The following is a 72,089-nucleotide window of genomic DNA, read 5'->3' as shown; positions in this document are numbered from 1 at the left end:
TATAAACACATAATAATATATACTTTATTACTGTCGGTTGTTTCTCAACGTTTGTATTAATTAATAATTACAAAAATATAAACGTATTAGTGGTCTTTAAATGTACTATTTCAATCGACCATGAGACAGTGACAGTTTTAATAAAGTATTAATCGGAAATGTTTTACTCTATTTAGTGGTATATTATTTATAGGCCTATATAAAAAAAATATTTCGTTACTGATTGGATAATAAAGAAATATAAAGAATAATTTAACAAAATTGGGTTTGTTTAAATGAGTCCAAATAACAAATTTTGACTCATTTTGTGACAAGTTTCTAGGTGCTAATTTTGGTTGACTACATAAATCATTGTGTCTATTTATTTGTTTCTGTAAACGACAATGTTTTATAGTCCTGCCGTACGTATATTTGAAATCGCCAGTTTTTTTACGCTGAAATTACTATGTATTCGAGAACCATCTGTGGGCACGAACTAGGTGGTACGCGAGAAAAATATTTCGTTACTGATTGGATAATAAAGAAATATAAAGAATAATTTAACAAAATTGGGTTTGTTTAAATGAGTCCAAATAACAAATTTCGACTCATTTTGTGACAAGTTTCTAGGTGCTAATTTTGGTTGACTACATAAATCATTGTGTCTATTTATTTGTTTCTGTAAACGACAATGTTTTATAGTCCTGCCGTACGTATATTTGAAATCGCCAGTTTTTTTACGCTGAAATTACTATGTATTCGAGAACAATCTGTGGGCACGAACTAGATGGTACGCGAGCGAAGCGAGCGTACCATCTAGTTAACCATAATTTATATATAGATTGTGCGGAAATTAAAGTACACAATAAATCACATATTTAAAATGTGCATACCTCTTTTGGATTTCTTAGACCACATTCTTGGTTTGAAAGGAGAAATAGAATTATCTTCTACCATATTTTGTAGTCCAATATCGTCAGTTGTTTTATTTTCATCCTTCAAATTTCTGTTAAAAGAATAATACACAGATCATATTTTAAAATTCAATTTATTCAAATGATAGGCCTACATTATGTTGAGAAAATTTTACAATATGTTATTGTTATTAACTTTTTAATTTGTTTCCGTCGCTTTAATTCAATTATCCTCGCGAACACCATTTGTCTGTGATTCTCTCTAATACAGTAGGACTATAACTATTTCGAAGTAGATTGCGTCAGATGTTGTTCATTTGTGTTAACACACATTAACAGCACCTTCCTGTATCAACAATGTATAAAAAGTATTCTTTTTTATATTATTATGAAAAGATAATCTAAGCCAGGTTATAGTTAACACAGTCTAGTAGAAAACCAACACATTATATATTGTGTTTTTATTTTCTCACATAAATAATACTTATTTGTACTTTCAATCTTTAACTTCTAACATAAAAGTACAAATTAAAACTAACCTTCGTTTTCGTAATAGAATAATGATAACTACAATCATCAGTAGGATTAATGCAGCCGTAACAGCAGCCACTATAATATATATCATACTGTTACTGGTACCGATATCTTCCAAAGGGCTTTCTGTTGATTGATCTAAATAACGATAATGATTAAATGTGTGCATCTAGTTTATTACAACTAATAGGCCTATGTATGTTAAGAAACGCAAATAAGATAATATATTCCACACAGTAGACTAGAAATAAATAAAAGATCAAAATTCATTGAAGGACCATCTAGTACTGGAATAAACTCCAGTCTACTCTAGAACAAAATCACATGACCTCGCTCCCTATACTAAAGTACAATATAAAAAAGATGATATTTGAAACATATTGCTAGCTTATAAGATCATTACAATTATTGTTACCTATTGCCTGCATATTATGCTTACATTATATTTTAGATTTAACGCCTAAGACGCATGACCCTTCCAATTGTGGACCAGTCCACTTCTCATCCAATCGGTGTACATACACAGTACAGCCTAGATGGACGCCGGGGATGTCCGGTACTGACTGCTGACGGCTGCGGCTGGCTGCCAAAGTCAGCCGTAGACATCAGGAGCGAGATCTCTAAAATCCGACGGTGGTCCAAATTGGAGGGGTACATTGCATCAGGGAGTTGTAACTATTTTGCATTACTTCTACAATTTTTAACTCCCTCCATGACTGCATTACTGTATATTTCTATGATATGTTTTTATTATGCTTGATCTCACTTTGTATAATTTATATTCTTATTTGTTATTTAGTAATTTCAATTTTTTCTCGCCTGTCTTTCAAAATTGTCATTTTTTGTAATTGTAATGCGTCCGTCTATGTTTTATGTTTTATGCTTAGGGACTACAAAGTCTTCTTGGCTTCTGTGTGTCTTGACCATAAACAATGTAACCTGTCTGTTGATGTTGAATAAAAAAAATCTAAAATCACTAAAGGATAATTTGCATCTCTTTTAGTTTCCAACGAACAACTTGTCTTACTTTTTAACCACTGATCTTAGATTACTTATCAACGGCGCAGATGTTGGGCAGTATGGGTAGGGTGATGTAGACACACTTTTTGATACCGTAGTAAACTCTTAAAATTATGTAAAAATAACCAGCAAATCTCTGTATTCGCGCACGACGCCGTACATATTATGTCAGAAACCCTGTTTTAGTGTGTGTATATTCTCTCGAACGCCTGGTTTCCATACACACCGCATCCAACATTTAAAACTGATCGGCGCTTAATTTACATTGAATTCCATACTTCATGATTCTGAATTTCATTTCTACGTTACACATCATTGTAAGAAACGTTTAACCACTAAACCGAATGGCAGTAATCATTTGCCTGTTGTAACATTATCAGTGTGATTGTATAGCATAATCAAATTAGCATTTTTGGTATTTTAAGATTTCAAATAATTGACCTAGTTAAAGTAAATGTATCAGGCTAATTATTTCTACCCAAAAATGACTCACATTTTCTATTTTATCATTCTTTTTATTATAGAAAAGGGGTTAGGCCTACATATACCATATATATACCATGTCACTCGAAAGTCCTTAGTGTACAGTATCTTGAAAGATTGGTAAAAACTTAATTATGAGCAAACTGAAAATATCATATAAACAGCACTCTGATTCAGATTCAGATAATATTTATTTAGATAATAATGAATGAATATATACAAAATAGAAAAAAGATATTAAAGTGAACATAGATAAAGCAGTAATTGGTAGTCATTATTATCATGGATCCCTTCTAGAAGTTAAAAACTTGTCTCGTAGGGACCCACAACAAAACACATTACTAAAAAAAAATAAAAATAACCTAGAATATATAATTATATAATTTAGGATAAAAAATTACAGTATAATAACATAACTAACATCTTCTTTATAAAAATTATTTAAATTATATTTCAATAGTTTCATGATAATTATAAATGAAATAACTACCGATATTGATAAATGAAAAAAAAAAAAAATATGTATACATAAATTATAATTCCAGTATATATATAGTATATACTATATATACATTATATATAGTATAGATTAAAGATTGCAATAATAAACAACAACTAATATTTTGTGTAAGACATAAATAGTATATGAGTATAAATAATGATAATAAGCATATTAACTAAGCAGTATAATATTTAGATATATAATGATTCTTTAACTTTTTTCGGAAAGTAAATAATGATATTGACGTTTTATATTTGGTGGGATATGATTCCACAAATTAGGACCTGATATAGTTATAAAAAATTTAGTTTTAGTAAGTCTAGCAAAAGGAATGTTTAAATGAGAAGTTCTTAAATTGTAATTGTGAAATTTGGTACGTTTACAGAGCATATCAATCATAGAAATAGGAAGTTGGTTTATAAAATAATTAAACATAAAACTGGCAACTTGAACATTGTGGATATCCGTTAATTTTAATATACCAAGACGTTTAAAAAGGGGTTCAGATGAGGTTCTATATGGTGAAAAAGTAATAATTCTAGCTGCACGTTTTTGTAATTTAGTTAATCTAGCAATATTAGAAGAGTAATCTGCAGCCCAAATAATGTTACAATACTGGAAATAAGGAAGTACAAGTGTGTTATAAAGAGAAATTAAAATATTTAGAGGGAAGAAGTGCTTAAGTCTGTTAATAATACTAATAGATCTTGATATTTTTTTCGAAACGTAATTTTGATGACTGGTCCATTTGAGGTTTTCATGAATATATACACCTAAAAAAAGTGTTTCAGTTTTGCGTTCAATTTGAATTCCGCCAAGAAGTATATTTAGGTCATCAACTTTTAGTTTACGTTGAGAATTGTGAAAAATTAAATAATTTGTTTTAAGAGTATTAATAAGTAATTTGTTTGAAATAAACCAATCACAAAATTTAGTTAATTCATCATTGAATGTAGTAAATAATAAATCAATATTGGAATTAGAGTAAAATAAGGTGGTGTCGTCGGCGAAGGATATTACTTGCAATTTGTTACTGACATTAGCCAGATCATTAACATAAATAAGGAAGAGCAATGGCCCAAGCACAGATCCCTGTGGCACTCCGCAAGTAATATCCATCGTCGACGATGTACAAGATCCTAATGCAACATATTGTTTTCTATCTTTCAAATAACTATTAAACCAATTCAATGAAATACCTCTAATTCCATAGCACTCAAGTTTTTTAATTAAATTATCGTGATTAATAACATCGAAGGCCTTTGAAAGATCAATAAATAAACTTAATAAATTTTCTTTTGATTCAAATGAATTTGTAATATTATTAATAAGATCTAAAACGGCATGGGATGTAGAGTGATTTTTTCGAAAACCATATTGGCGTTTATTAAGTATATCAAATTTTGTGAGATAATCAGAAAGTTTAGAATACATGAGTTTTTCAATAATTTTGGAAAACACTGAAAGTAGTGATATTGGCCGGTAATTAGATAATTGACTTCGTTCACCTTTCTTGAAAATGGGCACAACTTTAGCTAGTTTTAAGTGTGTTGGAAAAGTGCCAGATAAAAAAGATGAATTTATACAATGGGTAAGTTGGTGGATGATTAAGGGAGATACAGATTTTAAGACACGAGCAGTAATACCGTCAGATCCAGACCCTTTATTAGAATTTAGATTGTATATAGTTTGGTTAACATCATCAATTGAAACTGGGCTAATATAAAATGAGTTGGCAAACGCAGAATGAAGATAAGATAATGGATCAGTTATATTAGTTGGCATACTATTAATAAGATTAGGACCAATTGTAAAAAAATAGTTGTTAAACGATTCACATATCTCTTTTTGAGTTTTGTAAATATTATCACCGTCTTTAATTAGATTCGGGTGCTTGTTATTATTATTACCTTTATTTAAAACAGAATTTATTACAAGCCATGTGTTCTTCAGATTACCTTTATATCTATCAAACTGGGAAGTATAATAATTCTTTTTAGCAGTGCGACAAAGATTAGTGAAAATATTATTATATTTTGTATAGTTTAATTTATCATTATTACTACGTGTGTGCATATATTTGTTATAAAGTTTATGTTTCCGAGAACTACATTTTAAGAGAGCAGATGACATCCATGGTTGTTTAAACGTTTTATTTGATTTTATACTACTTTTAACCAAGTGTCTGGAGTGGATATTTGTAAATTTTTCAATAAATATATCAAAACTCAATCTTGGGTCACAATCAAATATCATAGACCAGTCTTCACCTTCTAAATCAATCGATAAGGCATTTAGGTCGTTTATACGAAATGAATAGTTGGCGCTATTATCATCAAGGTTTTGATCATTAATTTCTTGATCAATGAACTGAAATATAGGAAGTGGGTCGGAGATATCATTAAGTAAAATACCAGCAACTATTTTATAGTTAGATTGTTTGGAATAAAAATGATCAATCAAGGTGGCCGAAGTTGAGGTAATCCTAGTTGGTTTTGAAATAGTTGGAAAAAAAGAATGGGAAATTAAGGTATTTAGGTAGGTGTTTGTTAATTTATGGTTATGGAATTTTAATAAATCAAGTCTCCCATGAGATGACAATTTTTGTTTTCATTGTTAATTTGGGTTAATACATTATCGACGGATTTAGTAAAAGAATCTAGCCCTCCACAGGGGGCTCTGTAAATAATGCCTATAATATCATTTTTTGTCTTTGAATTTTCAATCTCAACAAAAAGTGATTCGGAAAGGTCGTCTGGTAATTTTAAGTCATTTCGAATTGTAATGCTAATATCATTACGTATAAAAAATGCAACTCCTCCGCCAATTTGATTATTGCTTCTATTGCTTGCAAAGAAGGAGTAGTTATTAATGAAAGGAATAGGGGAGTTTTTATTAAGCCATGTTTCACTGATACCGATTATGGAAAATTTGTTATTAATTGAATTCAAAAGGCATTCGAGATCATTAACTTTATGCGTAATACTTCTAATATTAAGATGCAGGAGAGATAGTTTAGTATTAAAGGATGTATTAAACTTAGAATTAAATTGTGAATAATCATAACTGCCTACCATTGTAAATGCTACAATCGTCATCCGAATATTCATCAGGGCAGAGACATGTGTAAAGTGTAGTGTTGGTAGACATACAAGTACCAGGTCCACATGGGTTAGAAGCACATGCTGCAATAATACAAACCACATAAAATACATTAAATATAAATTATGGGTTTATTTAGATTTAAAAACACTATTTAATAATTAACGGAGGTAACCTACCATTGTACGTGCTACAATTGTCACCCGAATGCCCCTCAGGGCAGACACATATGTAAAGTGGAGGATTGGTAGACATACAAGTACCAGGTCCACATGGGTTAAGGTTAGATACACAAGCTGCAATAACACACATCACATAAACTACATTACTGTAATTATAAATGATTAGTTGGTTTTACAAACGTTATTAACGAAAAGAGTGTACATACCATCGTACGTGCTACAATCGTCACCTGAATACCCTTCAGGGCAGACACATATGTAAAGTGGGGGATTGGTAGACATACAAGTACCAGGGCCACATGGGTTAAGATTAGAGACACAAGCTGCAATAAAATATATGACATAAACTACCTTACTGTAATTAAATGATTAGTTGGTCTTACAAACTTTATTAACGAAGGGTATGTACATATACCATCGTACGTGCTACAATCGTCACTCGAATACCCTTCAGGGCAGACAAAAATATATCCTGAAGAATCGGCAGGCAGACAAGTACCAGGCCCACACAGGTTAGAGGTACAAGCTGCTAATAACACAAACCGTATAGAAAGCATTCGTTAATTATAAATTTGTTTTGTTAGTTTAATAATAAACGAGGTATGGGTATACCTACCATTGTAAATGCTACAATCGTCTCCTGAATACCCTTCAGGGCAGACACATGTATATAGTGAAGGATTGGTAGACATACAAGTACCAGGTCCACATGGGTTAGAAGAACAAGCTGCATGACAAGCAAATGACACACATCACATAAATTGCATTGAAAAAGTGACACAAATTAAACAAAATAAGAAATATTATTCTATCAAGAACAATTTTAATGGTAAAATATTATTTTTAAACATGAGAGGATTTAAAAATTACATGACAACAGATCACTATTAGTTAAAATGTTAAAATTACAGAATAATATAAATAAAATAATAGCTTCCGACTTGTACGTTTTACATTTTCTATTTTAATCATTTATTTATGTATAATGGATATACTTATTGTTACCATTATTGTACGTACTACAATCGTCACCCGAAGACCCATCAGGACAGGTGCATTTGTATCGTGAAGGATGGGTAAACCCGCTACACGTGCCAGATCCACATGGGTTAGAAGAACATGCTTCAAACAATAAACAACAAAAATAAACAGTATTGAAACAAAACAAAATATTACCGAGAAACTGTTACTTTATGATTACTCATTTACGATATTATTATTTAGATATTATTGATTGTTCCGTTTCACGTTCGTTTTTGTTTATAATGTGGCGAAATAAATTATATGTTTACATTATTGATTTAGTTCATGATTTTTATTCACATAAAATATTTAGTTAAAAATACTCTGTTAGTTTCGAAATAATAATCTTGTCAATATGGAATAAAGGTGTACCTACCATTGTACGTGCTACAATTTACACCCAAGTATCCCTCAGGACAGTCGCATGTGTATCCCCGTGAAGGATTGGTTAACTCATTACAAATGGTGCCATGTCCACATGGGTTAGAGGAACAACCTTTAAAATATAACAACCAATATTACCACTAAAGAAAGCTAATTTATTAATGTGTACATAATTTATTGAATGCTTGGTCAAAAAACTCGTGTATCTTGGTTTTAATGCAACAAGAAAAACACATCAACGGCGTATATTCTATCACTAGGATAGAAGCTTATTTAGCAATATATATGTGATTTTAAAAATAATGTGACTGCACTAACTTTACCTACCCTCATACTTGTTACAGATTTCTCCCGTGAAGCCATTCGGACACATGCAGGTGTAGCCATTTTTAGTTATAGAACATTCGAAACCTTGCGAACACGGATTACTCTCACAATCTGTCAAATGTAATGTCAGACATTTCAGATAATCTTTAATTCAATGTAAATGAATGCAAGCTCAACTATGTAATCTTGGTTAGGGCTTTTCTCACAGATCTTCTTATCTTCACCCGTTAATAACTTAGTCCTAGAGTTTCTCTATGCCTATCAAGTGTAGGCCTATAGTGTACATTACATTCATCGAAAATTATTGAAAGGTGTTCCGAAAGTGGCTGGAAACATTCTTATTGACGAACCCTAACCTTTCTACCTCAATGACTACATCTCATAGAAACATATATATATAGATATATCATAATCGCTTCATCGTGTTTGTAATTTACAAACTTTAGATGGTTACCTATAGTACCTATAGGCGAAAATAGACTTTGCAGAAAACTGAAATAAATAACAAACATCAATCGATCAATTAATATAAGATTTTGTTTAGAAGAATTTAGGAAACTAATCCGGGGAAAAAACCCCACATAGGTCTTAATCGTTTAGAAAATATACTGTATATTCATATTCATTTTAATGAAACAATTTAGCAAAATGTTACTCGAAATGGCTTTATTGACCGTTGACCTTAATGTGTCACGGGAAATATATACATAAATGCATAGCTACAGTAATTATTTGTAGATATTGCCTTTATATCAGTGTAATATAACATTGATATCGGCGAGAATTATATTTTTCTCTCATACAATATAAGGCAATATCTGTTTGACATTTTACCACAGTTGCTTGTGCCACAGGAGCATGTGTATCTTATTGGCTTCATGTACCAAGTGCAGTTCGTACCTTGTGGACAAGGGTCATTATAACATGCTGCAAAATAATATTGAAATTAGCATAGCTGGTAAATCTATATTACTGTATATTTCAGTTTGATTAGTATCTCGCCATTCATTCAAAATAATCGTTTCATGATGATTGTTGCAAAATATTTATTCTAATAATATTCAATATCTTTAACTTATTTCTATTTTGAAAATCAACCGTTATTTATAGTAGCTTGTTACTTTCACGGCCTGAAATTTGAATTAATTGATAAAAACAAACATTGTAAAATATAGAATAAATCTTACCATTATAAATTTCGCAATTTTCCCCTAAGTGACCATCAGGACAGGAGCATTCGAATACATTTCCAGCGGATGGTAGTAGCACGTTGCACGAGTATCCATTTGGACAGGTATTGAAATCACATACTACAGTTAAATCAAAATATTTAAATTAGGCCTACTTACTTATACTAGATGGCACGCTCGCTTCGCTCGCGTACCATCTAGGTCGTGCCCACAGATGGTTCTCGAATACACAGTATTTCCAGCGAGAAAAAAATGGAGATTTCAAATGTGCAGGACTATAATACATTGTCGTTTACAGAAACGAATAAATATACACAATGATTTATGTAGTCAACCAAAATTAGCACCCTGGGAATTACTTCCGAGAGAGAAACAAAATGAGTCAAAATTTTTTATTTGGACTCATTTAAACAAACCCAATTTGTGTTTTGTATGTAACATTAAGGGTTGAGGGATGGGGGAAGAAGATATAGGTACAAAGAGGAAACATTTTAAAATATATTCTTATCCACTCAGTAACGAAATATTGTTTTTAATGTGTTATAGGCCTATAAATAATATACCACTAAATACAGTAAAACATTTACGATTTAATACGGTACTTTGTTAAAACTCTCACTGTCATAGTCGATTGAAATAGTAAAGTACATGTAACGATACACCACTACGACGTTTATATATTTTTAAATTATTAATTAATACAAACGTTGAGAAGCAACTGTCAGTAATAACGTTTATTTATTTGTATATTATATGTTTATAATCTAACAGTAGGGCCTACCCACACTCACAGTATAAAAAATTTATTTGTATATATTTTTATATTACATCTAACAGAACCAACACTCACAGTAAGAAATTTGCGATTCAAATTGCGATCAAAAGTGGTTAACACCTTAACAATATTGTACAGCATTGCAATACTATTTATGTTTATTCTCCAAGGGGCCCCATAAATCTAAATCTATACCTCTATGGTTAAACCAAATAATTTGGAATGTTTATTTGTATATTATATGTTTATAATCTAACAGTAGGGCCTACCCACACTCACAGTAATAAAGTTTATTTGTATATATTTTTATATTACATCTAACAGTACCAACACTCACAGTAAGAAATTTGCGATTCAAATTGCGATCAAAAGTGGTTAATACCTTAACAGTATTGTACAGCATTGCAATACTATTTATGTTTATTCTCCAAGGGGGCCCATAAATCTAAATCTATACCTCTATGGTTAAACCAAATAATTTGGAATGTTCCATTCATCACAAATCAATACATTTGTAAAAACGTATATTAAATGAAGAAGAAAATCGGCCTGTCTTCAACATTATGATGCTGTACTCGAACTGTTCAACCGGTTTTCAGCTATTAAAAACAATTATCGTAGGAGGAGATAGGAAAATGCGAAGCCTCCTCGCATTTTTGTGGCGGGTATTTTTCAAGATGGACATCCATTAGACAGTGTATACCACGATCGGAAAACACCCCTATTTGGGGCAAATCGTTGAACCTAAATTCGTTTTAATCGTCAATAACTAATTATCTAACTTAATTTAATTAGTAAACAGGGTTACATCAGGTGGTTAAAATCAGTACCGAAAGTACGAACCAACTTTATATACCATCGAGTAAAAATTCTAGAAGTAAGGCGCGATTTACCGAATTTTGCCCTTACGTAAATTTATATATAGATAATAGGCCTATAGAATATTAAATATTGTGGTAATGAACAATATGACCACCTTACTTCTACTATTCACACATGCGTTGATATCGTAACCATCACCATTACAATCACATCGGTATCCAGCTGGTTTTGTGAATGAATTACAGGTTGGGTTTAAACAAGGACTGTCAAAGCAATCTACAACAACAAAAATAATAAAGAAATGTTTGTAATTTAACGCAGTTAGTATTATTTTCTTTACATGCATTGGCTGTAATATCGTAGCATTGCATTACATAAGAATCTAGGCCTATAGTTGTAATCTATACAAACTACAAGAAAATGATTTAAACAATTTTTAAAATGACTTTAAAATAGGCCTATTGTTAAAAACAACATTATGAAATGATTAAACAGTTAAATTAACTATTGTTTTACTTATTTTAGCATCAGGAAAAATAATTTTACTTTTGTATTTTCCGAAAGTGATAATAAATATATCTTGTATGGTGAAGTAATTATTATAATTCCGTTGACACTTTATTCTGAATTCATGTATTTCCTTATATTGAATGTTTTGATTGTATTTTCTATAAGAGTATCTTTATGATATAATTATATATATATACATATACAATGTTAAAGTAAGCTATAGTTGTATGCCATGTGTAAAAAATGTAATTAACAAGCATAACCACAATGTACTGAACCCCCATACAGAACGAGAAAGTGCGTGCAATTACCGCAACAAACCCAAATGCCCCCTAAATGGTTCATGCCTCGCATCTGAAATTGTCTACTCCGCCGACGTCATAACCAATAACGAAACTAAGACATATATTGGTATGACGGGTGGGCAGTTTAAAACTAGGTTTAACAATCACAAGAAATCTTTCAAAAAAGAAACGTACAGTAAAGAATCCGAGCTCTCAAAGTACGTATGGTCTTTGAAAAATAATGACGTAATGTTTACAATTAAATGGAAAGTAGGCCTAATTAAATATTCCTCCACTAAGAACGCCGCTTATGGGCGTTGTAGTCTTTGTCTATAGATGAAAAGCTATGTATTCTAAATGCAAACAAAACAAATTTGTTAAACAAAAGGTCTGAACTGATTTCAAAATGTCGTCGTAACAAGAAAATTTACATACCACCTGACTAAAGCCTTATAACACCTCGAGATACGGTATTGTTCAGTCTATCTGAAGATCGTTTAATGTAAAACACCGTGAAATAGACGCCCGTGTTGTATCTAATTCATATATATATAATGTTATATATATAAACAAATCAGGCAAAGAACACTAATTCTAAACCGCCCGGTGATGATATACTGAAATTTAATTAATTAATTTGAAACGATAAAGATGAGGATGTTATATATATATATATAACTAACTTTTCTGCTAACTTTTCTGGCTGTTTACTTTATCGTTTTGATTTAGCTTTTCGCTTTTTATTTTTGTATCTCCATTGAGATCCAGCACTGATACCCACAGCATTGTCATTTTTTTCAGTAATTTGTCTTTGGATTTATATATATATATATATATATATATATATATATATATTTTATTTCCTACCTAAAATCCACAAAGCACGCAATCCTGGTAGACCCATTATTTCGGGCAATGGCACTGCTACAGAGAAAATTTCTGAATATGTGGATGATTTACTAAGACCATATGTGACTGATCTCCCTTCATACATTCAGGACTCCACGGACTTTATCCGCAAAATTAACCAAATTCAAAATTTACCTAATAATTCTGTTCTGGCTACATTAGATGTTTCATCATTGTATACTAATATCCCTCACGAAGAAGGAGCCGACGCATGTATTTTAAATATCATACAAATTCCAGGCAAAACGCCTACTAAAGCTCATTTACGAGAACTGGTCATGTTGATTTTAACCAACAACAATTTTATTTTTGGAAATGACCATTACCTTCAAAATCATGGCACAGCGATGGGCACAAAAATGGCGCCATCTTTTGCAAATTTATCTATGGGACAATTTGAGGCCAATTTTCTGTCCCTCCAACCAAATAAACCACTTGTTTGGTTTAGATACATTGACGACATCTTCATGATCTGGACCCATGGTGAAGATAATTTTGAATCTTTTCTTCTCAATATTAAATCAGCCCACCCAACTATCAAATTTACAGCTACCAAATCCACTAGTAGCGTTGATTTTTTGGACACTATAGTGACCATAGAAAATGGTACACTCAAAACTGACCTATTCCGTAAACCCACGGATAAAAATATGTACCTGCTCCCTAGCAGTTGTCACCCCCGACACTGTACTAAAAACATACCTTACAGTCAAGCATTACGTATCAGACGTATCTGTTCTTCAGATTTAGATTTTCAGAATCGTACCGAAGAACTAACCGGACATCTCCGGAATAGAAATTACAAGAAGGAATACATCGAAACTGCTATAAAGAAAGCAAAAGATATTCCTCGATGTCAAACACTGACGTACAAACCACGTCAGCCAAAAAAATCCACCAGAGTGCCATTGGTCACAACCTACCACCCTAGGTTGCCTCTATTACGGGCTATTATTGAGAAACATATGCCCATTCTACAGTCCACAGAACGTCTCAGGACTGTTTTTCCGGAACCACCCATTATTGCATTTCGTAGACCTCCCAACCTTCGTGATATATTAGTCAGATCCAAATTAAAGAGTGAAACTAACTCTCATGACAGCCAAAATTTGGGCAGTCACCTTTGCGGCAAATCTTGCAAAACTTGTTCATTGGTTGATTCTACTGAAAAATTTGAGAGTAACCAAACTGGCCGCATTTTTCGGATAAGACAATCAATTAATTGTCTAACCAAAAACGTCATTTATCTCATATACTGTAATATTTGTGGCAAACAGTACGTCGGAGAAACAAAAAACACTCTCCGTATGAGAATGACACAACATAGATCAGCTATCAAAACAATAAAGCTTGATCAACCTGTAGCCGAACATTTTAATTCAGCTGGTCACTCGATTGCAAATTTCAGAGTTATTGCAATAGACCACGATGTTTTGATTTAGCTTTTCGCTTTTTATTTTTGTATCTCCATTGAGATCCAGCCACTGATACCCACAGCATTGTAATTTTTTTTTCAGTAATTTGCCTTTGGATTTATATATATTATAGATGAGGGCGTATGAATTTGATCTCTGGTGCGCGTGCGTACAACTGAGGACTAGTTGTGTTCCAACCGTACACCACGCCGAGAATGTTAAAGGGTCGTTATCCGACCGAGTTAAAGAACAATACCATGCAAGCCTCAGTGGTCTAATAGTTAGGGCAACTGCATATCAAGCAGATGGTCCGAGTTCGAGCCTCGGTTGGGGCGACTTTTTCTCATGCTCACAGATTTCCTCATCTTTATCGTTTCAAAAAATTAATTAAATAATTTTCAGTGTATCACCGGGCGGTTTGGAATTTATTTCTATGCCTGTTGTGTCTATATATATATATATATATATATATATATATTCAGGTTGAAATTTTCAGACCGTTTGGTGCTCAATACCAAGGTAGAGCATAAATAAATAAAATAACAGCAGAAAACTTGGTTACTTCATTGTTTTAATCACTACAAATTTGTTTCGTACGACCAGCATGTAGCTGGCCGCACTCTTCAGGTGAAATATAAAACATAAGTGACACAGTTGGTAGTTGAGACAACTGTGTCACTTATGTTTTATATTTCACCTGAAGAGTGCGGCCAGCTACATGCTGGTCGTACGAAACAAATTTGTAGTGATTAAAACAATGAAGTAACCAAGTTTTCTGCTGTTATTTTATTTATTTATATATTATTATATATATATATATATATATATCAATGATGTTGCGTAGCACTGTGTAAATTATATATAAATCATACTGTAAATTATAGAAACAGTGCTCATATGCGATTATGAGATCATGTTCCGAATATGAGCACTGTTTCTATAATTTACAGTATGATTTATATATATATATATATATAAATCCAAAGGCAAATTACTGAAAAAAATGACAATGCTGTGGGTATCAGTGGCTGGATCTCAATGGAGATACAAAAATAAAAAGCGAAAAGCTAAATCAAAACGATAAAGTAAACAGCCAGAAAAGTTAGCAGAGCTTTCGGGCAACACTAGCCCTTCATCAGTGCAAGTGAAGGAATTTGGATAACGTCATCTATATATAAATTTACGTAAGGGCAACATTCGGTAAATCGCGCGTTATTTCTAGAATGTTTACTCGATGGTATATAAAGTTGGTTCGTACTTTCGGTACTGATTTTAACCGCCTGATGTAACCCTGTTTACTAATTAAATTGAGTTCAATAATTAGTTATTGACGATTAAAACGAATTTAGGTTCAAAGATTTGCCCCAAATAGGGGTGTTTTTCGATCGTGGTATACACTGTCTAATGGATGTCCGTCTTGAAAAATACCCGCAGACGATAATACGAGGATGCTTCGCATTTTCCTATCTCCTCCTACGATAATTGTTTTTAATGGCTGAAAACCGGTTGAACAGCTCGAGTACAGCATCATAATGTTGAAGACAGGCCGATTTTCTTTAAAAAATACTATTTTGATAGATTTAATATACGTTTATACAAATGTATTGATTTGCGATGAATGGAACATTCCAATCTCTGTTCCACAAGTGTCTATTCCCTCAGGCGTCGTAAAGGCAAGTACTGTATACTCATAACAGAAATTCGATCCATTTTTTTTTCAATCTGTGCTGCAGAGGTTGGATATAATTTTTTTTTAACGGATAAAGAGCTAGCGTTTTCACTCGCCGTATATTATGTATAAATCTTTATTATTGGAGTTAAACCACCCACATCATCACCCTTCCCTCACTGGCATGAGTAGCGTTGTAAAACCAGTAGAGGATAGGCCTACGGTACATCACATGCCCTAAACGCAGAACAACTTTGGTGGGTAGGGTAGGAACCAACTTAAGTATGAATTGGCTCTAAGAAACAATTGAAAACCATTAGGCCTCCTACTAATTAAGTTGAGTTAGATAATTTAATATTTATTGACGATTAAATCGAATTTATGATTTTCCCGAATAGAGGTGGTTTTCACAAATGGTTTTACATTATATAAACATATACACGTCGTAGTGATGTATCGTTACATGTAAGGCCTACTGTACTATTTCAATCGACTAGGACGGTGATAGTTTCAACAAAGTATTACATCGCAATGTTTTACTGTGTTTAGTGGTATATTATTTGTAAAACATAAAAACAATAATAATAATAATAACTGGTACTTAATATAGCGCATTATGCTGAAAGCCCCAATGCGCTTTACAAAGACAGAACAATTTAGAAATTTACAAATTAAAAAGTGGGTTTTGAGGAGAGATTTGAAGACACTGGTGGAAGTAGCCTGACGGATTTCAATAGGCAACGCATTCCATAGAGAAACGGATGCCGAAGAAAATGAACGATTTCCATAAAACTTAGTGGAAGGATGAAATATATGGGCAAGAAGAGACTCAGATCTAGATCTTAGAGACCGCTTAGGAACATAAGGTTGAATAAGTTCAATTAATATTTCGTTACTAAATGGATAAAGAATAATATTTAAAAATTGTTCCTCTTTGCACCCATCCTCTTCCCCATCCCTCAACCCTAATGTTACATACAAAACACAAATTAAGTTTGTTTAAATTTGACTTAAACAATTGGTTTCTCTTTCGGAAGTAATTCCCATGGTGCTAATTTTAGTTGAGTACATAAATCACAGTGTCTATTTATTCGTTCCTGTAGGCTGTAAACGACATGTATTATTGTCCTGCGGTACGTACATTTGAATTCGCCAGTTTTTTAACGCTGAAATTATTATGTATTCGAGAACCATCTGTGGGCACGACCTACCATCTAGTAGTATAAAGCTGGCAAGTGCTGTCTGGGTGGACAGGAATAAAAGAAATATGCCAAAGGGAGCCAGGGTGGAGTCTGAATAAGAGTAGAAAACAAAGAAGGTAGCTTGGTAGAGATATAAACAATTTTGGAATGAGACTAAAAAACAGCTTAAATGGTGGTTAATATTGAAACTTAAATTTTGGTAGTCAATGGAATAATTTTACCGATCTGGGAGTATGTTCCTAATGTTAAGTCCGAAAGGTTTTGTGGTTTTAAGTAGTAATTCCCAGTGGTTTTCTTTGTCTTTGCGAATTTTGTCGCTCCATTTGACATCGTGGTCTATTGCAATAACTCTGAAATTTGCAATCGAGTGACCAGCTGAATTAAAATGTTCGGCTACAGGTTGATCAAGCTTTAATGTTTTGATAGCTGATCTATGTTGTGTCATTCTCATACGGAGAGTGTTTTTTGTTTCTCCGACGTACTGTTTGCCACAAATATTACAGTATATGAGATAAATGACGTTTTTGGTTAGACAATTAATTGATTGTCTTATCCGAAAAATGCGGCCAGTTTGGTTACTCTCAAATTTTTCAGTAGAATCAACCAATGAACAAGTTTTGCAAGATTTGCCGCAAAGGTGACTGCCCAAATTTTGGCTGTCATGAGAGTTAATTTGACTCTTAAATTTGGATCTGACTAATATATCACGAAGGTTGGGAGGTCTACGAAATGCAATAATGGGTGGTTCCGGAAAAACAGTCCTGAGACGTTCTGTGGACTGTAGAATGGGCATATGTTTCTCAATAATAGCCCGTAATGGAGGCAACCTAGGGTGGTAGGTTGTGACCAATGGCACTCTGGTCGAATTTTTTGGCTGACGTGGTTTGTACGTCAGTGTTTGACATCGAGGAATATCTTTTGCTTTCTTTATAGCAGTTTCGATGTATTCCTTCTTGTAATTTCTATTCCGGAGATGTCCGGTTAGTTCTTCGGTACGATTCTAAAAATCTAAATCTGAAGAACAGATACGTCTGATACGTAATGCTTGACTGTACGGTATGTTTTTAGTACAGTGTCGGGGGTGACAACTGCTAGGGAGCAGGTACATATTTTTATCCGTGGGTTTACGGAATAGGTCAGTTTTGAGTGTACCATTTTCTATGGTCACTATAGTGTCCAAAAAATCAACGCTACTAGTGGATTTGGTAGCTGTAAATTTGATAGTTGGGTGGGCTGAATTAATATTGAGAAGAAAAAATTCCAAATTATCTTCACCATGAGTCCAGATCATGAAGATGTCGTCAATGTATCTAAACCAAACAAGTGGTTTATTTGGTTGGAGGGACAGAAAATTGGCCTCAAATTGTCCCATAAATAAATTTGCAAAAGATGGCGCCATTTTTGTGCCCATCGCTGTGCCATGAATTTGAAGGTAATGGTCATTTCCAAAAATAAAATTGTTGTTGGTTAAAATCAACATGACCAGTTCTCGTAAATGAGCTTTAGTAGGCGTTTTGCCTGGAATTTGTATGTAATTTAAAATACATGCGTCGGCTCCTTCTTCGTGAGGGATATTAGTATACAATGATGAAACATCTAATGTAGCCAGAACAGAATTATTAGGTAAATTTTGAATTTGGTTAATTTTGCGGATAAAGTCCGTGGAGTCCTGAATGTATGAAGGGAGATCAGTCACATATGGTCTTAGTAAATCATCCACATATTCAGAAATTTTCTCTGTAGCAGTGCCATTGCCCGAAATAATGGGTCTACCAGGATTGCCTGCTTTGTGGATTTTAGGTAGGAAATAAAATCTGCCTGGAACTGGATTGACCTGTGCCAAATGAGGTCCAATCTTAGGATCGATGGAGTGTTTTTTTTACCATCACAGAAACAGATTTGGCCACCTTATCCGCAATTTCCGGGGTGGGATCCGTTGTAAGTTTACGATAATGAAGAGGATTGCTTAGCTGTCTTAAGGACTCCTCTTCATAAATTTGATGTCCATGGCAACAGTGGCAGAACCTTTATCAGCGGATTTAATGATAATATCATTACGCTGACGCAATTTGGCAATGGCCTGCCTCTCTTGTTTTGAGAGATTGTCACGTTTATCTGGACTCGGGACGTAGTTTTGTACATCCTCCTCAATAGCCTGAATGAATGTTTCTAAAGCTGGACAACGATTTTTAGGTGGATTCCAGGAACTTTTTGGTTTAAATTTGTTAGCGTTGCCTTCGTTTTGCGTGGTGCTGCTGTCTGAATCAGCAAAATGTTCACGTAATCGTAATCTTCTGGAGAAAGACTCCATATCCAAAGATAGTTGTTGTCCGCCGACCTGCCTTGGTTTTGGGCAGAATTTAAGTCCTCGGGAAAGAAGTTTTTTCTCTTCTTCGGAAAGTCGGCAATTAATTTCAACAACTGACAACTTTTTTTTTTTTTTTTTTTTCTATTTTAATATTTTAAGCTAAACTTTTTGAATGTTCCTGTATTGTATTTCTTGTGTAAATTTCCTCCTTTTTTATATTTTTTTATCATTGGTTTTATACTTTTTTACAAATTTTAATATTGAACAAATGTAAATATCTTTGTAATTCAGCTAAGGCTGCGATAATGATATTGAAATAAATGAAATGAAATGAAATGAAAAAAATCATTCAGCAAATGTTCATTGCCTAATGTGTTTTTTTATATATATAAATATATAAATATAAATATATATATATATATATATATATATATATATATATATATATATATATATATATATATATATATATATATATATATATATATATATATATATATATATATATAAATCGTGGTGAATTTAACGCAGACCATGAAAGCGAAAGTGCTCGATACAAAATGTAGAGCCAAATATAAATAAATGAAAGACGCTAGTAAATTACCAACTGAACATTTTATTGCACTACAGGCTGTTTCATGAGTATGAACTCAATCTTCAGGTGCTTGGCTCTGAATGATAGTCACAAGTGAATACAAAAAGCTATAATGAAGTCTTAAGGCAAACTGTTTATGTGAACAATAGTATGCTAATTAGCAAGTACAACACATCTCTATTTCCTGGACAGTCTATTGTTAACCAAATTCTTATTATCTAAATTACTGATACTTTAGTAGAAACTTTCTCCTATGTCTACATGCACTGACTAATTTGTTCCTATGGTTAAGTGAGCTGGTTTCAGGCTTGCATATAATATAATACTTCTCTTGTAAGCATAGATTACACCGTTTGTTAACATTGGAATATGGTTTACACTTCTTTATTATTCGCCATTTAATGTTATACTTTATGTTATCATCTTTTAGCTTCCAGATGTACTGGCTAAGCGTTGTGCTGTTTTTGTATTTAACATTACGGAATGAACTATTGTGTGCGTTATATCTGCATTTAAATGTGTTTTCGGTTAGTCCGACATATGTTTCAATAAGTTCAATAAGACTTTTTCTCATTCTCACAGATCCTCATCTTTATCGTTTCAAATTAATTAATATATATATATATATTAAAACAATGAAGTAACCAAGTTTTCTGCTGTTATTTTATATATAAACACAAGAGGCAAAGAACATTAATTCTAAACCGCCCGGTGATATACTGAAATTTAATTAATTAATTTGAAACGATAAAGATGAGGAAATCTGTGAGAATGAGAAAAAGTCGCCCCAACCGAGACTCGAACTCGGACCGCCTGCTTGATATGCAGATGTCCTAACCATTAGACCATTGGGGCTTTCATGGTATTGTTCGAACTCGATTGGATAACGACTCTTTAACATTCTCGGCGTGGCACGGCGGAACAGCACTAGTCCTCAGTTGTACGCACGCGCAACAGAGATCAAATTAATACGCCCTCATCTTTCAGTATTTTTATTCTTAATTATTATTTTTAATTAATATATATATATATATATTAAAACAATGAAGTAACCAAGTTTTCTGCTGTTATTTTATATATATATATATATATATATATATATATTCAGGTTGAAATTTTCAGACCGTTTGGATAGAGTGCTCAATACCAAGGTAGAGCATAAATAAATAAAATAACAGCAGAAAACTTGGTTACTTCATTGTTTTAATCACTACAAATTTGTTTCGTACGACCAGCATGTAGCTGGCCGCACTCTTCAGGTGAAATATAAAACATAAGTGACACAGTTGTCTCATAGTGCTTAATAGAAGTGAGTCATCGGGAAGTCGTATACAATAGCCTATTGTTTTAGATAAACTGTTTGGATCTGCAATTTAGTAAGAATTTTTTCCTATGTCTACAAGTAGAGACTAACTCGTTCTTACGGTTCAGTGAGCATAGCTCTGGTTGACGTATAATAACATACTTTTCATATATACATAAATTACATCTTTTGTTAATATTTGAGTAAGGTTTGCATTTCTTTATAATTTTCCATTTAATTGAGTAATTTGTTTTAGAGTCTTTAAGTGTCCATATATATTTACTGAGTTCCGTTGCACTTCTTAATTTTTCGTTCCGGAATGAAGACGTATGGTTTCTGTATCTAGTTTTAAACTGGTTTTCAGTTAGTCCGCCATATGTTTCTTCTTTTGATGAATCTTCTCTCTTTACTGTAGCTTGGTAAACTACACCTTTTGTTAGGCAGTTACCTGGGAGCGGGCATTCATTGGGATTGCGGCAGTTACATCCGCTTGTTTTCGCGTTGGTTTCAGTAGGCTTTTCTTTGGCTATCACATATTTGTTGTGTGCGTTAATTACTTTGTCTACGCTGGGCATGCAACTATAGCTTAGTTTCAAGGTATTTTTGTTAAATATTTTCCTGAGCTTGTTGCCGGCAGGAAAACAATCTTCTACTATAGCTAAAAACTTGTGGCCGATGTTGGTTGCTACGTTTTTGCTGAATGGTGGGTTAAACCAAATTATGTTTCTGGTGCGTGATTTTTTGGGCTTCTGCTGTTCAGCATTGAACTCAAGTTGATGATTGTATCCACTTTCTTTGAGGGCTTCCTGGTATAGGGGTGCGGATGCATGAAATGTATCTTTGTCTGATGAGATGTCAGAAAGGCGTCTATTTATAGCAAGTGGGATGTTTCGGATAATAGATGGAGGATGGTTGCTGTCATGGTGCACGTAGGTTGGTTTGTTATTAGGCTTAGTGAAAGGTTGGAAGATCCCTGTCCTTAGGTCGAACGTTACATCCAAATAATTGACTCTTTTCTTGTTAGCTTCAATTGTTAGCTTGAGGTTGTTCTCCTGGAAAATTTTACAAATATCTTTCTTGATTAGCTCAATCGTTTTGGCTGATTCGCGAAACGCGGCTAGGCCATCGTCGCGGTATAGACCAATTTGGTTGCCATATTTTTTCCTTAACCCGCAACCGCAAACATCAACAAAGAATGAAACGTATGGATTTAAAACATCTACATCTCCGAAACCCGTAGTGGAGCTTTGTGAATTTGAAAAAAAAATGTTAAATCTTGTCAGAAATGTTCAATTCAAGAATTGCAACAGCGAATTCCAAGATAAATTGCTAGAAGATGTCAACAAAATCAAAAAAGACAACAAGCTAATAATACCCGCCGACAAAACAACGAATTTTTATCGAGTCGATACCCCAGTATACAACAATCTACTCAACAACAATGTTACAAAATCTTATAAGAAGACGAACAAAAGCACAACTTCTAAATTAGCCAGAGATGAATATGAAACCGCCGCAAAACTAAAATTGGAAAGCAGAATCGAGCGTTTAGCCGAGAAGGAAGCTTTTATAACACTAAAAGACCACAAACCCAACTTCGAGAACAACCCGACATGTAGATTGATCAACCCATCGAAATCAGAAATTGGCATCGTAAGAAACAAATCCTTGAAAGAATAAATAAGAAAATAATAGCGTCTACAGGATTAAATCAATGGAAGAACACTAATTCTGTTATCGAATGGTATAAGAACATTCAAAACAAGGATAAGCACTCGTTTATTTGCTTCGACATAGTTGATTTCTACCCGTCAATAACCAGTGACCTACTTAAAAAAGCCCTTGAATTCGCCTCCAAGTTTGAAGCAATCTCCGATGAAGAAACAAATATTATTATCCAAGCGAAAAAGTCACTCCTTTTCCATGATAACGCTACATGGTGCAAAAAAGGAACTGAAAACCAACCTGTGTTTGACGTCACAATGGGAAGCTTTGATGGTGCTGAAACCTGTGAAATCGTAGGTACATATCTTTTGTCGCAACTGTCTAACAAATATGGCAACCAAATTGGTCTATACCGCGACGATGGCCTAGCCGCGTTTCGCGAATCAGCCAAAACGATTGAGCTAATCAAGAAAGATATTTGTAAAATTTTCCAGGAGAACAACCTCAAGCTAACAATTGAAGCTAACAAGAAAATAGTCAATTATTTGGATGTAACGTTCGACCTAAGGACAGGGATCTTCCAACCTTTCACTAAGCCTAATAACAAACCAACCTACGTGCACCATGATAGCAACCACCCTCCATCTATTATCCGAAACATCCCACTTGCTATAAATAGACGCCTTTCTGACATCTCATCAGACAAAGATACATTTCATGCATCCGCACCCCTATACCAGGAAGCCCTCAAAGAAAGTGGATACAATCATCAACTTGAGTTCAATGCTGAACAGCAGAAGCCCAAAAAATCACGCACCAGAAACATAATTTGGTTTAACCCACCATTCAGCAAAAACGTAGCAACCAACATCGGCCACAAGTTTTTAGCTATAGTAGAAGATTGTTTTCCTGCCGGCAACAAGCTCAGGAAAATATTTAACAAAAATACCTTGAAACTAAGCTATAGTTGCATGCCCAGCGTAGACAAAGTAATTAACGCACACAACAAATATGTGATAGCCAAAGAAAAGCCTACTGAAACCAACGCGAAAACAAGCGGATGTAACTGCCGCAATCCCAATGAATGCCCGCTCCCAGGTAACTGCCTAACAAAAGGTGTAGTTTACCAAGCTACAGTAAAGAGAGAAGATTCATCAAAAGAAGAAACATATGTCGGACTAACTGAAAACCAGTTTAAAACTAGATACAGAAACCATACGTCTTCATTCCGGAACGAAAAATTAAGAAGTGCAACGGAACTCAGTAAATATATATGGACACTTAAAGACTCTAAAACAAATTACTCAATTAAATGGAAAATTATAAAGAAATGCAAACCTTACTCAAATATTAACAAAAGATGTAATTTATGTATATATGAAAAGTATGTTATTATACGTCAACCAGAGCTATGCTCACTGAACCGTAAGAACGAGTTAGTCTCTACTTGTAGACATAGGAAAAAATTCTTACTAAATTGCAGATCCAAACAGTTTATCTAAAACAATAGGCTATTGTATACGACTTCCCGATGACTCACTTCTATTAAGCACTATGAGACAACTGTGTCACTTATGTTTTATATTTCACCTGAAGAGTGCGGCCAGCTACATGCTGGTCGTACGAAACAAATTTGTAGTGATTAAAACAATGAAGTAACCAAGTTTTCTGCTGTTATTTTATATATATATATATATATATATATATATATATATATATATATATATATATATATATATATATATATAAACACATTAGGCAATGAACAGTAATTCTAAACCGCCCGGTGATATACTGAAATTTAATTAATTATATATTATATATATAATATATATATATATAAATCAAGGAGCTGCATAGGCAGGATATAGAAAAAAATCAAGATCAAATAAGTTAAAACTGCCTCAATATAGATTTATTTTAACGACATGTTTCGGGCATAGCCCATCATCAGGTGAAAAGAATTGTAACAAAGGATAACATATATAAGTCACAAAATTACATAATAAAACAAATCAACCAATCAAAGATGTTAACAAACAAAAGGCATAGTTATAAAGGCACGCCTCCAAAAGCTATGGTGTACAAAGCAGGAATGGTTGCTTATAAAGCAGGAAATTTAAAACAAAGACAAAAGCTTCAAGTGTAAATAATTGTTAATATGTGAATGTCTCTGGCAAAATTAATGTTTAAAGGATCTAAATTGTACATTTATGCCGGTAGGGGCAAGAGTGCCAAGCTTTACAATTATTCTTTCTTCTATAATTCTACGAGATGTCTCAGAACCATTACATACTTTAACACCAGAAATAGTAATATCCGAAAGGGAATGCTCATTATTACAAAAATGGGTGGCTACAGGTAATCCGGGAGTCTTTAGTTTAATAGACCTTAAATGTTCTACAAACCTATCACCTAACCTGCGTTTAGTTTCACCAATATAAAGCATATTACATTTAGTACACGAAATACAATAAACTAGATTTCTAGTGGTGCACGTAATACGATCTGTGATCACATAATTACCAGAAGGTCCTACTATTTGGTTTGAACATGAAACGTAATTACATGTCGAACATCTATTTCTATTACATTTGAATGTTCCAATTGATTCATTACCTTTGTTTTGTAATTTAGACGTTTATGTAGCGATGATGATGACTTTAACATCAAAGCATCTGAGATGATCGATTTTTTCAATGCACGCGAATATCCATCTGACATTACTGTGAAATCTCTAAGAAAAGTTTGCCAGTTAACGCACGAGGACACATTGCAACCTACACATAATACAAATGCTTGTGACCGCATACCTCTAGTCCTCACGTATCATCCTATGAATAAGAAGGTTATTAACATTGTTCGCGATAACTTTTCAATTTTGACTGAAGATAAATCCGCTACAAAAGATATTTTTCAAGAACCACCCATGATAGCTTACAGACGTGATCAAAGCATTAAAGACACTTTAGTTAAATCTAAATTACAAAACAAAGGTAATGAATCAATTGGAACATTCAAATGTAATAGAAATAGATGTTCGACATGTAATTACGTTTCATGTTCAAACCAAATAGTAGGACCTTCTGGTAATTATGTGATCACAGATCGTATTACGTGCACCACTAGAAATCTAGTTTATTGTATTTCGTGTACTAAATGTAATATGCTTTATATTGGTGAAACTAAACGCAGGTTAGGTGATAGGTTTGTAGAACATTTAAGGTCTATTAAACTAAAGACTCCCGGATTACCTGTAGCCACCCATTTTTGTAATAATGAGCATTCCCTTTCGGATATTACTATTTCTGGTGTTAAAGTATGTAATGGTTCTGAGACATCTCGTAGAATTATAGAAGAAAGAATAATTGTAAAGCTTGGCACTCTTGCCCCTACCGGCATAAATGTACAATTTAGATCCTTTAAACATTAATTTTGCCAGAGACATTCACATATTAACAATTATTTACACTTGAAGCTTTTGTCTTTGTTTTAAATTTCCTGCTTTATAAGCAACCATTCCTGCTTTGTACACCATAGCTTTTGGAGGCGTGCCTTTATAACTATGCCTTTTGTTTGTTAACATCTTTGATTGGTTGATTTGTTTTATTATGTAATTTTGTGACTTATATATGTTATCCTTTGTTACAATTCTTTTCACCTGATGATGGGCTATGCCCGAAACATGTCGTTAAAATAAATCTATATTGAGGCAGTTTTAACTTATTTGATCTTAATATATATATATATATATAATATATATGGTCCGAGTTATATAAATCCAAAGGCAAATTACTGAAAAAATGACAATGTTGTGGGGGTGTTGTGGGTATCAGTGGTTGGATCTCAATGGAGGTACAAAATAAAAGCGAAAAGCTAAATCAAAACGAGAAGTAAAACAGCCAGAAAAGTTATATATATACAATATTATTGTGATGTTTTATTAACGTATTGGAAAATAAATTTGAATTTAATTTAATGTTTTGCCAATTTAGGTGAACTTGACCTTGCCACCGAATAACTAAATCCCGCCTCCCCCCCGTGTACTATTGTTTTAACATTCTTTCAGTAATTATCGGAAAAGAAGAAAAAGTAGATCAAAATGACAAACGATACTAGAAATTGGAGATAAAGTGATATAAAACACGAGTTTGTAAAACTACAGTTAGGCTAGACCTATGTACAATGTATACAGTAGCATACATGTGTATAACCATGAAGAGGTATATACGAGTGACGGATAGATTCTGACCAGGATTTAGAACAATTTACACTAGGTTTATTTTTCCTGGGGTCTTGCAAAATAAAGTACAGAATTATTCTTAAAATAACATCATATAGAGATTCATTGCGTCAATACTTATATTTTCAGTTATCATTAGTGTCATCAATAAATGTTATTTTTGGTGGAATGAAAGTTACACCAATACAATGTTTATGTACTATTAATAGATAAAGCGGTTTATTAATGTGAGTTTCAAATAAAAAAGTAATTAAAAATCCGAAATTCACTGACTAATAAGCCTAAAATGTATTTCAATATAGTGTAATTCAAGATGTTACCAGGATTACCTTCTTTTTTTTAATTTCATATTTTAATGTACTGTAAGTATCAAAGTTAAGTGGAGACTTACAGTTAAAGACTTGGCAGTTATCAATAAGTGCATGAAAACCGTCAGGACATTGACACATAACTTCACCACCTGGCAAAATAAGCCTACACAATCCTCCACCTGGACACGGATTTGGATTACATGGATCTATTGAATAATACAAGAAAAAAACCTCATTTATTTAAGAGGTTTAAAATTTGGTACTATAATATTATGATATTAATTAGTTTTACATTCCAAAAAGAGCATGACATTGGCCTTATCAAACTCACTCTGATGTCATTGAGTACAATACTAATGTACAGTACGGTATGTTTCGAAAAGATAGTGATAGCCATGACCTACGTAATTCATACGTAATCATTTTATTTCAATAGATTTAGAACACTGATTTCATCATAAGCCTACATGACTGGTAGATAAAGAGGACGGAAAACATGTATTCTATTTCTAAAACAATGTAATAAAATCAAATCACAATACCTTGGCAGTGTACACTATGGATCAACCTACAGATGAATATAAGCAAAACTCTAGTAACCAATTGCCACATATTAAATTAACAATCTGCATTCCCTTGCTATAAATTTATTCTCAGGATATTATTTCGCCATTTAAATACATTGCAAATATTACACTAGTCTACTTCCTTGTAGATTCATATGTTTATATAGCTCTTTGTTACTAAGTTCGTTCTTTGTATTAAATCTGTCAACTGTTTGATGTTATTTTTAGTACCGTTCTAATACTATATGTTCTCTGGTCTTATTGGTCCTATTGGTCTTTTACATTGTTGGGTTGTAAATTAAGTAAAGAAAAGAATTACGTATCCTGTGCATTGTTGTTTCAAGTAAGGATAGTACCTGTATACAAAAAGAGTGCGTTTGGGGTAGTGAAATAAGAATATGAATAGAAAAAATGAAAAATTATATACAAAATTAATGGTAAAATAAAATATATGCGATATTATGTAAACGATATTAACGTGAGCATAATCGTGCATAAATATAATTTTACAGATAATTACTACTGGCCTTTCGTAATATTTGTCACGTTTTATAAAATAAAAAAAAACACAGTGAATTTCTTTAGGCAGTTATGTTCAAGATGGCAGAAGCATTACTGTAGGAAACTGTATCACATGGAAGCTTACTGTTTAATACGGCTTAAAAATGGGTATTTGGAACTCGGACTGGGCATGCGCAAACCTCAAAGCACGTATATCTCGGTATATGTCTTGGAGAAGAGAGTCTGTATTCAGAGATTAGTAACACCGGTTCAGTAAACAATGTTTTCGTTTTGGCTGTCAATTTATCTTTGTCAAAACAATCTTCCCACTATGGTAAATATTTGTGGCAAATTGTGTGTATAGATGAAGAATTGTTTGATTAAGTAAAAAACAAAAATTATAGATTTTAAAAATAAACCAAATAGGAAAGTGTAACTGTCTTTTAAATCAATCATGCAGTTTGAAAGCATTTAGAACACATAATTTTGAGAATGGGGCATTATAGTATGATAATAGGTTTATTTACCGATTACTACCAAAGAAAGTTTGTCGTTTTGAAATTTTTGTTTATTACTGGAATGTTGGGGTATGTTGGTCAGACGGCCTCTCTCTCAGAGTAACGCCTCTCCCGGAATATGTACAGACTATAGTTTAGTGTAGGTCTAAGACTTTTAGGACTTTGTTCATTTATTACTATACTTACGTTACACAAAATGTTTACTACTGATTGATACTAAATTATTAAACAGAATATCAAAACAAAAAAGCATCATCGAATGAAGAAAGAACAATAATGTAAACTGTTACGTCAAAAAGTCAAGCGGTTTTTTAAGGAAATATATCTTGTTTATTGCTTGATTGTCTAATGCATATTTTAACAGTATTTATTACTATTATTTGAAATTCAATCTTATTTGTGAACGTGCAGCCAAGTGTGATTTTGGCATGGTTTCTGATTTAAGAATTCAATATCAAGTGGATATTGTTTTATGTTGTTTTATAATGTTTGTTTATCCTTAACATAATCCTAATTCCGTTTGATTATTTCCATTGTTGTCATCATCTATCATCATCTTTAATACTTCTTACCATGACATAAAATACAAATAGGCCTAGCATTAGTAGTCTTCATTATTATGAAACCTATCATTATTGGATAAGTTTGGATATCGATAAAGTCTGTCTTTCGTCTAAAACCTCTTTTTTCACGAGAAATAGTTCTCTAAAATTAAAAACGAAAATGTTTCGGTAAGGTAATATTTTTTACATTTTACCTACTAATAACAATATTTTCTATTATGTGATATTAAAAATTATCCTGATACTACTTATATAATAATAATATTAAAATAATAATAATAATAATAATAATCAATAATAATAATATTTTTACAGTGGTTTCGTATAGCATTCCAATTTAACCTATATTTGATTTATGTGTTGACAACAGTTATTTTATTTGGTTTTTGTTTAAATAACTATAAAAAGCTGACTTTTTGTATTACTTGGAATTATCTGACCGTATACCTTGATATAAAATTATAATTAGCAGTAGCTTTACTTTAAATACATTTTCTTGTAATGGTACGATAATAATATGTTACGTTATCTAATTCCTATGATCTAAACAGTATTGAATTCAAATGTATTATACAAACTTGGCGAGATATATTAATTATCTTTAGTCCTAAGACTGTTTTAAACCAGTATATGCTGGTTCTAATGATGAATATGTGTGCAGATCTTCATAGCCATAGTTTACACTTTCTCTAGACTCTGCCACACGTGGAGCTTCAATGTTTGCAGGGACGGGCACTTCATAGTCTGTATTAGGTGGTTTACTTGTTGATACATCAATATTAGTAATACTCATGGTACTGTTTCTGTCTCTGTTTTTCCGAGAATACCGAAATCTGTAATTAAAGACAGTGCACAAGCAAGTTTTGATTATGAATACCAATTTTAATCAATATCACCAGTAGTAGGCCTAACTCCTCTAAGCTTTATTCTCCATTGTTTGTTAAAGACAAATTATCTTTTTAAGTATATGTATGATATTTGCTTTTTAATTTTTCAAGACAAGTAGGCCTAAAGAAGTGAAACAAGAATCAATTGTAAACACATATTCCTAGACATTTATGTATTATGAACTTATGCTAGTTATTAACAGGAAATAATACCTAGAATAAAAGGAAAAAGATAACGACATCACCAGGCAAATGGCAAGAACAGCTATCACTGATATCTGGTAACCTGGTACTGATGAAATATTGGAACAACCTTAATATAAAATAAATAGAAAACAGTAAACAATTATTACTACAGCTACCATGTAACCTGGCACTATAATACCCTACTAGTAAAACCTCTAAAATCGACGCAACTGTAGCTACTGTAACTGAAAAAATGATGAATATAAAACAGGACAATTTAATATCAACACTGTACCAACAATTGCGTTAATGAACCGATTTTGCTAATACTGGCGGTCATATTATTTTTTAAACCTACTAAAAAACTGTAAAAATCTGGATCGAAGGCAAGCATATGAACCAGTAATACTGTTCTAACTATTGTGCTATTGTCACTCTTAATGAAGATGTGGTACACATGTGGTAAGGCTTCCACCATCAACAGTTGGCGATATATTAAACTAAATCAATATGTAATACTATAATATGCAAATAATCCTATTGTACCTCCAAATGAAACTTTAAATTCACATCTTCCGACATTACCAGCAGTATCAGTAGCAGAACAAGTAACATCAGTTGAACCAATATTAAATGATGAACTAGAAGGTGGAGTACAAGTAGCTGACAGATTAGTGTTGACATTGTCACTAACAGTGGGCTCATCCCAAGTCACTGTAGAAACAGTTGTATCTGTACCGATGGTAATTGTCGCAGGACATGTTACAATAGGGATTTCAACATCCTCTGTAATTATTTATGAACAAGTGGCAAATTCTTTTAAAAAGTTTTTTCAAAGCTATAATTAAATTGGGTGGGGCGGGGGAAGGGTGGGCGGATGGGAATAGCAGGCTTAATCAATATTAAATGTTAAATCTTAGAGTACTTTGAACAGTCACCACCTTAAACCAGTTTAAAACTTCGTCCACCTCACAGCTAGACTTCATCAGTTTATATGTACTGTCGTTATGTTACGAGTAGACTCCTCTGCAGCCACTACACAGTTTTACAGAATGGTCTCTCTAACTACAAACGATTGGAATCACAGAACTGCAAAACTAACCGTCTTGGAAAAAACGTAAGCTTTACACTCGTTTACTATGAACTTTACATTAAATCTTTGTAATTACACTGTTGTTATTTTGTTATGGCTGCTATACTATCCATTTATTAATTGACTTACGTAACACAATTTAACAAAAATTAGATACGCGATGACTTTTCCACTGCATTTCATATTGTAAGCCTACCGTTCGTTTTTATTAATTCAGTACAAATGTTATCCCTACCTAAAGTCAGACTGCCTAAAGTAGGGATTGTTATTATAAAATCTAACGAACTAACCGTTAATGTGAATTGTAAATATGCAGCTACCATGATTACCAGCATTATCAGTAGCAGTACACGTAACACTATATGAACCAACATTAAATGATGAACCAGAAGGTGGAGTACAAGTAGCTGACAGACCAGTATCAACATTGTCACTCACTGAGGGGTCATCCCAGGTCACTGTACTTTGTCCTGTTCTTCCTATATCTTCGTCAATGTTACCAGGGCAGGTAACACTAGGATGATCAATGTCTACATGTGATACATATTATTATTATTTTTATTATTATTTTAAAAATTATTATTTATCGATCTTTATAATTAAATATAAAAACTTACCATTGACGAGAACTGTAAATATGCAGCTTCCATTATTATCAGTACTATCAGTAGCAGTACACGTGACACTATATGAACCAACATTAAATGATGAACCAGAAGGTGGAGTACAAGTAGCTGACAGACCAGTATCAACATTGTCAATGACTACTGGGTCATCCCAGGTCACTGAAGTCTGGCCTGTGTTTCCTATATCTTCGTCAATGTTACCTGGGCAGGTAACTCTAGGATTATCGTCTATATGATGTACATATACATTATTAGTATACACAAGTGCAACCACATAAAACTAAAGAAGGCATGGTCACCCATGTAACCCTCATGACAATCATATGTGTATAGTGGAAGATTGGCAATCAGGTCCACATGGACTAGCGTAACAAGCTGCAAATAATTATACTATGCACACAAACAACATTAATTATAAATAAATAAATGTGGTTTTACATCATTCATTCATTGTCAACGGTATACTTTTGTATCAAATTTCTATTACAGCGCATTTTATTACAATACCTAGATTTTCGAAATAACACTGATATTAATAAATTTATGAAGTTTTATCAGGGTGTCATGAAACCCAAGATCACGAAAGCTAAGACCCCAAAAGACATAAGATCACGAAACCTATAAGAACCAAGATCTAAAATTACCAATAGTTCTCTTTCGCACCTGCCTTGTATTTTAACTCTATTTGTTAACCAATTGAACTGTATCTTGAATACCACACCTTAGAATTAGATGAAGAAGAATCAATAAAATAACAATAAATTCTTTAAATAAATTGATGATTTTACAGACTTTTTTCTCATGCGAGTTTCGCATACTCTATGTTCAATATTTTGTGTCTATGGAACGCCAAAAGAACAACATTATTAGATAGATAAAAACTATGTGGATTCTATCTATTTAACTCATTTTTTTTGGTGAAAATCATGTTCAATTCAATATATTTTGTCACTGTCGATACAAATAAAATGTTACTGTTGATACTTTACACGGTTTCGTTAACTTTAAGAATAAAATCGACAAATTCATCATATCCCCTTATGTCGCCCTTGACTAGGCCTAGGGTAAGTAGTGATGCTGATTTTAAGATCGATTAATATTCTTTGAAAATAGAAGAGTATCAGCAATAACACATTACAGCATTTTTATTGACAAATTGACAAAACATATTGAAATTAAACGTGCATTTCACTAATAAATGCATTAAATGTAGACGCATTCTTAGCCCTCTATTATCGTTGCTCTTTTGGCGCTCCATAGAAACGAAAATATTGAAAGTTGAGTATGCGAAAGAGTGTGCGAGAAACACGTCTGTAAAATCACCAATTTTTTTTTGTTTTTTTTTGTCTTGTGTGGGTTCGTCCCACTTTTATTATAGTTCTATAAATATAAATAATATATGTATATATGCACATTTATATAATTCTCTTATTTATAAGGTACATTGTTAAAAAAATACGTATCTTTTGAACAGTATATACATAAGACTAAGATTATTTTGATGTTAAGAAGTAACCACATTTACATTCATATACATTTAAAAAAAATACAATTAATTAAAATATGTCGATGGCAGTAAACTGACGCTAAAAATTGATTTAAAAAAAACGTACTTATGAAAAAGTTATTATTGTTGTTTTATTCTGTTCGTGTCCGTTGTCTGGGTAGAGAGGCTATAAACTCAATTTTTATTTATAAATAAAACCAAGCATGTATTTGTTACTTTTTATGTGAACCTCTTTCATAAAAGTACTTATGAGGCCTAATTCTAAGGTGTGGTAATCATGATATTATAACGTTAGTTGAATTAATCTGGAGTTTATTTCTGTTTGTGATAAGTATTTAATTAAATCAATGATAAAAAGCATTAATAAATGAAACCTACTATGTTTAAAATTGTGTATAGATAAACAAGTATTGTTTTTAAACTGTCGTATATCTTAGAATTTGTAGTTTTTTTGTAAGTACCAATATAATTGTTCTCATGGCCTAAACAGTATATCAAGCCGGCTTATTCTAATAACATTTACCTATACGTCTGTATAATAATATAAGATTATTTTGGGGAATCTGATAGGCCTATTAATAATGTTCGAGGTTGTCGGGTTTGTGTAATTCTTCGTTCAAGTCCCCATGTTCGGAATCGTGTATACTTTTAAATAGTGATCTTCATATATTTACTACTTCTGTATTTCTTATTTTCATTAGCCAGCTTCTGTTCTGCCTAGTATTAAATCGAATTTAATGGCGTTCTATGTATATTATTGCATAAACAGATTTACAGTATTTCTTACCACACTGATTGTCGCTGCTGCCAGTAGGACAGGCACATGTGTACCTTGTTGGCTTTGTGTACCAAGTGCATTCCGTACCTCCTGGACAAGGGCTATTATAACATGCTGAAAAATAATATTAGTTATAGAGTTAGATAATTGAAATAATCCGTCGTAAGTAACTCTTCTGCTTACTGTAACAAGAATTCAGTTTAAATAATATTTTCTTAGTATAGACAAAAGGTATAATTAATGAAAATATGAAATTAGTTCTTCCAAATACAATTCACTTGACTTAGGCCTATAGGACATGAAATATTGTTATGAACAAATGCCAGAACCGGGATTCGGGCCTACTGTAGGACTCAAAGATTGGTAAGGTGCATGTCATCCACCAAAACAGTTCTACAAGCAATCCAAACAGACACAATCAATTGTTGAGTTTGACTACAATTTATCATGCACCTTTAAAAATTAGAGGTTGCTAAAGTAATTCGTGTTCGCATGGTTGCGGAATGAACAGGTTGCGGAAAGGACATGAAATATTTTTTATTATAAACATTATTTCTAATATGTAAGAAAACAACTTACATCAAAACTAAAATTGATTAGTGTATGTTGTTCTTTCACACTATGAAATTAGAATTTATTGGTAAAAATATAAATTGTTAAAGAAAGAATAAATCTTACCATTATATATTTCACAATGTTCCCCTAAGTAACCAGCAGGACAGGAGCAAATGAATACGTTTCCATCTGACAGTGTACTACAGGTATATTCCATGGGACAAGGGTTGAGATCACATACTACCAATGAATTAAAAAGATAAATTAATTGTGTCAATATAAATATAGATTAGGCTGATTGAATATTGTGGTCATGAAGAAGATGATCGTCTTACTTGATTTAGTTATACATGCGTTAAAATCGTAACCGGCAACAGTACAATCACATTGGTATCCAATTGGGTTTGTCAATGAAGAACAATCACCTGTGTTTAGGCCAAAACAGGGAGTGTCAATGCAATCTGAAAGATTAAAGTGTGTAAACAAATTTACAATTTTCTCTACATGTTGACACAGCAGCTTCGAATTACATTGGAATCCAGTTTTAATCTATAGACAACTACAAGAACGTGGATTAAACAAATATTGCTACAGCATTTTATTGTGATTAATTATTAAAGTATTGGAAAATAAAGTTGAATTGAATGTTTTCTAAATTAAACAATTACACATGTTTATTTCCACTGGGGTCCTGAAAGAAATAAAATGCAATAGAATAACTTTTTATAAGATTTCATTGAGTCAATAATTGATATTGATATTGAGTGTTTTTAATAGCACTTGGAATTTTATTCCGTTATGGGTGTAGCATAGGTGCCGTCACAATTTGTTTTCGTTCAATCATTACTAAATTACTATGTTGGAATGAAATTTACACCACTTTGTCTAGTACTTAGTATTACAACCGATTCTGCTACTGTCACTAGGTGATATCTGTATAACTATAGAAAGTTATCCACGTTGCTGTCTGCATAAATGCTGTATTTACTCTATATAGCACCCTCTATAATACTCTATAATATATGTTTGTTAAAAGTACAGCATTTATGCAGACAGCATACACTTGCTGATAGTTATACAGATACATACCTATTGACAGTAGCAGAATCGGGTGAGTATTATTATGTAACACAATAATAGTAAGAACAATTAAAATATAAGTATGTAAGTAATAATATAGTATAAAACAAGGATTATAAAATTGAAGTTCTATAAAAAGTAAGTACTCAGAACAAGGCCAACAGCCATAAGTCGTGTGCTCTCAGAAAAAAATGAACTTTCAAAAAGTAATGTACTTTAAAACTTTTCTGTACATCAAAACAGTTCAAAAAGTATACAGAAAAGCGATAAAACGCATAGTGATACCGGACCGACAGACAGACCGACAGACCGACCGACCGACATAGTGAACTATAGAGTCGCGTCCACGCGACTAAAAACCTTAAATCCAAACCAAACATATTTTTTATTTATGTTTAGCCTAAAATATATATTATTATAGTGTACAGTAAGTCACTGTATTGCCTTGATTCGTTCGTCCGTTGCCCCATGACCTAGATAGTCGTAGGGGCGTAGCAGACGAGATACAGTAGTAGGCCTCTACATGAATAGGCCTCCGTTTCCATCTGACGGTTTACTACAAGTATATGCCATTGGACAAGGGTTGAGATCACATACTACAATTGAAATAAAAAAAAAATCAATTGTGTCAATGTAAAATATAGATTTAGGCTTATTGAATATTGTAGTCGAAGAAGTTAATCGTCTTGTATTAGTCATGCATGCGATATCGTAACCGGCAACATTACAAGCACATCGGTATCCAACTGGGGTTGTGAATGAAACACAAGAACTTGGGTTTAAACAAGGATTGTCAATGCAATCTGTCCGGAAAAGTGTGTGACACAGTTATTATTCTATAAATCAAAAACTACAAGAACGTGGATTTAACATAATCACAATAAAATTGTGTAGCAATATATTATATTGCTACACAATTTTATTGTGATTATTGTATTGGAAAATAAAGTTCAATTGAATGTTTTCTAAAATAAACAATTCCACATGTTTATTTTCGCTGGGGTTCCGAAAGAAATAAAATGCAAGCGACCGAATTGTTTTAGAATAACTTAACTCTAAGATTTCTTTGCGTCAATAATTGGTGTTTAGTTTCCTAAACATCCGCATATTGTCAGTGTTTTTAGTCGCGTGGACGCGACTCTATAGTTCACTATGTCGGTCGGTCGGTCTGTCTGTCGGTCCGGTATCATGCATTGTAGCACGCGACTTAATGGCTGTTGGCATTGTTAATAGCACTTGGAAGTTTATTCCGTTCATGGCTGTAGCATAGGTGCCGTCACAATTTGTTTTCGTTCAATCTATATTACTATGTTGGAATGAAATTTACACCACTTTGTTTAGTACTTATTTAATATGTAACACAATACTAGTAAGAACAATAAATGTATAAGTATGTCAAGTCAATCAAGTTTATATTATTATTCACACAATACAATATACAATATAATACAGAACATAAATTAATAAATATAATTGTGTGAGGAGGACACATTAAGCCAAGGCTTTAAGTTTGGTCCTCCAGATAAATAAATATATATATAAAAAAAAAACACTTCTTTCTTTCGTCTAATTGACAAATAAAATTAAACAAAAAGGCACAATAATGTGAAGAAAAAGTAATAATATAGTTTAAAATTAAAACAAGGCTTATGAAATTGAAGTTCTATAAAAAGTAAGTAATTAAAAACCTATATCCAGACATTTTCTTTTTATTTATGATGTTTAGCCTAAAATATATGTTATTATAGTATACGGTAAGTCACTCTATTGCCTTGATTCGTTCGTAAATTTTCCAATGACCTAGGTGGTCGTAGGGGCAGACGAGATACAGTAGTAGGCCTACTCATAATTATACGTCATATCTCCCAGCTGTGAAGTACAGGTTTGGTCGCCGGTGTGCGACAGTGGCTTGATTACCTTCTTTTTAAATATCGTAATGCAACATAAAGTATTTTAATGCTAGTATAATAACAAAGTTAAGAGTAACTTACAGTTATAAACTTGGCAGTTTTCAATAAGTGCATAAAAACTGTCAAGACATTCGCAAAAATACCCTATAGCCGACGAAGTACATGTTGCTCCACCTGGACACGGATTGGGATTACATAGATCTGTTGAATAACGCAAGAAAACAAATCTATTTAATATTTACTTTAGAGCATTGAAATGTGATACTATATACATTCTAGAAAAGAAGGACGATATAGTCCTTACTAAATACAAACTCAATAATATATTATTATATTATATACAATATAATACTAATAATACTAATGCACAGAAAAGAGAAACACGTATTCTATTTCTAAAACAATAAAATCAAATCAAAATACCTTGACAGTGTACACTATGAATCAACCTACAGATGAGGAAAACCCTGGTAACCAATTGCCACATATTAACAAGCTGCATTCACTTGCTGTAAATTTATTCTCATGATATTATTTCGTGATTTAAATGCATTGCAAATATTACAATAGTTACAGTAGATTCATATTATGTTTATATAGCTCTTTGTTACTAAGTTCGTTCTTTGTATTAAATCTGTCAACTGTTTGATGTTATTTTTAGTTTTAAAACACAATTCTCTGTCTGATATTGGTCTTTACATTGTTGTCTGTAATACACAAAATAAAGAAAATAATTACGTAGCTTGTGCATTGTTGTTTAATAGAAAAGTATTAAGCCTACCTGTATACACAAAAGAGTGCGTATGTGGTAGAGGAATAATTATAATGAATAAACAAATAATATTAAAAATTAAATAAGTTTTCATAACATTTGTCATCTTTAACAAAATTTAAAAAAACAAAAAAAAAATTATTTCTATATAATTGGTAATTGACATGCGTTTATCCAATTGACTCGTCCTTCGGATGGGACGTAAAGCCTAGAGAGTAGGGGGTCGTCCCCGGTGGCTGATCTGGTAGGCTGCCGTGGGTCTGAATTTCGTCATTTTCCAGTTAAGCTTGAGGTAATTACCTCATTAGGCCTATGTGTACTTTTTATCATCCCCCAACACACTTTACAGGGAGAATTTAACATTGATTATCAACATAAGGTAAATACTCCCTTAAAAACTAACCTAGAGTGAATGTATATTCATCAACTGGTTCTTGACGTAACTAAATCATCGAATGATTTTAGTTCTAATACAATAATTGATCTTATATTTACTTCTCGCCCGGATCGTTTGTGCGAAGTAAAAATTGATGCAGGTCTTGCCAATTCTGACCATCATATGGTAACGTTTATAATTCGCGGATCTCCTGGAAAACTTCCAAAAGTGGTCTCAGTACCACAAAGCAGACATTGAACATTATCAGAGCCTAATTTCGATTGCATGGGAGTTAATTGACTTCACTGACATCATGTGGCATGGGATAAGTTTTCGGATTTCCTTTCGCTTGTGTCGATGATAGTATTCCAGTTCGTCGCTCCTGGAAAAAAGCCAAACCCTGGATATCGCCTGTGGTTCATAGACTTATTCTTATGAAACGGGCTCTGTTTAAAAAAGCTCGTAGATTAAGCAGTACTTTGGATTGGAATAATATAAATGTATGCGAAATAAAGTGCACAACGCGTCTAAGAAAGCATACAGTAACTTCATTACTAATCTGTTTAAAAAGAAAGATAACCGGAAGTCATAATTATGTGTAGTTACCATCTGCTGGTGTGGAACTAATGTTAGCGCAGCAAGGTACGTTTTCTCGACCAATCCTTTAGGACATGGCTGAACTACACTTCCGCCATTTACACAGGGCACGTAGACAGAACAGTTAGTCGGATGAGCATAATTACCATCAGATCTCTGATCACACAATATCTGGAAAAACAGTGAAACATTAATTTATGAAAATTCTAAGATCTTCAAGTTTTCTTAATTTATTGTTTCAGTACCAAATGTATAATAATGCATATACCTGTAACATATGAAGAACTATTATATGCCTCGTGAACTAAAGTAATGAAATAAAAAGTAAAATAAATAAAATTAGATTACCACATCATAATTATTAATGCCCGTATTATGAATTCTTCTTCTTCTTTCCCTTTTCAGGGAATTTATTGGTTCAAAGTATATTGGCCTTTGGCCCTAATACAAACATATAAAAATTAACTATAACTTAAGATAATGGTTTCTTCTTTCAAAAGCAAAGTAGACGTATTTTCCTAAATTATAAGTAAAATTTGTGTTGGAAAGTAATAAACAAAGCTTATTAATAGAAGGAAAAACACGAATAAATCTTGGAATAAAACTTTTTCTTAAATCATTGTAAAATGTGCATTGCAAAATAAAATGATATTCATCCTCAACAATGTTCTTTTTACATAATTTACACGTTCTCTTATATCTTTCTACACCCTCCCATCTGCCCTTTTCAATTTCTAGCTCTAATATCCCTAAACGTAACTTAGTTAATAATCTTCTTTGTTTAAAATTAATGATGTTGGTCAAGTGATAACTTAAACATATTTCTTTTTTATAAAGAGAAAAGAGCCTTAACTTATTATGTAAACTAAATTTTTGAATGCATTTTTGTTTTTCAATATCACATAAGCGCAACTTAAATTCTCTCAAAAATAAACCTTTACTATTAACATATTGTTGTAACCATATATAACCAAAACCAGTAGAAAAGAGTAAGTGTTTGACCTGTTGTGCCCAACAATTCTCATTACGGTTAACTTTTCTAAGTTGAAACTCATAACACTTAAAAATGAATCTGTCATGATCTAAAGTAATAATATGTAACCAAAATCTTATAACTGTAACTAAACAATCCAAAGAAAGTGGTAATCTACCTAACTCAGAAGTAACAGCGGCATTTGGTGCATTTTTTCCAACTTGCAATAAATATCTACAAAATTTAGTATGTGTTTTTTCTATAATGTTTGTGCTATCTGACATTCCCCAGATTTCGCTTCCATACGTTAAAATAGGAAGTATTTTCACATCAAAAATATGGTTCCATGTATTAATTGGAAGAAAAGATAAGTTACGATAAATGAATGATTTTAAGCAGAATAAACTTTGATTTGCTTTTTGTTGATTATGTTGCATTGAGTTGTTCCATGCACCATTTGAACTAAAAATAACACCAAGATAATTATACGAATTAACAATTTTTAATTGAATATTTTTATACTTCCATTTTTCAATGTTCCTTAAATTGCGGCCATTTTTAAAAACCATAATTTTGGATTTTGTAGTGTTTACAGTAAGTTTCCAAGTATCACAATAAAGTTCAAGTTTATTTATTAATTTTTGGAGACCTTTCACCGTATCACTAACAAGCACTAAGTCATCTGCATAAAGAAGATGATTCATATGACAATCTCCAATTTGAATGAAATCGTTTACCTGATTAAGTATACCACTCAAATCATTAATGTAAATATTAAAGAGTAAAGACGACAACGGAGAACCTTGTTGTACTCCAATCGAACAATTAAAAGATGGACTAAGTTTGTTGCCAATTTTAACATGAGCAGATAAGTTTTGGTATAAGGAATTTATTATGTGTAACATTCTGCCTGAAACACCGATACATTTCAACTTATGTAGTAAAAGTGTATGATTTATAGAGTCAAAGGCACGTTTAAGATCAACAAAACAAACAGAAATCCTACCCCGCTTTTTATCTAAGTATTTAGAGATGAGGGTATCTAAAATGAATATATTATCTGTCGTTCTATATCCCTTACGAAAGCCTGCTTGTTCCTCATGAATTAACTTTTTGCTATTTGTAAATTGTGTTAACCTAGAATTAAGAATATTTAAAAATATTTTTCCTAGGATTGGAATTAAAGAAATACCTCTATAATTTTCAGGTTTGTTTTTATCTCCATTTTTAAAAATTGGAACGATTAAGCTTGTTGCCCATTGTTTGGGAAATTTTTCAACTAAAAATATGGCGTTAAAAAGAATTTTTAAAATATCAAAAATAATGTTGGGGGCGTTTAGCAAAAATTCAAAATTCATTCCATCAATGCCGGGAGCTTTTCCACTATTTTGAGAATTAAATGCTTTTTTTATTTCATCCACCGTTATGTCGTGGTCTAAATTATCATCGTCTTCATTCTGTTGGCATTCTGTGATTTTTGGCAACTCAGCGCTACCAATAGACTCATCGTTTTTAAATAGGTTCTTAAAATGAATATAACATTGATTAATAGAAAGTTCGCAAGATAATTTCTGTTTTGTCTTCAACTTCATCCAAAACGTTTTGCTATCCTTTGTATTGAGTGAATCGATAATTTGTTTGCGTATTCTTTTATGAAAGTTATTTTTTTTGCATTTTAATAGCGATTTATATTGCTTTTTTATCTGAATATAATTATTTAAAAAAGGTTGAGTGCGCATAATTCTAAATCTCTTTAATGATTGTTTAACCTGCATTTTAAGGTTCTTACAATCTTTATCAAACCATTCGTTTCGTTTTGTAGAAGTTGAAGACTTACTTGTTTGTGTATACTTAATTCCTTTACATACGTATTCAAAAATTTTACATAAATGTGAAACTGCCTCATCAATTTTATTTTGAGAGATAGCATTCATAAAATCATTATCAATAGTTTCAATGATATCATGTTCCCATCTGACTTTGGATGCATTAATGTAACTGTTGGACCATTTGAACGTACTCTGGGTAAACGTGTCATCTTCATTGACAATCATTTTGGTGTGTTCTTTGTCTTTGAATTGAATACTAAAGGCAATTGGCATATGATCCGATTCAACACGGTCATCAATTCTTAAATAAGATATTAGTTTAAAGTTGTTTGAGTTAGTAAGAAGGTAATCACATACACTTTTACCTTGTGAACTGATAAATGTAAAACCACTGGATGATTCTTTATCAATTCTACCATTTGTGATTCGCATACCAGTTTCTTTGCAAAATTCTAATATATCTTTACCGTAGCAATTTAGTATACAATCAGAATTCGTTCTACTTTCAATCCGGATGTTGTCTTCCAGAAATAGATTATTGTTCCATGTGTCATTTTCGTCAGCAGATATGAATAAATGAATTAATAATTGTCTTCTTATTTTCTGATGCATTTCTTAATCTCTCTGTATTGTATTCAAACACTCACTCAGTCGGTTGTCATATTTCGACAATTTCGTTCGGTTCATTATTGAATCACCACAAGTAGGCCTACTTACCGCTATTATGTGTAAACCATCAGTCATGATAAAATAATCGTCATTATTGGTACGATAATAAATAAATAATTTACATTCTACAGATGTCAAAATATAACATCCATAGGCCGGTTTAGAGGGTACCAAGGGACTCATGCCATTTATAGGAAGTGCACAAATGGACAAAATAGAGTCTCTTAGGAAAGGTTTGTGCTGGTTAGTACCTCATAACCCTACAATCATAGATTCGCCCTTAACATTAAATAAATTCAATTCATCTTTTATTGGTTTCATTTGTATGAGACAAAAAAATCAGAAAATCATACTACCTTGACAATGAACATATTTCGGCTTACAAGTAATTATAATGAAATACTAATAATATAAATGACCACATTAGATTACCAAAAAATGCTGCAGATATTAGTTGAGAGAATTCTGAATACGATTGGTAGCATTAAATATTCATTATTCCGCGAATCATTATTAAAAACAGGAAACCAAGGTATGCATACTATCCTCCGGATTCATTTAAAGTTTATAGGTTCATTATTCATCTGACAATGTTTTTCTTTCTTAATAATATTAGGACATGTTTATACATATCCTCACGAAAGTTATTTAAACATACGGCGTAAAATTAACCTATTTTCTTGGCTTGAAGTACAGTAGGAAATAATAAAAAACACTGTGTGAGCAGTAGCCTATTGTTGCTTTTACATGTTTAGAAGGCCTAATTCGTAAAATATTCTAGACAATAATTTACGCTACAATTTAGTTAAACACACAAACAATATTACTCTAACCTATGTTTTTATAACTATTTGTTCATCTTTCTTCTTTTTGAATATATAATATCGTAACAATTAAATTCTTTTCAAATAATTGTCATGTTACATTTAATCTGAAATGCAAAAAAAAAAAAAAAAAAAAATATTGTTAAAATAAACTAGTTAATAGTTTGGTAGTGTTATATTAATTAAATATAATATAATCATGTATCTTACCCTCATTTAGATTACAATTGTGCATCGCCAAATTTGTCACTCCAAGACATTCAACTATTTTAGGATCAGTTGTTGCACCAGAAACTTCGAGTTTTGTAATTGTATGTTTGTTTCTCCTATGAAGAAAATTGTGTTGCATATTTAATATCATGACGACTGTTCTTTTTTAGCTTAAAAATCATAATAAAACCAAGTTACCTGTGCATTCTTATCAACACGATGACGACAACCATGACGAGTACAACAATGATAGGAAGGGTGATAATCATGTTCTTTAAATCTGAAAATATGAAAGTAAATTGGCAACAAGTGAACACAAATGGATCCAGTATTTTTCCCAATGTTAGAGAAATACCGTAGAGTACCGTAGTAAACTACATACAGGTAGTAAATTGTTAAACCTTTTTTTTGGTACATGAAAATAATCAATACATGGTCGTTACAAGAAGGAACACAGAGGTTTATTTCAAAGATAGGCCTTACGAATGTTCACAAATGGTCATTTTCTATTACTTACATTTATCGCCACATTGGATTCCTGAATATCCTGCCTTACAAATGCATTGGTAGAAAGAGATATTCTGGCGAACACATGCACCATTGTTAGAGCATGACACGTTGGCACAAACTAAGAAATACAATATTAATATCTATCACAATTTTATAAATACTAACTTGTTGTTCTTTATATTATCATATTCAAGTCACCGCTCTATTGATCACCACACTCACCATCATTTATTATCTAACTATCCCACAAAATCGATACCGTTAATATATTATAGTTTCCTAACAATTGAAAAATTATGGTTGATTTTAATGTACCATCTATGATGCACTGATTTCCAGAAAATCCCGTGACACATTCACAAGCGTAGCCGTCTACCACTGGAACACACGTTCCTGAATTGTAACAGGGATCACTTGCACATGCTAAAAATAGAACATTCATTAACCATTTGGATGATGTTGACAACTAAACGCAATTGATGTAACTTTTTTGTGTGTAAAGTAATAACAATTATAAAGATAATGTCAATAATTGTGGAAGATTAAGTTACTTTAATTTATAAACTATATAGAGGGTGCTATATTGTCCTAATTACATTGTATTATTTTAGTGTAATTTGCATACACTTCCAGATAGAAGTTTAGTTTGAAAATGCCAAGCCAACTTACTGTACACTTCACAATCGTGACCTACATATCCAATTTGACAGGCGCATGAAGACCCAGTGTCACCTCTGATACATGTTGACCCTTCCTGACACGTATTGTTGGAGCAAACTAAAAACAACACTATTGCGTGAGTTGTATGTTGTAGTGATTATTTTAGTTGGTTCCGAGCTTTCTCAGGCGTATATAAAGTAGAGGGCGCTTCATGGTGGTTGGACGTGTTTCTGAAGTTGTAAAAGTTTTGAATCTTGTTTGCTGGTTTTGTATAGTTTATTCACGATTTTTACTTACATAAAGTCTCCATTACTCTTCTTATTGCTACAAATGTAGCTTAAGCCCTTGTATTATTCGATTTATCTTTCGATTGGAGAGATTTTTTGAGATTGTCTTTGCTAGGCCTGGGTTTGTGGTTGGACGAATATCTGTTATCGGAAAGTCTTTGAATCTTGTTTGCTAGTTTACTTTCATATCATTATCATTCCTATTCTTATTGCTTCAAATTTCTGCTTGAGCTCTTACTGTATTCTAAGGACTGGTGAGATTTTTATTTTTTAGATTGTCTTTCGCTAGGCCTAGGGTTGTGTAAGCAGTTAGGGCATGGCTTCCAAAAGCAAAGATCAAGGTGCCAGGCCAAAGCCTAGATCACGTAATGCAGGAGGCACAGTTGATAAAACGGTAGTAGATATCGAGGGTGAAGACGAATGTGGTTCATGTGGTGGCCATTTTATGTCTGGTGGCAAATCGGTTTTATGCGGTCTTTGTAAGCTATGGTTCCACATAGATTGTCAGAAAATTAATGAAGCCAAATATAAGTGGCTATCCAAAGATGACTCATCCATTTTTTGGTACTGTAGGAGCTGCTCAGTCTCAGTAGGCAATTTCATGGGTCTTATTAATAATGTTAATGAGACACAAAAAACCATGATTAAAACAATTGAAGCAATTAAATCTGAGGTAGAGATCAATAAAGAGGATATTAAAAAGTTATCCCAGTCATCTAGTGTTGTTAATAATGAGGATGTTAAGACAATAATTGAAAATAGACTTAAGGATGAAAATGAGAGATTGAAAAGAAAATCTAATTTGATGCTATATAGAATAGATGAGTCCAAGAGTAATGACTCAGATAGAAGAAAAAATGATGACCTCAGTAAATTGGCAGGTATTTTCGAGGATATTGACCTAGAGGTCGAAATGAGAACATTTTTCCGGGTGGGTAAACACAGAGAAGATGGGTGCCGCCCTATAAAGGTAGTTTTCAAGGAGGAATGTATCAAAAGAGATGCCTTTGAAATTGCTATACAAAAAAATTGCGCAGTAAGTAATGATAGAACAATAAAGAAACGTGATGAGTATAATAAACTTAGGGACATATTGAGGGATAGGCAAAGCAAAGGGGAAAAAGACTTGGTAATTAGAAGGGGGAAAATAACTCGGTTTCGTTCCCAAAGCACTACCCAATCGGAAGAGAACACTGCCTAACAATGTAAGTTCTACGCAGTCAGAAGATGTTAAGGATTTTTTTAATGTGTTTTATACAAATTGTGATTCCCTTCTAAATAAGAAGAATGAGCTTCTGTTGCGTTTATCTTCAGAGAAAGTAGATATCATTGCTTTGACTGAGATTCTACCAAAGAAGTACTTTTTTGAATTGTCTATAGAGGAGTTTCATATCCCTGGTTTTCAGATGTTTTTGCCAAATGAAAAGCTTTCATCTGGTAGAGGAGTTGTTATTTATGTTCGAAATGGGATGTCTGCCACTCCGGTTTTGTTTAAAGATATTTTGTTTGAGGAATCCATGTTTGTTGAGATTAAAGTCAAAGATCGCACCTTTTTAATTGGATGTGTGTATAGAAGTGACGCCGGATCTAGTGTCAATAATTCTGCTTTGTGTTCTCTGTTTAGAAAAGTGGCATCCTTTTCTTGTTCTGATTTTATTATAGTTGGAGATTTCAATTATAGGAGTATTAATTGGGAGCTAGGATATGTGACTGGTGAAGATGGTAAAAATAGTCATAATTTTTTCGACACCATTAATGACTTATTTTTAGCTCAGCATGTACGAGACCCAACCCGTTACAAAATAGGAGAACAGGCCAATGTTCTGGACCTGGTACTTACATCTAATGAGGATTCTATTAGTGAGGTCCTTCAAGCTCCACCATTAGGTAAGAGTGATCATATGGTACTTCAATTTAAAATTCCAGTTAATTTAATCAAAGAAGAGGTGGTAGAGGTCAGAAATTATTTCCATGCTGATTATGATAAGTTTCGTGGTTTTCTTGATGGTGTCGATTGGGACACTGAGTTATTGGATAAGGACGGGTTACACTCGCACGGTTCTTTTGATGAGATCTTATCTAGAGGTATGGAACAGTTTGTTCCAAAGTGTAAGAAACACTTGTCTGGAAATGTTAAGAGACCTTTGTGGTATACTAAGGAGGTTGATAAGTCTATTAAACAGAAGAATAAATGCTGGAAACAGTATATCAAAGCAAAACGTAAAGGGCATGACTGTGCTAGTGTCAAATGGAACACGTTTATTAGAGTAAGGAATGATACTGTCAATTTGATTAAGAGTTCTAAAAGCATCTTCGAAAATAAGATTGCAAATGAGGTTAAAGTCAATGAAAAGTCTTTTTGGCGCTATGTAAATTCTCAGTTAAACACCAGATCTGGTATTCCTACTCTTAGAAATGTTGAAGGTAAACTTGTTGTAGATGACCAAGATAAAGCCGAGTCTTTTAATTCTTTTTTTAGCAGTGTCTTTTGTAAGGAGAACTTATCGAATGTTCCGAATCTTGATAAAAAGATTGAGGCTTCTTTGTCAGATATTGAGTTTAATGTAGAAGATATTCATAAGCTGTTGTCTAACTTAGTTATAGATAAGTCAGCTGGCCCTGATGGCTTTCACCCACGGGTTTTGATTGAATTAAAGGATCAAATTGCTTACCCTCTCAGTCTAATATTCACTAGATTATTCAATGATCAGAAGGTCCCTCTATCGTGGAAGGAGGCAATTGTAATACCCAAATTTAAGAAAGGCAAAAAGGAGGACCCGGCTAACTACAGACCGGTTAGTTTAACGTCGGTCATAGGGAAAATGATGGAAAGGATTATTAGGGATAAACTTGTAATGTATCTTGAGAGTAATGGTCTTTTGTGCAATGAGCAATTTGGATTCAGACAAGGTAGATCATGTGCATTACAACTACTTGATGTCCTGGAGAGTTGGACTACTAACCTGGATAACCATGATAGCTTTGATTGTGTCTATTTAGACTATAAAAAGGCCTTTGATAGTGTGCCACACCAAAGGCTTCTAGTCAAATAGAAAGGTTTTGGTATTACGGGAAATCTACTAGGATGGTTCTCTAATTATTTGTCAAATAGAACACAACGAGTTAGTGTCAATGGTCAATTGTCATCACAGGCTCCAGTATTAAGTGGAATTCCACAGGGTAGCGTTGTGGGCCCAATCTTATTTTCAATCTTCATTAACGATTTACCTGATGTTGTCGAATCTAGTATACGTTTATTTGCAGACGACACCAAGTTGTATAGAGTGGTCAATAACATTGATGATGCAGATTTATTTCAAAGAGACATTGACAGTGCTTCCCATTGGTCTAATGTTTGGCAATTGCCTTTTAATGACACTAAGTGTAAGGTATTTCATTATGGTCGTGATAATCCCAATTTCTTGTATTCAATGGCTGGTAATTTACTACATGAGGTAAAAGCAGGAGAAAGATCTAGGTGTTACCTTTGATCATAGTTTAATCTTTAATTTGCATGTAGCGGATATTTGTAAAAGAGCTAATAAGAAACTAGGAATGATTTATAGATCTTTTAAATTCTTGAATAAAGATGGATTTTTGAAGCTGTATAAGTCTATTGTCAGGCCAACGCTTGAATATTGTAACACTGTTTATAATCCTATTAGAAAACGAGATCAGGATGAAATAGAGAAGGTCCAGCAAAGAGCAACAAGATTGATTCCTAGGTACCGTAATATTCCTTATGAACAACGTTTGAGAATTCTTGGTCTTCCTACCATGAGATATCGAAGGCAGAGAGCAGATATTATCCAAGTTTTTAGGATTGTTAAAGGTTTCGATCGTATTTCGATCAACACATTTTTTGAATTTGATCTAGAATCTCGGACCCGTGGACACCCATATAAACTCAAGTTTAAAAGCTCTCGTCTTAATATTAGGAGGGACACGTTCTCCAGGAGAGTTATTCTCTTATGGAATACTCTGCCTATGGATGTAGTTTCATGTGCTACGGTGAACTTGTTCAACCGCTGAAGTTTTCACCCTATATAGAATATGATTTTATTGCTAAGAGGGGCTTTTAAGCACTGAGTGCTTCGCCTCGATCCCGTAGACGAAAGTGTACGGGAAACAAGTAAACAAGTAAAGTAAATAACTCCACGCGACGTACACTGTCACTGAATGATAACTCATACAAAAAGTATATTTAACTCAACTAGAACTTTTATTTCTTGTAACTCGATTAATACATCTTACTACCAGTCAAGCCTTATTTTCTTTCTCATCTTTCCGTTTATCTACTCTGATCTTATTCCAGCGTTGCCAGCGATACAATTTAAATTATGCCGTAATCCTGTCTCAAATAATGCCAGATTGGGAAAAATAATGCCAAATCCCCAAAATGTGGCCCTAGACAGCGCCACCAACGGTCTAATAAACGTTTGTAAAACCCCAACTGACACAAAATAGGGCCTAAAATTGTATCCCCATGTCGTACACAATTTATATTTTTACTTTTGTGAGTAATAACTAATAATTCTAAATATCTGGGGTGCGAAAATGGTAATTGCAAATGACACCAAACCAACACCAACCCCCCTCCCACCCCCAAACCTGTTACAGCCATGGAAATTTATAATTTTTGAGCTGAAATATGAGAGCTGCTCGATGGCCGGGATCTTTGCACTTAATTTCAAATATGAAAGGATCTTAGCCCACCATAATTAGAAAATGGCAATTATAATTTAAAATAGGAAATAAAAAAGTGTCTCCAGGACCTCAGCCCCACCATGGTTGATAAGAAAATTTGGAAAAATACAGCTTCTCGATGGCCGGAAATGGCACTTAATTTAAAATATGAAATAAAAATATATTTATTAGTGTCTCCATGATCTTAGCCCACCATAGTTCGAAAATGGCAATTATAATTTAAAATAGGAAATCAAAATATATATTAATTGTGTCTCCAGGACCTCAACCCCACCATGGTTGGGGCTGAGGTAAGAAAATTTGAAAAAAATAGAGCTGCTCAATGGCCGGAAATGGCACTTAATTTCAAATATAAAATAAAAATATATTTATTAGTACCTCCAGGATCTTAGTCCATGATAGTTTTGAAAGTGCCAATTATAATTTAAAATAGGAAATAAAAATATATATTAAGTGTTTCCAGGACCTCAGCCCCACCATGGTTGGGGCTGAGGTAAAACAAATTGGAAAAATAGAGCTGCTAGATGGCCGGAAATTGCACTTAATTTTAAATAAAAATGTATAGGCCCTAAGAGTCCCTAGGACTTCGCCCCATCATGGTCACTGAGAGGTGAAGAACATTTGGAAATATAGGGTTGCTACGACGATGAAAATGGAACATAATTTGAAATATGGAAAACAAATTCTCTAGAAGAAATTCTTTTTAAAATTAGAGCTTCTAGTTACCGGAAATTGCCATTTTAAGGGTTGGGGTAGGGATGTGGCCGCTTATAATTAATTATGAACTGAAAAAACAAAACCCCTTTCATAATGTTTTCGTTCAATTGTCTCTATATCTGGGGATCCAATAACCTGCATGGTCTCTGAAATAGAGCAACATAATTGGCCAATAGCTAGCCTCTTCGGATTTGTTGTGCTGTCTATATCGCACACATGGTAGTTTTCGAACAGCCTTCCTATCATCCGAAGAGTCGATTAAGTCCGAAACGAAAGGATGGAAGAACTATTGTACGGAAAACCCGAACAGATCTGTTTTGTACGATATGATATTGTGTAAGGTGATATGTATTAACAAAATATTTTATTTTTGTTCTGTGGTATATTATTTTGTTGGTTGTTCAAAAAACACAAAATTATGCCAGAATATGCTAAAAACGGCTAAATAATGCCGCGGCATTATGCCAGATGCCGTGGGCCTCCAAATAATGCCAAAAAGCATAATAATGCCAGAAATGGCAACTATGTCTTATTCTCTCTTCTCCTTTAATATCTATTACATTCCACTTTTATACTGGACATGCAAATTTTAGGCTTCAGAGGAGGATAACATTTTCTCTCCAAAAATTATACGATTTTGATTGGCTAATAATATAAGGCGGACCTGGTCTAAAGCATCCTTCTCTAAACACAGAGAATCACAACATAAATAATATGACATTCCCCTTTTTGGGAAAAAGATTGTGTCAATCTTTCCAAAAATTTAACATTTAAAACCATTTTACTATAAACTATCTACAAATAACACCTCTATAATATTATTATGCACGGCTTAATCCATCTGCATTTCCATTTAATGATCCTTTCTTGTAAATAACTTTAAATTTATATCCTTGTAAAAACAGAGCCCATCTCATAAGTCTAACATTGGCACCCTTCATTGAGTCCATCCATCTCAATGCCTGGTGGTCAGTATGAACTTGAAATTCACAACCATACAGATAATATTTAAGTTTATTGATAGCCCAAACAATAGAGAGGCACTCTTTTTCTGGCACAGAATATCTCTGCTCATGTACAGATAACTTTCTACTTAAGTACACAATGGGATAATCATTACCCGCACCATCTATTTGGCTCAGCACTGCACCTATGCCATAATTTGAGGCATCGGTTTGCAATATAAACATCTTATCAAAATTTGGGGCTTTTAAAACATTATCATCAGTAAGTCGTTTCTTTAAAGTTACAAAGGCATTTTCACATTGTTCATTCCACTTAACGGTATTACTTTTACTCTTTAAAGTTAAATCAATCAATGGCTTAGCAATATCGGCATAGTTCTGTACAAATTTTCTGTAATAGCCAGTTAATCCGAGAAATGATCGGACTTGTTTCTTAGACAAAGGTCTGGGGAACTTTTCCACAGCCTCAACCTTATGAATCATGGGTCTAATTTCTCCATTACCAATCTTATGCCCCAGAAATTCTACCTGTGCATAGGCAATTTTACATTTCAAAGGCTTTGCTGTCAATCCAGCACTACTTAATCTTTCTAATACATCATTCAAATGAAAAATATGATCTTTCCAAGTTTGACTATAAATACATATGTCATCTATATATGCCTTAGCATATCCCTCAGTACCTTGTAATACCTTATCCATTAATCTTTGGAAAGTACTAGAGCTATTTTGCATACCAAATGGAAGTACATTGTAACAATACTGTCCAAATTGTGTAATAAATGCTGATTTGTCTTTGGTCTTAGGATCCAGAGGCACCTGGTAAAATCCTTTAGTTAGATCTAATGTAGTTATGTATATTGCGGATGATACCTCATCCAACATTTCGTCTATGCGAGGCATAACATAAGGGTCAAATTGTGTAGTCTTATTTAGTGATCTAAAATCTGTCACCATTCTAATTTGATTCTGGCCTTTCTTCAGGGCAATAATAGGTGCAGCATAGGCACTAACTGTAGGTTCTATTATACCCATAACCAACATACTATCTAATTCTTCTTTCAATTTACCCTTTAATGCTTGGGGCGTTCTATATGCCCTATGCCTTATAGGCATTTCACCATTAGTCTTAATTTCATGTGTCACTAAGTGAGTTCTACCTGGTACATCCGAGAATACATTCTGTTGGTACTTTAACAATTCTGTTAATTGTTTAGTTTGTGTATCATTTAAATTACTACTAACGTTAACATCTCTCCATGTTTGTGATTGATGATAAGACAATCCTATGTCTATTTCACTATCTAACTCATTGTCATGGACTGTTTCATTTAAGTCTACTTCTTCTATCGACTGGACATTTGTTACTACATAATAACCATCTTTACTTATTTCTACTTTATCATACCATCTCTTTAACATATTAACATGTAGAATTTGTTTTTCTTTTCTTCTACCTCCTATGCATATTTCATAATTTACATCATTGACCTTTTTTGTAACAGTGAAGGGGCCTTGCCATTTACTGTCTAACTTACTATTTCCTACTGGAAGGAATATCAACACTTTGTCCCCTTCTACAAATTCTCTATCAATAGCATTCTTGTTATAATTGTGGGACATAATTTCTTGTTGTTCAAGTTTGTTTACATTAGCATCTTTCATTAATTCCTCAATTTTTTCTCTTATGTCTAACATGTATTTGATAACATCAGTAGATGTTTCTTCATCTTCTACCCAATTACTTTTGAGTAAACTCAAGGGTCCCCTCACCTCTCTACCATAAAGCAATTTAAAAGGTGAATGGCCCGTCGCTTTACTAGGAACTTCTCTGTATGCAAACAGAAAGGGGGGTATGTAGTTATCCCAATTTTTTCTTTGCTTAACTGTAAGTGTCCTTATCATATTTTTCAATGTACCGTGAAATCTTTCAACAAGCCCATTGCTTTGGGGGTGGAACACTGTAGTCTTTAATTGATTAATCCCCAACATACTACATATAGATTGCATAATTGAAGACATGAAATTAGTTCCTTGATCATGTACAATCTCTTCGGGTAATCCTACTCTAGTAAAGACTTCTATTAGAGCCCTGGCTACTGTTTCAGCTCTAACATTGGGTAACGGGATAGCATCCAGATATCTCGTAGCATAGTCAATTATAGTAAGCATATATTTGTTATTACGGCTTGTTCTAGATAAGGGTCCAACAATGTCTATCGCTATACGTTTAAATGGTGTACTTATAATCGGTAATGGTATCAAAGTATGTTTCCTTTTACTTTTACCCTTATCTACCTTTTGGCATTCCTTACAGACTTTACAATAGACTACCACATCTTTAAATATACCTGGCCAATAGAATTGGTTCAGGACCCTACTTTTAGTTTTCTCAACACCCATGTGACCTGCAAATGGCACATTATGACCTAAGTGTAATACACCCTGTCTACACTGAGTGGGTAATACAATCTGTTCCACTTGGTTATTCTTATCTTTAATACTACTCCAATTTCTCATCAATATACCTTGTCTCATAAAGAAACATACCCTATGCTGACCTATTTCTTCTATATAGGGACTACCCTGTCAAACACTCCTTTGAGTGAGTCATCCTTAGTTTGCAATTTGATCAGTTCTTGTTTAGTATAGTTAGGTTTAGCTTGTGCTGTTGTTCATAAGTTTTACGTTTGACTGTTTTATCTTTAGCTTTATCCTCATTTTCGTCAAACAAATTATTCATTTCTGTTCCATTCATATCATCTAAACACTTAATTTTATTTACTTTGTTGTCATTTACTACTGTTTTCAACAATTGTACATTAGTTTCTTTAGGCGGCTCTTCTATCGGCTTAAAGTTACTATCCTTCCCTAACAATATCATTTCGTCTTGTATTCTAACATCATTTTCTATTCTGGCTTGCTCCCTAGTTAGGACGAACATTTCTTTAGCCATTGTTTCCCCACAATTCTGGTCCAAATCATGACCCAATAACATGTCCCTCTGTAATCCTTCGATTACGGCTACAATCACTTTTCTTGTCACTATCTTACTTTCTATAGCTACCTCAGCTAAGGGGACGGTAATGTCGCCTCCTATACCTCTTAACGTAACCCATTTTCCTGGCAAGTAACATTTGTTAGGCACTAGACTTTCCTTAACAGCTGACTGGGTACATCCCGAGTCTCTAAGCATAGTTATATCCTGTCCTTCTAATTTTCCTGGTATTGTACACTTCTCCATTTTATTTTCTACACTATCCATAACTACTTGGGGTCTATCTGATTTTATTCCTTCACATCTTAAGCCATCTTTCACATTCGGGCCCTTCTTAGTGTCACTAGTCTTTCCTTTTGCTACCATCTTAGGACAATCCCCTATTTTATGTCCCTTTCCTTACAATTGAAGCATAGGCCATTAATCCATTCATTTGAAGGTTCTCTCTGTTGGAAATTTCTACCATAGTTATGGAATTTGCCTCCCCTTCCGCGATACCTATTGTATCCTTGCTGCCTAGCTCCAGGGTTATTCTGAGTCGTACTATTCTTAGGTTTACTATTTTCTTGGCCCTTATAATACGTAGGCTTATTTTCAGAATTTACGGCATTCCAATAGCCACGGCCACCTCTATTAGCTATATAATCATCGGCTATCATAGCCATATCATAGCTCTTATTTACTTGTTTATCTCTAAGATAAAGCCTCAGATCTTCAGGCATTTTATCAAGTGCCTGTTCCATTATAATCATTTCAATAATGCCTGCAGCATCATCTTCTTTTACATTAGCACATTTCATCCAACATTTTAAATAATGGGAGAGCTCATTCAGCCATTCCCTGATGGACATATCTTTAACTCTGTTTGAATTTCTAAATTTAAATCTGTAGGTCTCTGCGGACACATCATACTTTTCTAAGATTGCCTTCTTTAAGGTATCATAATCTACACATTCTTTTACGGTTAAGGATGCATATGCTGTCCTAGCTTTACCAGACAGTTCAGGTGCTAACCTAGCGGACCACGTATTCTTATCCCAACCTGTGGCTTCTGCCAAGTGTTCAAATGTTCTAAAATATATATCAATATCATCTGATTCCTTCAAAGTAGGAACCTTTACCTTCATTTCATCTACTATATTCCTAGCATTATTGTAGCTAGACCTATTTTCTAATTCCATCATTTTCACTCTTTCTTGTGATTCAATTTTTCTTTGCTCTATATCTGCTTCTAATCTTAATTGGTATTCTAACTTTTTGTTTTCGGCCTCGAACTTCATTCGAAAATATTCGAGCATCATATCTTTAGGCATACCGCCGGGTATTTCGGGCAAATCAATATCCCTAGCCATTTTATCATATATTTCATTGACTTGGTCAACCTCTTCTTGGTCAACCATATCTTCCCTAGTATCTTTGTCTGACATAGTCTTATCTATATTTTTACCCGATCTTAAAGTTGTCATGCTAATAACAATTTTACTAATGAAATATGTAAACTTATGTATACAAAATATGTTATAAAAGTATTTGTATTACCTTGATTCCATTCAGATATGTAAAAATATGAAATCCACATACATTTTTAAATGCAATACCATGGCAATACAATATAAGACATTAATTTACTTCAAAGTCACAAACAACGTTCCAAGTTCGCTCCGTACAAAAATTTACTTTTGAAATAAAAAATAGTTTACAAAAGTCAGCTTTGCAAATCTTCTCAAAATTTACTGGGCTTCCTTCTGTTACTTCAGTCTTCTTTCAGATCTCGGTGAATATATATCTCTCCGATGAATATCCAGCAGTCTTGAGCTCAACAGTATTTCTTCTTCGTTGTAATATCCAAACAACGCACGGTATAAAAACTGTCAGGAATCCAGATCTTCGTAACCATTTAACTTTTTGGTTACTGATTTAACAGGCCCGTAGAGTAGGCACTGTCACTTCTTCTTCTTCTTCTTCTTGATACTTAAATCATGTATCTTAAACAAAAATTTTCACCGCTGCCACCATGTAGTGATTATTTTAGTTGGTTCCGAGCTTTCTCAGGCGTATATAACTCCACGCGACGTACACTGTCACTGAATGATAACTCATACAAAAAGTATATTTAACTCAACTAGAACTTTTATTTCTTGTAACTCGATTAATACATCTTACTACCAGTCAAGCCTTATTTTCTTTCTCATCTTTCCGTTTATCTACTCTGATCTTATTCTCTCTTCTCCTTTAATATCTATTACATTCCACTTTTATACTGGACATGCAAATTTTAGGCTTCAGAGGAGGATAACATTTTCCCTCCAAAAATTATACGATTTTGATTGGCTAATAATATAAGGCGGACCTGGTCTAAAGCATCCTTCTCTAAACACAGAGAATCACAACATAAATAATATGACATATGTATATATCCCAATATAACTATAATAAAGCTGTTCTCATCAACATTTACTTTACTGATGCTTGTTTGTTGATTTAGATGTGATTGTAATAATTCCAGCTTTTGGGAATTGGAAGAATAAACACTTTAGAAACCCCTTAACTTTAAATTTATCGATTTTTAACATCTCAAATAAAACTAGGACACTCATAATTGTAAATCGGAAAATTCAAGAAACGCATTTTGTTAATAAACAAAAACTGTGCAAATAACTCGATATCTCCTATCAGCAGAATAATAGTTCGGATCTTTAACTTAGATATGCAAAAAGGGCCGATTGTTGTAGGAAAACAAATGTAAGCTTATAATAAAATATGTAAGCTACCAAATGTGGTTGCCATAACTTCATTATAAGTGGAAGGTTGTACCATAAATAGAACATGATTGTGACAATACACATTCAAGGCCTCTCACCAGTAATACACTGCAATAGCACTTGTTGTATTGATGTGAAATACATTTTTTTAAGAATTATTGCAGTTTACCATCATCTTGACACCTTGTTCCAAAATAACCAACTTCACAGTGACAAGTGTACCGACTACTTGGACCTCTAGAACATATTCCATAATTAAGGCATGGGCTAGGCTCACACGCTGAAGAAAAAAGATGAAGTTTACTAAAGATCTCAAATGAAAACATATTCATTATATTGATTTATTTTTAGTATGTACTTACCATCAACTTGGCACATTTCTCCTGAAAAACCAATACCGCAGCTGCAATTATAGCCACTACCAGGACACCTCGAATACAGGTACCATTATTGACACATGGGTTTGAAGCACATGCTAATTAATAGAATAGAAACTTGTCATTCAAATTCTTTAGCTGGTAAATTGAATGACATTCTTTAAATATTATAACTTATACAGGTTGGACGTACGTTCTTCCGACAAGATGCTCCCTATACCACTGAATTAGGAAATAAATGAGATGCTGTTGACATTATTGTTGGAATATGTGTGTAACGAGGTCTCTAGGCCAATATTTTGAAACACCGTTAAGTGCTGAAGAGAACAATATCTTACCATCATGCTCGCATATTCCTCCAGAATAGCCAATATTGCAGTCGCAACGATATTCACTACCTGGACCTCGATCACAAGTACCAAAATGTGAACACGAATTGGGAACACACGCTTACGAGACAAAAAAAGTAATGCCTTATTATTTTGTTCTACCATGCTATAAAATTAGATAGCTCCATGGTTCTACTACTAGAACACGTAAAATAAAAGGATAACAAATCAACAATCACTATATTTTCAATTGATATCATTCGTATCCAGCTTTCTCTATTGTTAAAACAACCATGATGATGAAAATACATGATTTTTTGTTATTGTGAATTGTGACCCAATTACGCAATTCACACCGGAATAACCAACTCCACAGTTACATGTATACTGACTTCCAGGACCCGATCAAACACACGTTCCAGAATTTAAGCATGGACTTGGCACACAAGCTGGCAGCGGGAATCATAGATTATAAGTAATTTATTGTTAAAGTAATTTTGTTATTCATTATTTCGTGGTAGAAAATATTAAAATAATCCATTACAATTTACATTATATCTAAAACAAAACAAACGAAATATATTTGCTACGTTACAAGTTGAAAGACAGACTCTCGTATGATGAATAAGGCTTTTCTATATAATGAAAGTAAATATGAGGTTTGGAAGCAAAAAGCCTATTTAGAGCAAACGTCTTTGTATTAACTTTTTAAACTTCTTTTGTAAGTGTACAGAAAATATAAGAAAATTAATGAAAAAAGGAGGTAATACGGAATCTAAAAATTTTACTGATGAAGGATCTTATGATTGTATGTAATGACATGAAGGATAATACGAATGTGAATAAAAGTGGTGTTTACGCCACAAAAGAGAGAGAATAAAAGCTTTTCTATCTACTAAAAATTTGACGGTATATTTGGGTATGAATGGATATAGTATAAATGAATTCTGATTAGTGTTTAGATTCTAACACCTAAACACCAATAATAAATTCAACAACATGATTTAATTATTTTCGTCCGTCATTGGTGGACACATTTACTTCGCTTTATCAATTTTCTTACCGTCATCTTGACATCTTGATCCTGAATATCCATCTAGACAGATACACGTGAACCCACTACCTGGACCTCGACTACAACTTCCAGAATTATAACAAGGGGTGGGATTACAGGCTAAATTAGATGTATTCAAACTAGTTATTGATGATAATGATAACATTTATTGAAAGTATATACACCTAGGCTTGTATATAAATGGCTTGCTATAGTCAGTTAAGATTCATCTAGTGACAGATGTAGAATCAGTTGGTTATCTAAACAATTATTGTAACAGGAGTTTAAGAACAATACTATGTGATGTGTGTTGATGGATAATATACCGTCCGATCCGTGCTTACAACGCACATAGGCCTAATACAATGATCGGAACATTTTAAACAAATTCAAATTGATTTCGATGTACTAGTCGTTCTATATAAATCAAACTTCTTACCGACATTTTGGCATCTTGGTCCTGAATATCCAACTGGACAAGTACATGTATACCCACTGCCTGGACCTTGATTACAACTTCCAGAATTATAGCAATGAAATAACTAACTTAAATGAAACAAATGCATTCAATATTTAATTCCAATTAATTGATATGAATATTCCTTAATATATATGTTTTTATTCACGTCGCCCATACCCGCTTGTAGTGACAAACAATTTGTGATTTTTTTTCAAATAACAATACTTCAAATAACATACCAAATAAAACCGTTGCTTTAAACAAAAGAAAGAACAACTTTAACAACCAAGATCTCATTTTGCCACTCAGTAAATTGATACAAATTATCTGTTCGTTCCCTCTAGGCTACATTGATTACTGAATAAATATTGCTTAAATAAACTTTGGTCTTTTAAGGCAACCGTCTAGTGATCAGTCATGTGTACGAATAATGCTTTCTCTATTCATCTCACCTCTTGGTCCAATCCTAGCTTTTGAGTCAAGGCTTACCCTCTAAATATCTAAATTTAACTAAGAAGCGGTATTTAGAAAATACACCTTGCTACGTAACGAGGTTCCGACTGCAGCTTGACACCCATTCATATGGACTTGGTACCGAATCAGGCAAAAACAAGAATTTTTAAACAGATTTGCTAGTAAGTGCATCACGTTCGATATTAAGTGTATTTTATTGAATCTTATTGTCTTTAAATAAACACAAACATCGTAAATTCAATAATCAAAACAAACTCTATATTCAAATCAATATTGAATTTCGTGATGACCTAGATCACAAATAAATAATATAATTGCACTTTTAAAGCTGAACTTGAGTATAAACAAGTATTGACCTTAACGGTCTCCAATTCGAGTATAAGCCTTTATTCATGATTCACAGTTTATGTATCAAAATAAAACCCACTCATTTGTCAGCTCATCAAATAAATAGATAAATAAATTCAGAATGATTCCACCGAACTTTCGAGTTAAAATAACTATAGAGTCATTTAAAAACTAGAAACATTTAATGAATAAATTCCCCTCACACCTTCTGCTTAGTCTCAGTTGGCCTTCCAAACGAAGCTCGTATAACTGACACTATCTTGCAAAAATGACCTGCATAGTCGCTAGTTAAAAGAAGTATTAATAGATTAATTACATCATTTGAAAAACAGCATTCTTTACGAATCGAAATATTCACGTACATCATTCAAAATTAAAAATATAAATAGGCTACATTTAGACCATTATAATTTATATAAAATACTTATTTTACATTACTTATTGGTATACTCTTTTGGCTATATACAAAACCTTATTATATTATAGGCCTACTTGTTTCTGTTTATTTTTAAAAAATGGATTTTGAAAATTCTTTAAAACTAAACTTCAATTGACATAAACCAATAGCATGGCACATTAATTGGTACATGAATAATCATGAGCCAAACTAAAAACAAACTATAAAATGAAGTATCTTTTGTTATTTGCCAGAAATGACAAAAGTCCAGCTTCCAATACGATATAATGAGAACAAACATAACTTTATAAATAAATAAATTTATAAACACACCCTTTCTTCTTTTTCAGCAATGCACAATGATTGTACAGTATAACTGAACATTTACGATATTGGTCAGATATTTGCCCTACTCTAACCCAAAGATACTTCGCAGTAGTAAAACAATTATCATTACAGATATTATTCTAAAACAATAAATAAATATATTACATACAAAATTTACTAAGAATTTTCGATAAAGTCGTTTTTTTGAATTTTCAAATACAGTAGTAATTCTGGAAAACTATGGTACATGCAATAGAAGTTACAACGATATGTTGATCTAATTCTAGTTTCTTGTAAATGTCTATTTTTACTGTTTACACATTGTAATTTTGTTCGGCAGTATTTCTAATCGGTTAAGAGTGTCTGTTATTTTGTCTTAATATTGCATTAACATAGCAAGACAACATTGTATTGGATTACATAATAAGACATACGTGCAGTCGTGTTTAACACGCTAGATAACTCTCTTCTTCTACTGGGGTGTGTTGACCGACTCTGGATTCGTTTATCTTCTCTATTCTTGGGATATTATATTGAGAGCTGCTGCTCTGGGAAGAGCTACCTATACACATGAAAAATATAATTATATTATGGATGAGTATAAACATAAGGTATTTAATAACGATACAAACAGTTTCAACTTTAAGCGACAATAACCAATGCCTACAGTCACTATATAGCCTCTTAACAACTGTATGTTAATGTGGAAATTAATTAGCATAATAAAGAAAGAAGCAGTCAAATACAGTATAACAATCAAATACGTGATATAAAGGACTTCCATAAATTGGTGATAAAAGTTTAATTTTCTCGTAAAATCCCAAGTTTTGCAAGATGCAACATCAAGAAATGTTATTACCTATATACATAGGACCTACGGATGAAATTTTATTAGGGTACATTCTTATACCATGGCGAGGGTGATTTTTGACCGGACTATAACTTTAAGTTTAAATGCGGAATCTGCAGAATCCAAAAAGGTGAAGCATTCAGCAATGCCGAGATCCTTACATTACCATTTACATACAGTTGTTAAGAAGGTATAAGGACCGTTAATAGTTTATACAATTATATTGACTTGACTTAATTGTTGTTTGTTCACTTACCATGTATGTTGGAGTTTAACAGTCGCATTTTTACCATGTGCACTGCTTCCATATTGTCTTCTTCTTCCTCCTCTTCTTCCTCAACCTCATTGTGAGTAAGATTCTGCAGCTCCGTTAAGTCTAAATATTCCTTTAAAACAAATTTATACACATATTGTTAAGTAGTCTACATCTACCTGTTCTAATTAGCCCTAACAAGAAAAGCTTTTTCTGTGGCTCTTATATTTTATATATAATATTTTATTTGTACGATAACTACATCATTTTCAAGTTATCGTCATCAAATGTTTTTTTATTATTACGATGACGTCACAAAATGATGTAAAACATCAAATTATCTGTATCGTTATATTAGCCTCCGTTTGCATTTTGTCAAAAACACACTCTTAGAGGTTACTTTTGTGCTTGCTTGCCTTCGCTGATGTACGAAACATTATTCAGTCGTATTATTGTGTGTTTAGTATACGTTTCAATAAAGAAAGATTGCAAACCGTGACACTTACTATATTTCTTTTAAGCATGTTTTCGAATATTTCACATAATTCTTGAAATGACGGTCTGTCCATTGGTTTTTCACTCCAACATCTTGTCATGATTTGATATCTATAATGACAGCGACAACTTCTATATTAGACTACTAAAATCTTCTAAAAGGTTGTATTCTTTCTGATATTTTAGTAAGTTGTTAAATAAAATAATGACTAACTATGCTTCTGTATTATTCCATTAAAACGTTCATTATTGCAATAATTCACTGCATTAAACGTTTGTTTTATTAATTACTAAATTAAAACAATTTAACGGTGTATTTACAAACGAATTCACCAGAAGAACACTTTTACTTTAATGTAGGCCTACTTACAGCTCATCAGAACATCCATCAGGCTTTTTCATTCTATATCCCGTTTTTAATATATTATATAACCTCTCTGACGTAACACCCGGATAAGGTGTTGCACCTAAAGTAGTGAACAGACACAAATATGATAATAATAATTACTACAATAATTATAATAATAAATAATAATTCAGGAAGTACATTCTATATAATATTTCATTAATTTTAATTTAATCAACGAATATAAGCTCAATTACAATAAACTACGACTTACCCATTGTAACGATTTCCCATAAAAGAATTGCAAACGACCATCTGTGAAACACAATACGAGAAGCAAGTTTGTACATAGATTACGTAAAACGATTACAAAAGCAACATTAATGTCTTGTTTTAATATTCTTAGAATGTTAACAGTCATTATCTTCGTTATCGCGCCATATACAACTTATTGTTGTTGTACATAATATAGGATCGTGTAAATAGGATAAATACAGTTTCAAGTCAAGAGAATCCTCGCATGACATTTTCATTAATGAAGACACATCGAAATAAAAAGTAAAATGTATTATTTTCATTAGACATTCAACAATCATAACACTTACACATCACTTTTTGCTGTATATACATTATCGTACAATGATTCGATTGCTATCCATTTCACTGGAATTCTTCCCTAAAACAAAAAAAAAAACTAAATGAATTATGTTGTATTGTACTTGTCGCCGACTAAAATAATATAAACATTTCTATCATGTTAAATCATTACAGTACAGTCTGTGTAGACGATTGGATCAGCCATTTACGTAAAATCCTTTAGATTTTAGAAAACTTTACCTTGCTTGTTCTCTTATATGAATCAGCCTCGTAGATGTCTCTCATAAGACCAAAATCAGAAATCTTAATCACAAGACAGTCTCCAACCAGTACATTCCGAGCAGCAAGATCCCTGTGCACAAGCTAAGACAAGTGTGTCATTCAATATTAAATGTTTCAGACATTGTATATTATTTGTTTTCGGTTGGTTATATACCGATGCAAGATTTATTTGTTTTCAGTTTATCAACAACGGAGATATTGTGTGTTAGGTAAAATCACGCCCACTCCGTCCTCAAAACAAATTTGAGAAAAGTTTAGTCTACACTAGCAAACTTTACCAAACCTTTATTTGCAAAATCAGTTTGCTCGAGTTTGCAAAGTAAAGTTTGCTAGTGTTTTCTGCAGTTTTCCGAAGTTTGTCTATACCATAACTTTTGAAAACTGGGTTTGCTTGAGTTAGGCTTAACTCTTAACATAAATCCTTACTGTGTTTGTATCGTCATTGTTACAAATAAATGATTTTACTTTGTTGATTGAAGTCTTACCTTCAATGTTGAAAGATAATGCATTCCTTTACAAATCTGCCAGGCAAAACTTAGTAAGTCACGTGGTCTTAAAGTGGTAGTATTAGAATGTGAGCCAAATTCGTCAAATGGCAAGGACCGTTCTGAGTTCGGTGTTAATGTATGGTCACTATAAATTGGTCTTTTTCGGTTCTCCCTCAGGAATTTACGAAGCGACCCGTTTTCACAGTATTCAACAATTACTAACAATGGACCTGTGTGGAAAAATAACGGGCATTTTAAACATAATATATACTATTATACGTATTATTTTAAACAAAGATAAATTAAAAGTTACTGGCATGTAGTGCGCCCTCTACATCGTCACAAAAATGTTCCTTTACTGTTTCAATAAAAATTCAATCATTGAAAGAGTAGTGCGCCCTCTCTATCGTCACACGAAATTTCACATTTACTGTATACAAAACATACATTGTTTAATAAATAAATAAGATATTTTTATAACTTTATAAATGTACCTTTTTGCGTGCATGATCCTAATAACCGTATCACATTTGGATTATTTACTTGTTTTAGTAAGTTCAACTCTGTCACTAAATCCCGCATGTCGACATCGGTAGCACAGGCTAGGAAATCAAGAGATAAAATTAATTTCATTTCTAATCACACAACATTGACCATGCATGTACATGTTGATTGTGAAATTACCAATGAAGGCAATTTCAGCTGTCTAACCTTTATTACATATAGAGTTGAGTTGACTTACGTTTTAACATTTTGACAGCAACAGTTTTATATCCAGTGTGTCCACGAATGTTTAAGGCCTGGGCTTTTACTACTCTTCCAAATTCGCCTTCCCCGAGAATATCTTGAAATAGTAGATTGGATCTTGGAAACTCCCACTTTGGGTCGCACTGTAAGTACAATTTATAAAGATAACTAAATACAAAGCAGTCATTGAATAAACCTAGATAGTTGAAACTGAGTATATGTATTTCTAATATTTCAATATTGTTATTAAGGACTTTAGAGCTAGTTGCGACGACCGGTGACCTAGGACTTATACATTGATGTGACGTCAGTCGTCGTCTGAGCCTAGGAACCAAAACTGTGTCGAATAATATAGTAAGAAAGCACGTTTTCTCGCATGCGCATACACACTCACGTCATATTGCGAATTTTGGACAAAAAGTGTTTTGAGAGCGCTTTTGATTTAAATATTAGCGCGAGCCTATCTTTACCGCTGAGAATTGTATTGAGAAATCCGAAGACTTCACGCGAGCGAGGCGAACTGACTAAGAACATTATTACTATAGATTTTCACTTCATACACGCTTATTATTGAACAATAGTTAGTATAAATATCTGCTAGTTAATTAGAGACATTCGATGTTACTAAGAATACTAAAGAAATTACTTATAATACAAATTTAAAAGATTTATAACGATTCTAGTTTAGGTAACATTCGCCCATTAACAATGAAAACAAACAAATCCTGCGTAGGAAATCGCGGAACTCTAAAAACTTTGTTTTAATATCACGCTAAAATTGTTTCCGAATTTTTAAATACATATTTGTAAATATTATGTTAAATTTCAATATCTTTACTTTTAATCCTCAAAAAATCAAAATGTTGATATTTTTTAAAAGAATTTTATGATCATTTGAAATTGGGTATATTTACTATCGATCGCGCTCCGCCGGTGCCCGAGTAGGTGTGTACGCGTCGCTTTTGCAGGCTCTATTCCCAGTAGCGAGTTTCGGTCGCGCTAACATAAGCAATGTTTTCTACATTTACATGCATTAGGGGTAAATTATGTTTAATTGTTTTTACCGCATAACAAAATTCCCAAATGTTTTTCTTTTCTTGCCTAACCGTTTCTGTCACCCTAAAATCAAATGCTTTAACTGCATAATTTTAAGCGACAATAACATACAAATAGGCCTACTATAATTTGATCACTTCTGTGCAATACTTTAAAGTTGTTGTATACAATTATTTTAAGAATATAAATAAAAACACACAGAAACTAATAAAATGGCAACTAATTGAAAAGTCAAACTCATTTATTTCATCAATTAAATATTTGAAAAAAATCAAATCAAGTAAGGTACTGCTGTGTAGGCCTTAAATATGATTACTGTATTTTTTTAGTTTTAATTTGTATAATGGCCTAGGCCTAATAATATAGTACTAACAACATGTTTATTTCTAAAGGCAAGAATAACAAACAGCTTTATTTATTTACCTTCAATATTAAATCTATGAGAAACCTCAATTATGAGAATCATTTAAATTTTCTGTCACCGTACATTTCATTATAATGAAAACCTTTAATTTAAAAGACATTTAATTAATAAGAGCTGGTCACATTTTTTTTAATGTCAACATGCTGTCCATAAATAGCCGCTTTCAAGTGATGCAAATGTTTTCTGGAGTCAGATCCTATAAAAAATATAGAAATATAAAAAGTATGTTAATTTAAATATGTATTTGAAAGATGGGCTAGAGGTATAGGCCTACTGCATGATAAATTAGGCTGAAAAACCTAGCATGTGGTCCTAGGGCTACTACAAGGTCTAGCTTGATGTTTTAAATCCCATAAAACGTTTGAATTTAATACAAGTACAAAATCTAATTTATATAGAGTTGTAAAGTGTGGTACATTCAGTACATTAATTAAAATAAATGAGAATGGGGCCTAATATTAATAAATAAACATGTAAAAAAATTGGCCTAAACGACTACGTGTGTATCTTATACGCATTGATTAACACGCAGTACGCGTTGGACCATCAAGGCTAGGCCCAGCTTCGCACAAACCACCGTTATACATGTGATTTGTTTACCTATTTCAATCGCCATTTAAAAAATACCTGAAAATATCAACATGCCCATTTTTTGTCAAACAAATATTTACATTACATAGTAACTTTTTATTTAGTCACTCGTTTACTCAAAAATTGAGGAATTTTTTTATGGTCTCGTAAAAATGTACAATATTATTATTGATAAAAACCGTATAAAATCTAACAAAAAGAAGAGCAAATTCAATGATTACCTGACACGATCATAACTGCTATCCTGTTCCAAAAACCAAGTCACATGCTTCTTCAACCCTTGCTTTAATTATTCTCATGAATTATTCATAAGGAACTATAATTTAAGGCTTTCAATTGGTTAAAAGAGTTTAACCCTATTAAAATTTTAAATTCACATCATTTCCGGGTGATGTTGTCGCGCTTCGATGAATCTCAGAAATCACAAATGACCGCTAGAGGGCTCACTACTTTTTGTCTAGTCTAAATGAATGTGCATAATGAATTAACTTTACCTAATGTTATTATACTGCGCTTATTTTGTGAGAAGAAAAACTTCAACCATCAATGTGAATTGTATGGATTGCTCCGTCACCATTGTGTATGTAACAACGCGATTATATAATATTACTAATGGAACAAGCTTGATGAGCTCCGAAAGATGAGATACTTATTGTTTATAACTTCGCAATTAGCTTTTCAAAGGAGTTTACAGCGTGTGTATAATATCGGAATTGCTTACATCTATGATTCTGTTACTTACGTCTAATTTGTATTGTTGAATCGTTGGAGGAATGTCCTGAATTCTGTAGAATATTTCATTCTGAGCGTAGTTTGCATTAATGGTTGTCATCTGCAGTTCAACATGTGCTCCGAATGGTAGTTTATGAAAACCTCGATGTAGACATTTGATGCAACCACTCTGCCAAAGTACAATCAGCACTACAAGGCAGACCAGTAGGCATCCAGATATGATGAGTATCTGACATAACGCTCCACAAACTGGTGATTCTCTTGTTACCCCGTCACTGTAATTGTTTCTCGATGTTAATACGTTTGGCTTGTACACTGGGTCTTCTGCTATATATTGATATAAGAATTGTAATTGCCTTCATTCTAAAGAATTATATGACTATTGTGCATTAATTATTGCTTGGATTCTCATATAGATCCAAGTTTGAGCATTGCGTTTTACTTTGAAAATATACAGTATTCGTAATAACATTCTTGTACGATGCATTTCATTATTAATATAGAGATTTGGGTGTACCCGATTCTCAGTGCTGTATCTCAACATACTACACTATTTGGACAGTATCAATGAAAATTTGGTAATACAGCACTGCATCATGTAAGGTTAGGTCAAGGGTCAGGTTATGGTATATGATAATAGAAGATACATGTGAAACACATATTCCTATGATACAGTACTGCAGAAATCTAGATACAGTACTGCATCATGTAAGGTTAGGTTAAGGGTCAGGTTATGGTATATGATAATAGAAGATACATGTGAAACACATATTCCTATGATACAGTACTGCAGAAATCTAGATACAGTACTGCATCATGTAAGGTTAGGTTAAGGGTCAGGTTATGGTATATGATACTAGAAGATACGTGTGAAACACATATTCCCATAATAGTACTGCAGAAATCTAGATACAGTACTGAGAATAGGTTGATTTGAGCAAGGAAGCATTTTGGGGTCGTGTTCTAAATACTCGAATAATACAACAATATTAAGTGCACTCGATGAACTGATTTCAGAAAATGTATATTACACTTTACTTGAATCATCTTAAGCTCTTTCTACACTATGAAACTAGTTTGACAAAAAAGGTGTGATGTGCCCAATATGGTAGTGATATGACATCATGCCCATATATGGGCACATCACATTCTGTATCACATAAAGTATGATAGTGTATACAGAGCTTTACTGAAACGTTCAAAATATCATATGGTATGTATGAAACTTACCACCAGGATTTAATCTACTTGTAACTGTATCATTCAATTCTGGCGGTTGGCTTGTTCCCTGAACAACATTGACTGGTGCCATCGCTCTTCTACAAACGCACTGTTCAGGATTGCTATTACAAATGCACAAAGATGCGTTTGTCCAAGGCATTCTACCTATGCCTTTTCCACTTGGTGGCTTCGCATACGTATTAACAAACAGTCTATCACCGACAAAGTTGCTATCTGTGAATAAAGTAAATCAAACAGTTATTATTCTGCCATTAAACTGCCATCGCGTAAACAACGACAAACTATTTATTAAAGGAGGGGAGGCCTACCAACACAGTCTTGCGGACAGATGTCAAAGTGCATGCTTTCTAGCTCATCACATACATTATCTGGGCACGTGCTAGGATTACTTGAACACGAGATGAAGTGTTTAGCTACGGTCCACACGCATCCAGATCCATTGCTGCCTAATCCACAGCCGCCGTTACAAAACTCCGGCCTGTTGTGTTCTGCATTTGAACATGACTGAGAAGCTAAGAAGATTTTATTATAATAAACTTATTTGAATCTAATTTGTATATAATACAATATACACAAATACATCAAACAAAATGTTGTCGACAAAACAAACAAATAAACACAAATGACATATGAAAACTTCAAAGCGATTGAATCATAGTGAACTTTTATTTTTCGTGTAAAATTGTAAATACTTACGACAATGGTCTTTTCTAATTTCTGAAATAAATACATTTACAAGTGTTAAACTTTTTGTCAAATAATATAGGATGTATAATGATAAAGGTCTATGGTCTGCATAATGCATTTAGAGTTTATGATTAGAAGTCCTAATACAGATACAGATTCATTTATTGTCCAATATAAATGGAAATTACAGTGCTCATATATTATCTTGGCTTGCCTCAAATAAATAAATATAAGAGGGAAAAACGAACTACTTGTAACGGTCCGTCTGCGCGTTTACCGTTCTAATCCTACCACTTCTAACGATAACAAAGCCGATAATGTCGTTATGAAGAGGATGATTGGTGTCTTCCAATATAGCATGGAACACATCGGCAAGACGTTCGAAAGAGTCAAGCGTTTGCTCAGACGAACCAATTACTTTCCCCGCTCTACCCAGCACCTTTTAAAGGGTTATCTATACTAGGTCCTACTAAACGATCATCTATACTAGGTCCAACTACTAAAATAGTCATCTATGCTATAGGTCCTACTAAACGATCATCTATACTAGGTCCAACTACTAAAATAGTCATCTATGCTATAGGTCGTACTAAACGATCCAAATAAAAGGTCCTACAATATACATACCACCTTTTAACTTGACTACATTTTCAAATTTCCATTGCTTGCCATTATCTTCGACAAATATGCGGAATGAGATGTTCTTTGGCTTTCTGTACGGATACCTAGAGAGTAAATAATCATTCTGCACGTAGACTATCGCTGTGTTCGGTGTAATATTTAAGCTTCCGTTCAGACTTGAAGGTTCTAGAATCTCGAGTCTATATTTAAGGTTTGAAGAAGACTGCTTGATGACGTCAGTAACGCTTGATTGAAAAATCTGAAATATAAAGAATTGGCATTAGGTCGTACCCCCTTTATCATCGTCTTCATCGTTACCTTTTAACAATATCTATCGTAACTTGGAGCATCATCACTGTCATCATAACGTCACCTTAACTTCCAAAGGTCATTTTCATCATTTCCTTTAATATCATCATTATCGATGACACAGGTTAGCACAATCGTCATCATCATTGTATCATTATCAGTAGTATCATTGTCACAAGTATCTACCTCATCGTCGTTACATAATTATCATCAACGTCATTATTACGTCACATTCAGAATCATGTTTTTTATCATCATATACCTACACTGTACGGAATTGTAATCAAAATACAGTATTGTACGTCGCGTTTGCCTTATGCACTACC

The 72,089-nt window shown here is 33.0% G+C and overlaps 2 protein-coding genes, 1 long non-coding RNA gene and 1 other non-coding gene across 5 annotated transcripts in view; all 4 read right to left on the bottom strand.

Moving 5' to 3' along the window:
• Window positions 1–8,510, bottom strand: part of LOC140051745 (receptor-type tyrosine-protein phosphatase epsilon-like) — a 19,575-nt gene extending 11,065 nt beyond the window's left edge. Inside the window, exons 1-9 of the mRNA XM_072097043.1 lie at window positions 8,447–8,510; window positions 8,116–8,235; window positions 7,737–7,838; window positions 7,333–7,443; window positions 6,923–7,039; window positions 6,714–6,830; window positions 6,507–6,617; window positions 1,433–1,565; window positions 873–985 (exon numbers count right to left, since the gene is read on the bottom strand). Of these exons, the coding sequence (XP_071953144.1) occupies window positions 873–985; window positions 1,433–1,565; window positions 6,507–6,617; window positions 6,714–6,830; window positions 6,923–7,039; window positions 7,333–7,443; window positions 7,737–7,838; window positions 8,116–8,235; window positions 8,447–8,510 (988 nt within the window). The remainder of the gene's footprint in view (window positions 1–872; window positions 986–1,432; window positions 1,566–6,506; window positions 6,618–6,713; window positions 6,831–6,922; window positions 7,040–7,332; window positions 7,444–7,736; window positions 7,839–8,115; window positions 8,236–8,446) is intronic.
• A 2,886-nt stretch (window positions 8,511–11,396) lies between these two features.
• On the bottom strand, window positions 11,397–28,262 carry LOC140052076 (uncharacterized). The gene is made up of 3 exons (XR_011845577.1): window positions 28,194–28,262; window positions 27,732–27,857; window positions 11,397–11,513 (listed from the first exon to the last, which is right to left on the bottom strand). It is a non-coding gene; the product is annotated as an uncharacterized lncRNA (long non-coding RNA).
• On the bottom strand, window positions 20,913–20,984 carry Trnad-auc (transfer RNA aspartic acid (anticodon AUC)). Its single transcript has one exon. It is a non-coding gene; the product is annotated as a tRNA-Asp (tRNA).
• A 32,873-nt stretch (window positions 28,263–61,135) lies between the features above and the next one.
• LOC140051576 (proto-oncogene tyrosine-protein kinase receptor Ret-like) overlaps window positions 61,136–72,089 on the bottom strand; it is a 35,210-nt gene continuing 24,256 nt past the window's right edge. For both annotated transcript variants that reach the window (XM_072096831.1, XM_072096830.1), the window contains 15 exons: window positions 71,461–71,713; window positions 70,843–70,863; window positions 70,455–70,658; window positions 70,135–70,359; window positions 68,915–69,231; window positions 66,097–66,244; window positions 65,849–65,956; window positions 65,352–65,584; window positions 64,825–64,947; window positions 64,593–64,663; window positions 64,262–64,302; window positions 64,012–64,108; window positions 63,653–63,752; window positions 63,150–63,279; window positions 61,136–62,605 (listed from right to left, as the gene is read on the bottom strand). In XM_072096831.1, coding sequence (XP_071952932.1) covers window positions 62,490–62,605; window positions 63,150–63,279; window positions 63,653–63,752; window positions 64,012–64,108; window positions 64,262–64,302; window positions 64,593–64,663; window positions 64,825–64,947; window positions 65,352–65,584; window positions 65,849–65,956; window positions 66,097–66,244; window positions 68,915–69,231; window positions 70,135–70,359; window positions 70,455–70,658; window positions 70,843–70,863; window positions 71,461–71,713 — 2,187 coding nt within the window. In that variant the 3' untranslated portion in view covers window positions 61,136–62,489. The remainder of the gene's footprint in view (window positions 62,606–63,149; window positions 63,280–63,652; window positions 63,753–64,011; window positions 64,109–64,261; window positions 64,303–64,592; window positions 64,664–64,824; window positions 64,948–65,351; window positions 65,585–65,848; window positions 65,957–66,096; window positions 66,245–68,914; window positions 69,232–70,134; window positions 70,360–70,454; window positions 70,659–70,842; window positions 70,864–71,460; window positions 71,714–72,089) is intronic.

The sequence above is a fragment of the Antedon mediterranea genome, chromosome 6 (assembly GCF_964355755.1).
Source record: "Antedon mediterranea chromosome 6, ecAntMedi1.1, whole genome shotgun sequence".
Classification (NCBI taxonomy): domain Eukaryota; kingdom Metazoa; phylum Echinodermata; class Crinoidea; order Comatulida; family Antedonidae; genus Antedon; species Antedon mediterranea.
This window is presented reverse-complemented; position numbering and strand designations above follow the sequence as displayed.